The sequence below is a fragment of the Megalops cyprinoides genome, chromosome 1 (assembly GCF_013368585.1).
Source record: "Megalops cyprinoides isolate fMegCyp1 chromosome 1, fMegCyp1.pri, whole genome shotgun sequence".
Lineage (NCBI taxonomy): Eukaryota > Metazoa > Chordata > Actinopteri > Elopiformes > Megalopidae > Megalops > Megalops cyprinoides.
The window spans coordinates 43768017-43840105 of NC_050583.1; the positions used below are offsets into that span (position 1 = coordinate 43768017).

At 38.6% G+C, this 72089-nt stretch overlaps 6 protein-coding genes across 9 annotated transcripts; all 6 read right to left on the bottom strand.

Moving 5' to 3' along the window:
• Positions 1-1544: 1544 nt before the first annotated feature.
• On the bottom strand, positions 1545-24327 carry LOC118775131 (homeobox protein Hox-B3a-like). Of its 3 annotated transcripts, none has more exons than XM_036524879.1 (4): positions 24282-24327; positions 10281-10344; positions 4111-4690; positions 1545-3329 (listed from the first exon to the last, which is right to left on the bottom strand). In XM_036524879.1, the coding sequence occupies exons 3-4, from the start codon at positions 4580-4582 to the stop codon at positions 2566-2568; spliced, it is 1236 nt and encodes a 411-aa protein (XP_036380772.1). In that variant the 5' UTR covers positions 4583-4690; positions 10281-10344; positions 24282-24327; the 3' UTR covers positions 1545-2565. The 3 variants fall into 3 exon arrangements, with proteins under 3 accessions (XP_036380772.1, XP_036380764.1, XP_036380781.1); XM_036524871.1 differs by lacking the exon at positions 24282-24327 and adding an exon at positions 12217-12593; XM_036524888.1 differs by lacking the exons at positions 10281-10344; positions 24282-24327 and adding an exon at positions 8082-8420.
• A 2756-nt stretch (positions 24328-27083) lies between these two features.
• LOC118780006 (homeobox protein Hox-B4a-like) lies at positions 27084-28875 on the bottom strand. The gene is made up of 2 exons (XM_036532391.1): positions 28371-28875; positions 27084-27481 (listed from the first exon to the last, which is right to left on the bottom strand). The coding sequence occupies exons 1-2, from the start codon at positions 28792-28794 to the stop codon at positions 27168-27170; spliced, it is 738 nt and encodes a 245-aa protein (XP_036388284.1). The 5' UTR covers positions 28795-28875; the 3' UTR covers positions 27084-27167.
• Positions 28876-43152: 14277 nt separating this feature from the next.
• On the bottom strand, positions 43153-44882 carry hoxb5b (homeobox B5b). The gene is made up of 2 exons (XM_036532384.1): positions 44253-44882; positions 43153-43600 (listed from the first exon to the last, which is right to left on the bottom strand). Exons 1-2 carry the CDS (start codon positions 44827-44829, stop codon positions 43353-43355), a joined length of 825 nt encoding a protein of 274 aa, XP_036388277.1. The 5' UTR covers positions 44830-44882; the 3' UTR covers positions 43153-43352.
• Positions 44883-47534: 2652 nt separating this feature from the next.
• On the bottom strand, positions 47535-49429 carry hoxb6b (homeobox B6b). Its single transcript, XM_036532392.1, has 2 exons — positions 48928-49429; positions 47535-47791 (listed from the first exon to the last, which is right to left on the bottom strand). The coding sequence occupies exons 1-2, from the start codon at positions 49352-49354 to the stop codon at positions 47535-47537; spliced, it is 684 nt and encodes a 227-aa protein (XP_036388285.1). The 5' UTR covers positions 49355-49429.
• Positions 49430-58273: 8844 nt separating this feature from the next.
• LOC118780038 (homeobox protein Hox-B7-A-like) lies at positions 58274-63196 on the bottom strand. Its single transcript, XM_036532393.1, has 2 exons — positions 62737-63196; positions 58274-58990 (listed from the first exon to the last, which is right to left on the bottom strand). Exons 1-2 carry the CDS (start codon positions 63140-63142, stop codon positions 58731-58733), a joined length of 666 nt encoding a protein of 221 aa, XP_036388286.1. The 5' UTR covers positions 63143-63196; the 3' UTR covers positions 58274-58730.
• A 1902-nt stretch (positions 63197-65098) lies between these two features.
• hoxb8b (homeobox B8b) lies at positions 65099-66387 on the bottom strand. 2 transcript variants are annotated; one of them, XM_036530665.1, is made up of 2 exons: positions 65961-66387; positions 65099-65412 (listed from the first exon to the last, which is right to left on the bottom strand). In XM_036530665.1, exons 1-2 carry the CDS (start codon positions 66385-66387, stop codon positions 65099-65101), a joined length of 741 nt encoding a protein of 246 aa, XP_036386558.1. The 2 variants fall into 2 exon arrangements, with proteins under 2 accessions (XP_036386558.1, XP_036386551.1); XM_036530658.1 differs by having other exon boundaries at positions 65099-65415.
• Between the last annotated feature and the right edge of the window lie 5702 nt (positions 66388-72089).

The window sequence follows — 72089 nt, forward strand, 5'->3', positions numbered from 1 at the left end:
TAATTTATTTATATTTACACATTCTATATTTTTCGAGTTATGTGGATGAGTACGATTAATGTAGCACATGTTTAGACTCATATTTTTATAAGATCCAGAAGTTAAAGACGAAATTTCGCACTTTTTAGGAATCGCGCAAGGCGCTTTCCCGATCTCTAGGTAATCTATTTGCGAACTAGGCTCTAAACCAAGCGCAATGATTCATAATCGGTGGTTGCAGTGGCACAGTTGCGTTTTTTAATCAACTGAACTGCAAGGTATACTTTTAAATTATGGTATCCTAAAATTTAAATTGCCTATTTAATTGTTACATATGCTAATTCATTTTAAATAATGTCAAGAACAATTTAACATTTATTAACAATTATATCTTTTATAGCTGATTTAAATTAATCCGCGGGCTAAATACAAACAATACCGCCCGTGAGGAATCTTAAAACCTATTCTCTGTATTTTATCCAGAAAACGTTGCTGGTAGTCGTAAGATCTGAACTAATTCTTTTATCAAATTTGTCCTTGACGATAATTTATGACGATATTTATGAGGCGCGGCTTATTAGTATATAGTGGCTCGCAGAATTCTGACTATAAATATATAGCCAACAATTGTATCAAAGACATTATTAGGTATTTCGAGAAGTTTATCATAGTATTTTCACCATGACTTAGTTTTATGGAAAGCATAAATTTTTATCCAATAATAAAAACTGTCTTAATTCTGTGTAAATAGCATTTTTATTAATGTCATTTATTAACCCACAGGACACTGTATATTTAACTGTAATGGAAACATTAATATTTTGCAACGGTTAACTTAACCATGTTAGAGGATTTTTTTTTTTTCTCTCAAATCTGTGTCAAACTCGTCTTTTCTTTGTTTTCCTCACAGCCCTGGAGACTGCGATGGCCTTGGACCACGTGATCCACATACATTTTTAAGGAGGCACTCAACTCCCTGGGCACTGCCAGGAGGAAAAACAAAGCACTTGCTCACATGTGAGCTGTTTTTGGGCGCCTGCTAGTGTGCGATAGAGAACCAGTAAATGTGTTTGTCCTAGTCTAAGAGTGTTTTGTGGGTCTCTCTCTCTCCCTCTCTCTCTCTCTCTCACCGCCAGTGTGTGAGACTGTGTCAGAGCGTGGGAAAATATATCATAAAGCCTTGCCTGTGACGTTCAAAAGACCAGATGAAACTGAATAACAGAGGGTTTTATTCAAGAATTGTTCAACAGACAACTCTTAGCAAGGAAATAAAAGTAACTACGAAGAACAAAGGTTTTCAAAAAGGGGTTTAGCTAATTCTCGACTATGCAGTAACAGTCAGTCTGACTCCACCCTCATGCCTCCAGCATAACTCATCACATTATTTATATGTACAAGGGTAACATAAAAAGACTAATATCTAGAATACAATAACTAAAGTAAATTTGCTTACAATGACAAGAACACGTCTCTTTAAACAGGTATATACTAAAAAAGTACATTTTTGATATAAATACATTATATTGGGGAGGATAAATAATACAAAAAAGACAAAATATTGGCTATAACAAATAAATATATATATATTTATGAATGAATGTTCACTCGAACACACATACAGGAAGGCGCCCACGATTGAGCTGATTGGGGGTCTTCCGTTTCAAAATATTTTAACCCATTAAAATGTAAACTCTAAGTGCAACAATGATGCCCAGAGGAAACGAAGCATTAGTGCATATCTAGACATCCTCACTTTTGCTTAATTTCTTGGACATACATTTTGTTCACATATACCCTGTTTTCACGTTAAGTCAAGAGAAGAGAAAATATGGGTTTTCAAGATTAATATTGCCTCATGTCAGTGAACCCTAAAGACTGAGAGAAGGAACATCAAAACAAGGGGGCAATGAAGGTTATGCAGAATCCGAGTTTTAAGCTCTTAAATACTGTGCTTAAGACAAAGTAAATACTTTTATCCAGATTTGATGGACATTTATGTTGCCTGCTATGTGTATAACAGCCCTACAACCTAACTCAGGAGGGGGGATATTCTGTGATGCAAAGACATGTGTGGTCTTTCCATTCTTATGGTAGAACAGATGAGTTAAAATATCCAAAGACAGTTGGGTTAGTTAAGGTGATGGGTTTAAATAGAGGTAATGTGAAAAAGGAAAGTAAACTAAAATAATCCAGTGGTTTTCCTGTACCCGTCAGGAACTTGTAAGAGGATGGTTACATACTCAGGGCAATCATAATTGTGTTGCGCTTCTGTGGAGTCAACATACAGCTGGTTAAGGTATGCTGAAGCAAGAACAGGTTTGTTCTACTTTCAAAGAATTAAAATGTCGGTAGGGCATACAATGGTAAATTGCATTACATGAAATGCTTTTTCCAACTTGGTCTTTAACAATGTTTTCAGAATATAGGTTATGTAAAAATACCATGTGAGGAAGGATATCACACTTGTAACAAAAATACGGCAGCACAAACATGGACAACTTTAAATGTGACAAGAAACCACTGGATCATTTTTTCCAATCCCATTGCAGCGCCCCATGTGTTAGTATTGTTTTATTTCCAAACCTGCTACAGATGCGTTAACTTGGGCGCTTCCTGGATTCTACCCTGAGAAGGATGGTGCACTGACAGGTCTGTGTATGTCGGGTGGGGGTCACATGGTCCGTGATGTTGGCTGGTTGGCATCTGTGCAGCACCATTGTAGTCCATATTATTAGACTGGTGGTGTGGCAGGTGATTAAGGCCGTACAGAGACGGACCCGAGGTGGGCATTGAATCCACATAGTTCCCTCCTACATACACAGGGCTACCCTGGATATTGGGAGTTCCATAACTGCCACCATTACCCTGTAGACCGTGAGGGTCGTATTCTGGCGCCGTGTTGGCATACTTCTGTTGTGAGGGGCAGGTTTTCAACGGGTTTTGGTAGGCTGTAGACATGGCATAAGCATTTTGATGAGGCTTGTTAAAAGATGGCGGAGAAGGGGCATCGTAGTTGCCAGTCATTGAATGCATGGAGTTCATAAAACCAGCAGATGACTGCATGGGCAGAGGCGGGCTTCCAGTGGGCGAGGGTCCGCCAGAGGAAGAACCAATTCCCTTCAACTTCTGATCCTTTTTGTACTTCATTCTCCGGTTCTGGAACCAAATTTTGATCTGCCGTTCGCTTAGGTTGAGCAGGTTGGCCATCTCAACGCGCCGGGGCCTGCACAGGTAACGGTTGAAGTGGAACTCCTTTTCGAGCTCCACCAGCTGCGCGCTCGTGTACGCAGTGCGTGCTCTTTTGGATGCCGCAGAACCCGGGGGGCTTTTCTCGCCGCTGCAGCTCTCCGCTGGGTGGAAATGAAATAAAACATAATTACTACATTCAGAAATTGAATGCACCATTTCATAATAAACCAGTGAAGACATGGAATCTTAACCCCTTTACATTAGTCTTCACCGTTTCATAGCTTTGGCATTTATTAAGAGAACTGAACTTCAACACTGACCTGGTGTATGTAAATTGCATCAGGCACCCCATAGCCGGAGCTGTACACAGACCCACTAGTCATTGTATCAAAATTAATAGATTTTAATGAGTACAACCATGCCTTCTTAACAGATGAATAACAACAAATCTGCTAGTTCATATCGTTATTTTAATTGACGTCGTTATTAACCAAATTTAACTTTAAATTTTATTTAATTTAAATTGTATAATTTAATAAAATAATTTAATTTAAATTTTATATGTATGATGTGTACATTTAGTGCAGTTTTGCAGAGCTAGTTTAGCACCCGGTCTGGCATTCAATGTCCTTCATATGAGTGCCAGAATCTGAATATTCGGATTTAAATGATACGATCTACATTTCAGAAGAGTTTGGTCTGGTGTCCTCACTGATTCCTCACTTGCCCATGTCCACCTTTTCTAAAGATGGATGTAAAACCGCTTGAATGCTACACTATTCAGTATGACATTTCGAAATTCGGCTTTAGAAGCATTCTATGGTCCCATCTGATGTAGTTCAAAATCTTAAATCCAAACATTACTGTGTTCTTACTTCAAAGCGATCTTTGGCATCCTATTTGAATATAACAAACAAAGAAACATTGGGAGCGCGCACACACCATTAGTTGTACTTGCGCTTGGGGAGCTGTTTTTCTGTTTCGAGTTCTGCCTCGATTCCTTCATCCAGGGAAATATCTGTTTGGTGATAGTGGGATTAGGGGGGAGTGCTGAGGTCTTGGACGGGGCTGTTTTCACGGTACCGCCGCCGCTGCTGCTGCCTGACTGCTGAGCCGAGCTGCTGTTAGTGGCGTTAGCGGGGTTCTGGGGAGGAGAGACAGGGGGGGCTTGGTGGTGTTCAGGTGGCAGACTGGGGCGCATACAGCTCCCGTTGAGCTCTTTCGTTTTTGCATGTTCCTGCTGAGTGCCATTGCCAAGGGACTGCAGCGAGCAGGCAGACCTCTGGTAGTCATTCTCCAGGTGCGCTGAAGACTGGTAGGGTGGTTGCGGCGCATCGTAGCAGAAGCCGTTGGCCCCTTGGTATGAGTAGCCTCCGAAAAGCGTCGAGTTGTCGTAATAGGTAGTTTTCTGCATTTCCGAAAATGGTTTCACCGGCTACCAGGGTCCTGACGACCTTCTGGAAGAACATTGGCACCAGAGGTCACGTGACTGTCTCTTTCCAACGGCCTCTTGGAAGTTGACCTGAAAGGTTATAAGAATCACATAATAAGAGCGGCGCACGCATAAATCCATCTTAGCCGCTGAAAAGCCCAATGACATGAATAGTTTTTTTTTTTTTTTTTCAAAACGCGGCTTGCAGATGCTATGTCAGTCCAGGCAACACTCGTTCCATCCCTCTCCCTCCCTCTCCCTCTCTCTCCCGTTTCTCCCGCAATCAAACAACAGCACAAAATAGTCATCATAACCACCGAACAAATGGGTCATGTCCCCATTACTGTGCAAAATTTTGCACTCGTTTTCTTGTGTTGCTCGGTCGGGGTGTTTGTTTTCTGCTTGCTCTGCGTGCAAGATAAGAGAGCCTGCTAAAAGACCATACTTACATATGTAATATCTAATTTAATGTAATGCTTGTATGTTATTTGTGGGCATTGCTGGTTACGCTTTCCATTGTCTAGTAATAATTTTGTACTCCTGTTCCAATTTTGTCATGATAAAACATGATATTTGTGCATTAGTTTACATATACGGGTGCCGTACCGGTGACATCTAATTACTCTGTGGATTGCCTATCATTTATTAAGGAAAAGACAAATAATCTACGAGGTTTCAATATTGCCGATATAATTCATTTCCTAATAGCACGTGAAAACGTCAGAAGTAATGTGATATTGTTTATTACATTGACATTATCTCGAACAACGAAGAACGTGAAGAAGGGAGGCCTATTGGCTATAAATTTTTTACCGTTGGCTAAAACGCGCTTAACTCCAAATATGAATGTTACGGCTACTTTAAGTATACATACGAGCTTACCTGTACATTCATACCCAAAGAAGCAAAAATGTAAAATGTTAACATGTACACGAACATGTGGCAAAAGAGGGAATTTCAATGACACTAGTATCTACGAACAATTATATTCTCATAATGCTATTACGAAACGGCTGATACTCCAAGACCTTAGGCTGCCCCAAAGACTGTGCTTTTTAACCTTATGGGGCTAGTATTTCTCCGGTTACAAGCCGATATATTTAGACAACATTAAAAACCAGAAAAACCGGCACTTTAGCCACATCTCCCAGGATTGTGAACTGTTTCTAGCTCTCGATAAAGGGTGCAGGATAATGGAACATGTCTCAGACGCGTTCAGGCGATTTGATGCATGAGGGTCAATCGGCCAAAGAGGCTACCATTCCAAAGCTCGAGGCTTCCTCGCTAGGTGGTAGGTCGGTGGCTTAGGGGCCAGGGCACATCTCTACAACATCGTCTACGCACATGGGATTCATTTCTGAACTGCATGCACAAGCTGGGTGCGAACATAAAGTTCTAAATTGACACTGTGGCCCCGTGGGATCTAAGTCCAAAGAGCTATGATATTCTGTACACTACTTCAGGTAAATAGACAACAATCAGATGAATAAAGATAAATAGCAAATTATTTCAAGAGACGTATGTTTCGCTACGTCAACTACCATCGCCTTTTCATCTGTGTCTTTTGTGACAATTACAACAGTGCTTTTCTATGGTGCAAGCCATGGTAACGTTTAATATTACGCACAAGGAGGACTGCTTTTTACTTTTACTGGTTTTTAATGTGTTTCTCATTGCAGTTATTTAACAGGATAGTACTGTTTCAGAGGGTGAGATTGTTTATTTTACTGCTTGATAACATATTAAAATCTAATTAATTTTATATAGAGTATATCCTTGTCAATAAATCAAAAGACAAACGAACAGAGCCCTTAAACACATCCATCCCTAATAAATCATTCGAAGGGGGTCATACTAATGACACGGCTTAATTGCAGTGTCCCTGGTAAGTCCAGAATACTTGTTAGCGGAACAGAAATAAAGGCCTTCCTGAAAAACCATTATTGCACACAGACATGAAAACACGGAATAAATCCTCTAACCAAATTAAACGGTCAATAGATAGTATATGACCAAAAAACGGTCAAACTTTATACGATTGAAAACTGTTTTTACAGATTTCCACTATTTAACTGATACAAAAACGCAAACCAAGACAACTGCGAAATTCTGGTCGCCGATAAAATAAAAACAAATGAAAAATGACTTATTTACTGTTTAGCTTATGTGAAATAAAGCGTGGGTTATGTATATCTTTAAAAAGGAACCTACAGTTTTTGTATGTCAACTCACAACACGTAACAAATGTCGGTCATTTATCTTTTCTGTAGACGGCCGGAATCTTAATTATTCACTCCAAGGAATTGTTTGAAAAAATCACAGCAGGGATAATAAATATTAAATTATATCATGTTTCAATTAACCTGGCACGGGCTTCTTAGCCTGTTTGTTGCTGTAACACAATAACAAAGTTTCCTGTTGACATCGTTTAACACAATTACGGTGATAGAATCCAAATAAAACAACTTCGACAAGGACATACACAACTCACATTCCTGTTTTCCAAACAATATATGGTCTTGCTATAAACGATACACAGTATATCACCAAAAAGCAGCAAAGATAAGTTATATTTCCGAAGGATCTCAAATGATGCAACCTTGTTGCAAAACTTTCGCATATAACTTAATGTTTATCAAGTCAACATGATGAAGGCCTATGTTCGTGTGTTTCATTTCAACGGAATACATCATAGCAAAATCCAATACACACACAGGTATATATATATATATATATATATATATATATGAGAGAGAGAGAGAGAGAGGCGAGAGAGAGAGAGAGACAGAGAGAGAGAGAGAGGGAGAGAGAGGGAGAGGGAGAAAGAGAGAGAGAGAGCTCCAGTAAGGTCCTGAACGATCTTGGTTAAGAAGAGGCAAGCCAAAACAAAAAAAAAGAATCTAAAGTGATTGCCACCATTGCTCGGCAAATACATAAAAAGGTGAAAACGAATTAATCAGACAGAGACGAAAAGAATAAGAAAAGGAGAAGCGCCGTGGAAGGAAGCTTAAAGCATTGTGAACTCTTCTTGAACCGCGATTGGAGTCATATGGTCATAAATCACTGGGACATATTCTCCGCCATTCACAAACTGATAGCCTGTTTCAGTCTGGCTTACCTTAGCCTCTGACGAGGAAAGCACGGGTAGGCATATTTTCTCATCCAGCTTCACTGCAATTAATAAGCAAGTGTTCTCCCCTCCTTTAAAATTCGTGAAGAATGTAAGAAACGCGATCTGCAGGACGGCGCCTTCAGTTTAGCTCCGGATATTCCCTTATAGAATCCCTCCGTTTGAAAGGGCGAGATGGTGTAGCATCAAAGATCTGAGGAAAGCTCGGGCTGCGAATGGACAGGCAGTAAGAATCTGGCTGCCCTGTCGACTGGTACGCCCTGCTCGCTGATAACAATGGCCTCAGATTTTTCCCCCCTTCTTTCATGGCGTAAATCTTAACAACAAAATCCGAACAGAGATTTTACCCACCGTGAGATTTAGCCGTTGCATTTCTGTTTCTGTTTTTTTCTTTCCCGGTTGCTTTCCGTTGTATTGTCAACACAAGGCCTTTTCGCTATTTCCAAATAACGGGGCTGTTTGAAGTCCCAGGCAGGAGTGTTATTCCCCATCAAACCCAGCGTCACTAGTGAAAAATTATGCTAATTGCAGACGTGGTGGACAGAGGCCTATGGTGGTGACGGCAAGCTAGTGCCTTCTGATTCACGTGTTTCACGGTTAGGTGTCAATCTATGCTAATATTGTTTTGTTGTTAGGCAAAGCCTCAAGTTTCCACTCTCTCCAGTGTGTATTACATTACTGTCAGCGTATTTCTACCCTTGGCTCCCTAATGATTCAGGGTAGGAACAACGCAATATCTGTATTGTTTATGGTTCGTTTATCGTAAGACCCCCCCCCCCCCGCCCCCAACTCAACTCCTATCAAAATTAATGCACTACACTGAGAGGAAAAAAAAGTTTGGGATAACAGACAACAGGCGGACTGGGAAGGCTGGGGAGGGGTGTAAGATCAAGGGACCAAAATAGAAATAATATGTGATTTTTTTAATAGTTATGGAAATGCCAATGACACAGACGTCTTAAAAACTTGATATGGAGGCTGATAAAAAAATAAATAAATAAACAAATAAATAAATAAATGAGAAAGGGTTCAAGTGTGGGCAATCCTAACACATGAGGGACAGGAACGATAAATCAACATTTCAAAAACAGGGAAGGAAATTGAGAGGAGCGAAAGAAAATGGAAAGAAAGCATAAAGGTGTTTTAAGAATTTTCTTCTCCCCAATGTCTATCCCTATCTCTCACACCCTCTCTCTCTTTTTATTATTCAGGACACTACCCCTGTCGTTTATGGCTACGCAAGATTTATGACTTCTACCACACATAGCAGCTGTAAACAGCAACTTTAAAAAGATGCATTTCATGTAGGGTACTTGAATAGAAAGGATCTCGAACGGCGTAGGAGGAAGACAGGGGAGAAAAATGTAGGTGTTTGCAACTTTTTTTCTTAACGGCATTGTTGGGGATTTTGCAAGTATGGCTAGAAGGCAGCAAAGGGAAAAAATCTTAATATACAACAATGTTTTAAAATTAACTTAAAATACTATAATGTTTTAACGAGGAAAAATGGACACAGATGGAAGCGAAATGTCTGGAGGCATACCTATGTGCGTTACAAGAGCTGTGTGTTCACAACAGATTTGGATTAAAACATGCCGCTTTTTTCTTATCGAAAGGCTAAAGAAAAGGATTCCGGTCCACCACCCAAGATGGTTTTAGCGTCAGGACGTGGTTTTCGTGTTTTGGTTTTGGATGTGTCGGAACAAGATATTCGGAGGCACTTCTTGCATGGTGGAATAAGCGTTAACAGATAAACGAGGTGCTACCGCAATTCATTGTTGGGATGATAATACATCAGTCAAAAATGCAACGAGACACTTTTCATATTGTTTGATTCTTGAAAATCAAGACAGAGCTTTTTCCTCACTGGTAAATTTACATGGAGGTGAATATACACTTGTTTTTTTTTATAAATTTATAAAAGGCATGTAATTCTTCAGGTCTGTCCTGTGTGTGTGTGTTTGGGAGAGAAAGATAAAGAGAGAGGGAGACATTCACCCGTGTATTGCTTGAAACAACAGCTCTCTATGTACACTGTATAATGCATAACCAACGTATCTGACATATTAATGTATAGTCATACTACAATACATAGTAAATATGAATATGTTATATATACTTTAAGACGAAACAAAATACCCAAGCAAGCAAGTTTGTGTTTTTTTTTTTTTTTTGGAAGATATAACAATGCAAAAGAAATACTTCTTGTGGGAAATCTATCTTACAATCTAGTTTTGATGTCAGATAATAGAAACGTATCTTACATTACTATGAGACCTGTGTATCCATTTTCTGATTGCATATTAATGTATAGAGCAGGATTCGCACAATGCATTAACTATTCAATAATATAAGCTTGGTTTAATACTTCTATAAATACGGGAACGTCTATGTATCTGTTATCCACAGAGATTAAGTTACATAAGAGCAATGGAATTATAATAATTCCAGAAGTTATCGCATACAGATTTTAATTACTTCCCATGGCTGTAAACACAACAAGGTTAGCTGCAATGCATATATATATATGTATAGAAAAAGGGCACTTACCGATACTGTGTCCTGTATCACCAAAAGATTTTATACAACAACGAGTCTTGATAAGGTGTAGGGACTAGAAAAGAAAAAGACAAAGATCCGATCAAAGAGGTGGCAGAAACAGCCATGCATAAAATATTACTTCAGTAAAATTCGTATCCTGTAAGAAACCTCAGCGCTAGACATTGTTATAGTCATTTTTTGACTGTGGAAATCAAAAATGATGCATCTGAAAATTATATGTGTATCACCGCAACGCTCCCATGCATGTATGTACTACAGTGTGTAATATTGTTTTTGATTTATATTCCCTTGTGTATTTGTTATTTCCTTCATGCATAGGTCAGTCTCTTTTTTATTTTATGGTAAAATCCTTGTTTCAATGTTACTCTTCCAAAAATAAAAATAACTGCTTCCTTCAACTTTCTTATTTCCTTGTTTGTTTATATTGTTATTGTTTTAATTCTGATCAGCGCTTTTCATGTGATTTAACGTTTTAGGTTTTAAGTATAATACAAGTAACGAGAAATTGCAGCCGCCTCCAGCTTCACAGATCATCAAATCTCTACAAAAAACAATGATATTCCATACATAATAAACAAAAATGCTGAATGAACAGAACTCAGTAATGCCAGAGCTCTACTATTAATTCTAATTAAAGACTCTAAAGAACAAAAAAATAAATGAGCAATAATAATAATAATAATAATAATAACAATAATAATGCAATATATATCGGCACATGGTGTTCCAAAATGAAACCGTGAAAAGAAAGAAATCGAACATAACCTATAGGCAAACATTAAAACCGCTATGCACATTTCGGTACTATTTTAAATTTGTCACCATGCTCAAGCGAAGAGAGAAGCCTTCGTAAACTCTGTGCTGCCTCCTTTTGAATCGGGCGTGAAAACGTTGTTATTTACGGTAGATATATAATTCATAGGAGAACGCTTCAGTCTAAATGAAATCCAATGGACGAAGTAGTTTGCATAGAGGCGCTTATTAAAGTAAAATAAAAACGTTAAATGAACTCGCGAGCCCGACTCCTGACAGCTACCCAAACACATAAATCAAACTGAGGATTCCCTGACCTCCCTGGCTCTGCGGCCTATAGCGCTATAAAGTTATTTATTGCCTCCACACACTCACATAGTGATTTGGCTCGCCTCCATCCACATCGACTGGGTTTTATTGCCGGTAGGTTTCGTTTTGGAGCCCCTCAGCTGATTTTCAGCAACGATAGCAAGCAAAAGACTTGAAGCCGTGTTGGTCGGAATAAGTTACCTATAAAGTGCGGTTACTACATCCCTGATCTTGCAGCGGTACAGAACAAAAGGAGGGGGCAGCTTTATGCAGAAGAGCTGATCAGTCCGTTTTAGCAAAAAGGAACCAGCGATTTCAGACATTCTAGAGCAATCAATAGTAATTGAACGGCAAATTCAACAAAATGAAGCGGTATTAGGCTGAACTATGCAAGAGATATCGAAATAACGCAGAAAACAACAAATAGGGCTGTTCGTTACTGCAAGGGTTACAACAAAAGGCTCATACATGATTTATTACTCTCAAAATTTTCGTAAAGGGATATAAGTAATGGCACATTTTGGTTACAATTTTAGTTTGATTCAAACATAACGATGAAACTCGTCTGCTCATGCAACCAATAAAAGCAATTCCAATCTGACAGTTTAGCTCCAACTTTATTTCAAAGTTCTTTGTTAGCTATATGCACCAGGCGAATATTTGTCAAGCCACCTCCTATGCAGCCACACACAAATTAAAACCTATTCGTCCACCAAAAAAATGTTCTCAACACTTACTTTGAAACAAAAATACTCAGATTTAAACAATAAACAGGGAAGGTATGCAATGTGGCTGTGTTTTCATTTTACAGATTGGCATTCTGTTTTCCGAATGACCTTTGCGTTGAAGTGTAATAACTCACCAGATTAATGATCAATCAACGAAAGTACTTTTGCCTTCCCTCCATATACATTATTTTATTTGAATTCATCCTGGAACTTTTTCCAAGGCGTTCAAAGAACCCTCACAGTGTCTTCTTTGGTTAGCGGTTTGCGAAACCCCGATCTTATCCTATTTGTTGTGTTATTACCAGCCAGTTGTTAATAGCAGAGTTGATGACTGGGTGAAACACAGCCGCGAGACGACAAGGCCCTTTCCATCCAAATGCCAAAATAATACCTCGAATTATGCGCTCACGTGACCCATATACGTCAACGTTTGCTCGTTTTAAATGCAATTCTGAAATGAATCAGGTTCCTTAAGAAATGACTTCTCAAAAACAGGGAAAAAGTTTTTAGGTTTTCCGCTAATGCTCGGGTTGTGTTCATTTTTTCTTCTCCACCAGGCGCCACCCACAAAATGCCTAATTATCTGTCTTCCTTCGCCTCTACGAAGGTGTGTTTCCATCATTCTTCATTGCTTAATTCCATCGTGCTCATCTGAAACGAGCTCAATGGAGTAATATCCAAATGGATATGAAGCATAAACTGCGGATTTGTTTCTGATGGGGAAAGTCAGATTGTGTCTTTTCTTTCTCATCCTTGAGGATGGCGGGTTTCAACACCACGGGATTTCTTGTGGAAGGAGAAGGAGAGCCGCGTGGTCTCTGACTGCAATCCTGCAGTTATAACAGGCGTTTGTGCGCCTCTCCCTGATGACCATGGAGCACGGGGCATGGTTTACACCCACGCAGATTGTCCTTCAACTAAAGATCGCTGGATTACAATAAACCCACCATTTTTGCCTAACAACTACCCTGCGTGATGACAACCTGGCGGAAACATGATCAGAAGTGTCAGAACTATAGCTGCTCAATTTTACATCCTGATTAAAAAGTACGCCTAAATTGGCAGAAATATTCGCGTATAAAATACACTTAACAGTGTATGTTACAAAGGGGAAAAATAACATTGAGTGATATAAAAAAATACCGGTCAGAAAACCACTATCATTTTTAAATTTTGGACGGTTGTCACAAGGGGTGACCACCTGCTCCCTGGCCATGCCGGGATGATACTTTTTATAGATTGGAAGTGATGTGGGGAGAGTAGAGGAATTGCGCTTTTTCATGGATGAATTCCCAATCAGTAGTGTAAGGCTTTGATCTCCCATGCTCATCTCTCCGAAAAAAAGTCAGCAATTCCCTCGTCAAGTCCTTCTTCGGAGAACAGAGTTAATTTTTAATTAGAGCGGGCCCGGAAAGGTAATTTTTAACCTGGAGTCACAGCAGAAGGGCCAACCGAATTGAGTAGGGCTTGATTCAAACTGCCTTCTTGTTACGGGGGGCGAAAATATAATTAGAGAACGAATCAACAAAATGAGACGAAATCTAAATTCACGTATTCGAATGGCTGAATTCACTAACGAAATGAAATTACAGGGAAACAGCTGGAGGGCTAGAGAGTATACATACGATATAGAACCAATACATGAACTGAAACTGTTACATGCCGATGACCACATATTTGGCTGCATGAACAATGAATTTTATGTGGGTTCCTTTCAAAGACGCCCGTATGTTTACGTAGATGCATCTATATCCCTTTTGTTCATTGCAATAATGATGGCATGATAAAACCTACACCTTGCGGAGATTTCGCCAATAAACACCAACAGTCGCCAAGTCGTAAACGCTGACACAGTTATTCTCCACTTTTGGTTTTATCGTCCATGATTTATGACAAAATCAATGTAATTATAACCTCTTAGAGCCTTGTGGGTAGTTTTTCCTCATCTTGAATTTCACAAAGCGTAAACCGTGCGGTCAGTACTTCATTTTTTTTTTTTTTTTTTTTTGCTGTGGGCAACAGGAATGCAATTTGACATTTTGCAAATCTGACTATTTGAAATTTATGCCGAAAGAAGGCAACCGGACTGGACACATAGACAAAGCCAATGGACCGCTTGGAAAAATGGAGAATAAAGAAAAAATAGTGTTTCAGCGCAGCAAGGAATCACGAGGAGCGCGATTACTGTAACTATACTACAAATTACAGAAACATGGACAGTGCCAAGAACTCTTTCATTAAAATTGCTTTCGAGGAAGCAAGTGGCCTATGCGATCAGATGCCCTGCTAAATATTTAATCACAGCTTGCTACCCCTTGTCGGGAAACGGGTGTCCAGAAAGACCCAAAAGTCTCATTTTCATAATTTCAAACCTCGTCAGTCTGTTGTTGCGCTCTAAGAATGGTATGTAGCATTGCAAGTTGGCAGGTCAAAATTACAGCCAGACATAGAGTGGCAAGCAGCAGTTATGGATGCCTTCTCTTTTCTGAAGTAAATGTTACATTAATGTAATAGCCAGGACTTACACACGAGATCAACAAAAACGATAACATGTAAGTAGGCTATAATTAAATTTCTAAAAATCCATGTGACGAATCTCGACCATTGTTTTACATACCCACAGCCATTTCTAAAGAATTTTTAGCCTGTTGTCGCCACTGACTTCTGTAAAACCCCGTATTGACTATAAGGCTAATGCTGGATTGCTTTGGGGCTTTCGAAGAAAAATAAATGTAAGGCCAATTGTGACCAATAAACAAACACCTCCAAAGTCATAAAAAATCTCTTGTTTTGATACAAAATTCAAGATGAATTCACAGGTCTTTTGAACGTCTGTAAAGTGTTCACCCCATTCATACATTTGCCATCCCGTTCGAAATTCACCCAGGCCCTCACTTCAGGTGTACCGAGTAAAATGATACGAACGAGCATATGCGAAAGAGAGAACAATATTGATAAAATGGTGAAAGGGGTGGGTTGAATAGGGTTATCGGGGAGCGGGTCGCCGTTAAGCTCCTAGAATTCCTATTTGAAGGAATCTGTCTTAATCTGTTGGAAGACAAAAAGTCTGCTTGCTCGTCAAGACCTAAGGATGGCTCTTGCCATAGGTCACACAACGGGTAATTAATTACGATTCATAGTGCTGGAACTCATACAAGAAACAGGGAAGCACCACTCCTCCGAATCATCCAAGTCTGCAAGTCTTACCTGCCTTCCAGCAGTGCTCTGGGTGCCACGAACATGGTTTAGCCAGCGCTCTGGATCATTTCTGACAACCCAATGCACCTTACATGTTTTCGTTGTTTTTATTTTTGTTGCTCCTGCATTTACACGGAAATACTGTGAATTACAAAACCCTGGATTATAGGAATAATGCGCCACCATTCATTTTGTTTGGATACACTGACAAGGTGCGTTTTAGGTAAAATCTTTCCACAGGACGCAAGGGGAGCGGACTGCACATACACACATGTGCAAAAACACACTCCCGCGCGCGCGCGTCTGATCCAAGCGCACGCGAACAAGACGAGCCACTTCCGAAGACACTCCGGCTCTTTTGGGCGAATATTGTTTCAGATCCAAGAAAGTCAAAGATTCCTGCGCTATTCTTTCCCACTCCCTCTGTCTCTCCATCGGCTTATATGGAGCGGGTGGCTGTGTGGACTGGTGCAACGAGACAGGCAAGACATACCGGGTGGGGAAAGACATAGGCCTTTCTGTCCAACAGGGCTATACTGAGCTGTGAGGCTGACACAGATACCATGTGGGTGTTGCAACCTGCGTGCCTCTTAAGGGATAAAATGGCCACCTTCAATCCGACAGTTGCCTTTTTCTGTTGGAGTGGTATTTATATTAAATTATATTGAATGCAGAACTGAAGATAAAAGGCTTCTATCTTAAATTAAGAGCTGCAGTTAAAACGAGATATCTCCATGTGCTCACAACAATGAAGATGTATTTCAATAAATATTTTAAATAATGTATTCACGCATTATTTCTGATAGGAAATCTAAAATGTAACTCCTATTAATAGTCTATAATATTTACAAACCACTTAATTCTAGTCACATTTGTAACAAACTATAACATGTTCTTCAGCGGCGGGACATTTGTCTTAGATTGTGTTTATATGGATATGTGTTGTTATATATGCCTTAAAACTCCTATCATATATTACGTACCAGTCAGCTGGGTGAAAAATAAGGAACTGCTTCTGCTGAATGTTCCACTAGTAAATTTTACACGCGTTTTGAACTAGTATCTATGCAAACCGTTATAAATCAGCACAGGACTTGATATTGATTTGTTCCCAAATGGATAATCATTCCACCATTACGAACCAGGAAGAGTCATGAAAAAACATTGCTTCCTCCCTCCGCTGAAAAATACTGTAACATATTCCCTACACAACAAAGACTACCACCACCACTATTACTAATGCTACAACAACCACAACAAAACAACATAATAACGTTATTATTATTATTATTATTATTATTATTATTATTATTATTATTATTATTATTATCATTAATCCTCGGCTTTATACATTGTGAATATCAAAAGGTTTGGATACCTCTTTTTTTCTCTTAACTTTTGCCGTTGAAACAAGAGATGTGTGTTTGGAACGTCGGGAGTTAATTCGTTTAGTCAGGTTGATACCTTTGGGGAAAGTGATGGTAGTTTCTACACAGCACCCATGCATTGGCTTCAAACATCTAAGAAATCGAATGAGGTCTATTTTATCTTGGTTATATTTAGAAAAAATACGACCTCTGGACTTTAGACAAAGGTCACACCAGAAATAAATTATGTTCTGTTGTCTGGTAACTGTTGTGTTCTGTCAGCTGTATTTGTGCTATTCGGGTAAAAGGGGGAAGGCTGAGAAAGACGTGTAGACAACGAGAAAAAGAGAATTTAAGACAAAGATTAACTGTTTCTGGAATAAATCGAATTTTTCTGTGCACGATCGATCCTAATGATCTGAACAATATTCGACTATAAATGGTTCGTTTTATGTTGTGGTATAAGATGATTTGGATGTTCACGCGTCCTTCTTGTATTGGTGAAACTAACTACCATGTAAATGCAAAGAACGAATCAGGCGCAATTTAGTGACAGATTTAACAGATATATGAATTTATAATGATAACGTAATCACCATTCTAGACAATGCATATTCGTAAAAAAAGCTTCTCTGAATTTATCTGAATGTACACCCGGTTGTTCCCTCGTCTCGGATGAAGGGTTCCTCTCAACAATAGAATATAGTTTATGAAGAGATATAAATAAGAGTTCCCTTGGTTTTTCTCTGAAAATTGTCATGTTTTTGTGAAACTGGCGAATCTAAATATGGCCATTTTTGAAAAGATCCATTTTTCTGTATGGGAAAAAGAAAGATCGGTATACTCCCGTGGCCTGTAGTGTGCACTATGTTACTTTTCAGTGGCAGCAAAAAACATGCACTAAACACACATACAAACGGACACGTATGCACACGCACAATGCTTACGTAGAGCCATACATACATACATACAGACACATATCCATAAAAAATACCTACTACATTTGATAATAATTGTTGCATGTCACTGCTCATGACACTGCAGTGTTGCTTTCAACACAACCGATCCAGGCTCCCAGGAAAATCAATCAACGATTTAGCTATTAGCTAGCTAAAGTATTAGGCGGCCTCGTTCCTCTGCAAACCTTCAGAACTGATCTCCGCTGTCACCTTAAGGGAGGTCAGTCTTCGAGTTAGAGGAAAAAAATGTTGTATATGTTCTTCTCGATTATTATTATTATTATTATTACTATCAACATTCTATTGGTTATGCTATTGACGTGGAAATGGCATGTGTCACTGCTATGCATCAAATATGAATATGTTTCAGCTTCCCTCAGTAAAAAAATCCTCTCATTGCCCTAAATCCCCTGAAATGAGCTCAGATATTGGTTTTGACACAGCGCCCTGCAATACTGAGCCCTATTACAATATACATTTTGAGTGTGCTGCCCCTTGCTGCTGCTTCCATTAATATTTAATGGAAGTAGCGGAGTTATTCTAACTCTGTTACATAAAGGTTTACACTGGCGAGGCAAAGAGAAAGAGGGACGAGCCAGAGAAATATTCGACCTCAGATTCCAGCATTCCATGTTCCATTCACAACCAGAACTACAACTGTCTAATATCTGTTTCTGCTGTTTGGTGGATGTTAAATCGTCATTATTAGTTGTCGATTACACACGGATGTGTAGTTAACGATTATCACCAATAACAATAATTGATTAGCCTATGTAATTATATATGGTATCATGAACATCTCAACACATTCTTTCTTTTTTATGAAAAAAAAAATTGTCAATGTATGTATGTTCAATGTCAGTAGTGGTTTGATTTCCCTTTCATGAACCTGAAACAATACGAAAAATACATACGTCTATGAAAATTCAATAAAACGCAGTCAGACTCATTACTACCTTGATCATTTCATTCTCATTGCATTGCCATACCAGCCCGTCTTGCCACACACCAAGAAAACAAAAACACAATAAGAAAGAAACGACTCCCCCCATAATATCTGCTTGCGAAAGATATTCTCACCAAATCACTGACAGTAAACAGTAAACATTCGTCATCATCACACACCCTAACGCTAGTTCAAAAACCAGAAGCCAATCTGAAAAGAAACGCAAGAAAAAGAAAAAAGAACGTCTACAAAACAAGCATGAACAGCACGTAGTTCCAATGATTCCTTTAGCTATGGGATGAAGATGTTTGCTTCTGGTCTGCCGTCATTCTGGTTTACAGTTCAGATGTACGCACACAAAGCCCTTCTCTATTGAGTCTGTATTCCAATGAGGCTTTTCCCGACGAAAAACTGATAAAACCCCTCACTTTAATTGAAGCCAGAATGGTTAGTATACGACCTCAAGATACGCTTTTCAGATTATATCCCACTCTTACGAGATTTATATGCCAACGAGGCGTTCCCGTTTAGCCAAATTTAAACAAATCTTTCCTTAATTGGTAATCGCATATGTTGTAACTCAAAACCTCGAGCTACAGAGCCTTCATATTAGTCGCTGATCCATTGCTGTAAATCCTCCACAATAATCAACTTGAGAGGCAGAGTTGACTACAGGGGAAAACACCGGTGAAGAGCGAGGATCAAGGAATCTCTTCCTCATTCCAGTGTATCATCACTTGCGCATCATTTTCCCTGAGAAATGATTTATCGCGGACATGGCCATAAACAACACAACTCTCTCACAAACACACAATGGCAGCCGCGCTACTACTGACATACATATCGCTATAAATCAAGGCGACTGGCTGGTGAAGAGGGGAGAGAGAGTGAGACAGAGAGAGAGAGGGAGAGATGAGTGAGAGAGGGACAGTGAGGAAAAATTTGTTACTTTAAAAAATATTGATATCAGTGGAATGCAATACGGTCTGATGGGATGTGGGCGCATCTAGCAGCCAAGACCAAAACTAAACAATGGAAAAGCGAATAAATGCAACACACAAGCACACTTAAAAGCCAAACGAATAGTAAGATGATTATTTTGACATATTTACCACAATAGCACAAACAGCAAATATTTCATTGACATGAACACGGTGCGCGGCAGGCTCTTGCACAGGAGTAGCGTCTTCCCTTTTCGCTATACTTACAACGTCCACACGGCGAAACTCACCTCCAGATTTGTTTTATTGCTGCCTCTCTGTCTCTCGCTCTCTTTTTTTCCCTCCGCTATAAGCTTGTTTTTAAAAGGACAGTTGAATTTCACGTCAGACACAGGGAGACCATGTCTGCGATTTTCCTGACGAATACATATCTATTCTGCAACCTCTGCATTAATTATTTAATGAATCACGTGACCGCGAGGGGGATGGGGGTCTTCTCCGTACACGCTTGCGGGACCACTCTGACCGAACATCAGGCTCCATGCATTTACCCCAAACAGAAAAATATGACAGAAAGACAAAACTAATATGATATAGACACTTTTCCAGGTAAAGAAATAAGACAACAAAAACACCGTTGGTAAGTCAATACGATACGAATAAATAATAAAGGTAAAGAACATAGCCTTCGTCTTATCATTTTATTTCTGCAGATATACCTTTGCTTGTCCTATTTTTCATTAATACTCTGATTTTTTTTCGTTTCGCTCATATACGTGACACTATCACTGGAATCGACTTTACGTAAGATTTAAAGAACTATTTTCCGTTAAATCGCAATACATCTTCAACATATTGTTGAAATTTTCATAAAGACTGCAACTTTTCAACGACTTCATTCATCTCAGTAGCTTAGATTTTATTATTATTATTATTATTATTATTATTATTATCAGCAGCAGCAGCAGCAGCAGCAGTAGTAGTAGTAGTAGTAGTACGAGTAGTAGTAGTATGAAAACACTCATCAACCCATATTTATGATCTTATTATGGACAGATGAAATGTGGTCTTACAACCATTCAGAAAAAAGATGGTGTTATAAAGTAAAATAACGGACAGGTAAAAAAAGAACCACTGAAAGAAAGTAGTAAGAACCCCACGGCGAGCACTTAGCAACAATAAACAATGTGGATACTGCTTCAAGTCTGTATGGTGAGTCCGTGGCATCTTCAAACAATAGACCTGAGATTGTGTTAAAGAACAAGCGTGTCTCGCGAAGAATCCTGAAGGTCATACAATAGCTCGATGTGAGCTGCCTAAAAGTGCATAGATATAAACTAATGGCTTTTAATATTACCCTTAGAAACAAACCACGAACGAAACTCTTTCAAGGAAAGAAAAAGAAACAAGCTGAACACTTCAGTAAGAAATATAATTATCCAAATAACATTAAACGAAAGTAAACTCGGTCAGTTAAGCTTTTGTTTCCCCTTTGAACAATTAAGCGACTCGTGCCGAGGTATCGCTGCCTTACAGGCATTTAAAATAGTAACAATGTGCTACCTATGAAATACTCACAGGCATAGCCTGAAACGATCCAGTGTAAAGTTGGAATAAATGTGTATCAATTTTCTTTTTTAAATGTGTAAATGATTTTATCCACAGGATTTTAAAAACCTTTAGCAAAATGTTTAAATATAGGACTCAGATTCAATGTAAGCTATAGATTAAACATTACCAAAACAACAACACATATAAAAACAAAACAATTAAATCAATAAAATTAAATCTCGTGATGCCACAGGACCAAACACAAACATTAAGAAATTTCGTTTGTACACAAAGTCTAACCGACATAATTTTGTGCAAAAAAAAAAAAAATCCAGCAACAGCAATACCATTAAAGATATGACACTACCGACACCACCATCGTTAGCTTATTTAACATCATCATATACTACTTTTGCTACTGCTACTAGTGACAATAATGATAATTACAGCAGTATAACGACATCAACAAATATACCACCACCACTACTACTATAGTATAATAATAATAATAATAATAATAATATGCGTCATACAAATATCCAAGTTCTCAATTTATTTAAAAAGGCTGGAATTTAAGACAGTGGAATTTTCAGAGGAGATGTAAAGCATCTTATATAAACATTGCATTTACGAAACGGTAGGTTTATATAGAGGGAGAGGAGATTGATTTGCCGAGCCGGACATCCTCGATTTTATTGGGGATCATAAATCTGTCAAACAAGCATTGCGCTGCGAACATATCTTAAGAGTAATTGTAACGGCGGTTCATTCTATACAATACTGGATATGCGGACACACCGTCAGCCACGTCCGACAATGCCTTTACCCATCTTCGGCCCGCATTATAGTAAATTATCCTCTTGAAAATACCACGTTGATATTATTCCAAACCCCATCAAGACCGCGCATGAATTTAACATGTAACAACTGATCGGTGATTTAGTACCATCCGTCCCGAAAAAAACATTATCTTGTAGTTTTACGTAGATGAAAATGCCTATTATTGTTGTCGCAATTATTATAATTAGTTGTAATAGTGGTAGTATAAATGGTGGTAGTAATATTAGTAGGAAGAAGAGGAGGAGGAGAATTCGCATTTTTGTGCAATGCTAATTTAATAATTGTAATCGTACCAGCAGAAAAATAAAACACACAACCAGCACTCAAGCTACGGGAATCACATCATTATTAAAGATATTTTTTCGGTTTCATTCTATGCTTAAACATGTTGTTGTGCGTAATTATTGCTTATGTGGCAACAGTCTTTTTCCTTTGTAAGGGCCACGACTAAAAAGGTTATGAAGCCTTTTTCCTTGCTTACCATACAGAAATCCATTAAATATATATATATATATATATATATATATATATATATATATATATATATATATATATATATATATATATATCGGAGCCGACAAAGTGGGTAAAATGTGCTATCATTTACATAACTGACATTACAATGTTTTCTCAGCGAATCTATGGTTCTGTGGTGACTCTAATTCTGCAAAAAGCTCGGGACTGGTATTATTACATAATTATCTGTCCGAAACACAACAGTACAGTCACAATAATCAACCAGTATTTGAATGGGGGTGACAGAAACATTAGGGACGGTGTTTTACTTTATTCAAAATGATTCTTTTCTTCTAGAATGCAAAAACTTTCACACAGGAATATAATGGACTATGTATCTGCATGACTACAGCGCGCTGACCTCTGCGCCGCAGCATTTGAGAGGCATAATTTACCAAAAGGCGAGGGCTATTTGTTTCGCAATTAGCTGTGTGATCGAAAACAGGCTCGACACCACAACTGTACGTGTAAAGCGGCCAAGCCTTCAAACATATCTGGGGCGGGTGGTGGTGGTGGTGGTGGTGGGGGGGGGGGGGTCACAAGGCACAGTTCTGGGCGTTGGCAAACCCTGCAGTCACCCTTACCCTCAACGATGCAAACAGTATAAACCAAACAAGCAGGTGTAAGGATATTTGCCTCTCATATTTAACATCTCTCTGTGGGTCCCAAATATATTTCAATGTTCGGACTAAATTTTATATCAGCGACATACGCCACTGGTGTAGGTTAGTAGATACAATGGTATAGGTTAGTTGTACATGCTCATTGAAGGGAGCTGATCATTAATATCACTAAATGAGAATATCTCCGTGAAAGATAAGAATGTGGGGGCGTCAAAGTTTGTTTGTACGACTCGCACGTTTTCAATTTTGGTCATTTTATTGTCGAAAAAGAAAAGAGGACGGCTGTACTGCAGCCGCAGCAGTGTAGCAGACTTGCAGTTTCTTGTGCTAGGCTCTCCACAGATTTGCGCGAAAGCGCAAAGCCCGTACCCCGAGGTTACAGTGACCCAGCCGCGCTGTTATGAATAACTGCGGCTGTGAGGTTTATGTTTGAAATGTAAGTGGAGTGGTGTCCAGTCTGAGAGAGGTCAGGGGTTCCAGAGGTCAGTCTGTGACTTCACAACGGACCTAATCGCTTAGAAAACGTGTCCCCTAGTTGAACCCAACCTGGTCATTCTGCTGTCCGCTCCTAACATTTTTTTCATTTCCATCGATGCTTGTATCTTGCAATCTTGCTTCACGTACAAACCACACCACAATGCAAATGGCCGCAAAACAACCCTCAAAATGCTGCAATATTCCAGACAGAAAGCCTAAAAAGGGTAACGCGTTAAATGTGGCTAAATATAAAGCATTCACACAGTGCAAATGCATTACGGGATATATTCGCAAGACATAATATTTTCCGACACATTCGAATTATGAATTATTTTTGTCATTAAGAAATTCATCAGTACATTTCTTCCGAAACCTGGCCAAAATATTCCGCACGTATTCCACCATCATTATCCACAGCATTATTTAGGACAAACATTTTTATCCTTTACCACCAAATAAAAATGACTGTACGATATAAACTATATCATTAAGTGGTAGTCATGAATGAGCATCCTTTTTCTTCATCACAGTGACTTCTAGACTACTATCAACGTGTTTTAAATAAAAGGAAATAATGTCACTAAATAAAAGGACAGATTCTCCCTCGAGTGTTGAAGATACACAACAACCAGGCCACAAATGTGCTATATCAAAGCGGCCATAAAACTTTCAATCCTCTGCTTCAACAAATGCGCCTCTGGTATCCGGCTGTGAACGAAGGGCCATAAAGCAATAAAATCGATCAGTAAAGCCAAACAGCCAAAAGAAGTTGAGCCGTTACCTTTTTCGCCCCCATCTTCTTTCCACCGAGGTGTCCCACAAGTGTTTGCATCTTAGGTTGATTTTCTTTAAAAAAAGTTTTCTTGTGGTTTGACTTGAGGGGGTTGGGGGTGATAATTGGCGCGCGGGGTGGGGGGGGATGAAGATTCTTCAAGTATCTCCCAAGACCTCTCTCCCCCTCCCGGCAGAAGGTCCATCCAGATTTTCTGCTGCATAACAATAGAAGAGAAGGAGTATTTAAAGAAAAGAAGTGATTAATGATTTTCTGTATAATTCTCGCATTTTTCATGGCTCTGTCCACAAATAATGGCTGTGAACTTAGGCTTCTATAGAAATCTGTTCACTATAAATTCACCCGGAAGGGGCAAGAACTTTGATGCGATTGCTAAGAATAGAATTCCAAGGTGCATATTGTATTTAATGCCACACACAAATTCATTTATTTCACAAGCCGTGGGATTGTGTCCTTTTTGAGTAGAAACCATGAGCGCAAATTCTTGCAGCCTTACATCCTTATGCAAATACGCTAAATTGCACTACAAAATAACCCACAGGTTATACATAGCTTACTAATAACGGATGTGCAGACAAAGAGCATGTATGTGCATATATTTATTATTATTATTATTTTATCATGTGGCAGTTTACCGGAACATAAAAATCATTAAGCGATTGTGACTGACAACGGATTTTTGCTTTTAAATTTTTAAATATGCCAACAATTAAGAGAAACGCACACAAAGACGCATTCAGCTTTGCAATTATATATCATTTATCTTTAAAAAGGCTGGGGCTTATGACGCTTGTGGATTTTTTTTCTTAGAGCTCATATAAAGGTGCAGAGGATGACAGAGCATATCACAAGACCGGTTTTCAGTCATTTCAGCGACCCTGGTGTAATAGAAAATCCCTGTGCCATGGAATTCCTGCTGACCAATTCGAGGCTGTATTTCTGTTTAAAGTTCCACCCAGTAAATGGAATAATATTTTCTCCTGTTATATATTTTCGATACTTGTTCCAAGAAAGAAATGAAAATTAATACAAGAGCTGCGCCTTACAAAAGAAGCCATTTGTCTTCTTGATTATCTATTTGGTTGTCAGAGTTTGAGCTATGGCACCGGCCCGTTCCTTTGTAGAATAAAAAATACACACCAAACCTGCAAACAGGGAGAAACAGCTGTGCAAAAATTAGACTCATTAATGCACTAAATGTCTTTCAGCAAGTAAACTATTAAACTTCAAGAATTGGGGTCCTCCAACTATAATACCTTCTCAGCATCACTAAACTGCAGGAGCAAGAACCGTTAAATAAGGGGAGTGTGGACTGAAACGCCGGCCTGTGATTTAAAACGAGATTACAAGACCTAATGTACCAGGATTACTCTTGTCCATAAGATATAAATCATGACACAGAAAAGAAGCGGCATTTAAGACAGGTATACACTAAGAGTAAACGTATTTTGTTATAGGAAAGGGGGTACAAAATTCTTGTTTCTATAATAAACTACTTTCCATTAGCACAAAGGCTTCAGAAAAAAATCATATTTCAGCTATTACTTATAGCACGTGCATGAAGCGAGAGAAGAAAGGACACACGAAAAGAATAAGAATGCTTTTCTTCTTTAGTTTTATTCATTTCTATAACTATTTACAAATATTAATATGTAGATACACGGAGAACAAAGAGAAGAAGAACGAGCTACAAATATGGAAGACCCAGAAAAAAAAATATATATATAATAACATAGCGGCAGGACTGGAATGTAACAGGGAAGAAAAAACAAAACACCCAAACTGGCATCAGTGAGAAAGTAGTGAGAAAGCGTGTTTATGTGCTGAGTAAGGAATAGAAAGAGAGGGAGAAAATAAAGCACATTTGCTTCAGTCATGCACATACGCACCTTTTTTTCTTTAACATCCTGGGCACACATTTGCTAGGCCTATTTGACTTACAAGAAATGAATACGATCTGACTCCTGAAACTTGAAAAAATAAATCAAACAAAACGAAAGAGTCATTCTACCATCCATAAATCAAGACAAAATAACAATATCACAACTGAGGTAACGCTTAAGTATACTTTTCAGTGCTATTTATAATAAGCACTGTTCTTCACGGCATTTGGTTCTTGAATGTTGAAGTGCACCCTGTTTTGTAAATAATGCTGTTTTCTTTCAGACTTTGGGCAGACAAACGTGCACACTGACCCGACCTCCATCTTCATACACTCCAGGATTTGCATAAAAATGGTCAAAAGTCAAAATACGAATTACAGATAGGAATCACTGCCCTCCTCGTTGTGGTTGTTTTCCTGTGCTAAACGTGAGTAAACCCTAAGGTCCAAATCTTGCTCAAAGCTTCATTTGTGTAGGAAATCGACTATTTATTTGTTAGTTTATTTTTATTATTTGGGTTTTGGAGGGGGCTTAAATAGGGGAGGATTACAAGTGAAAAACCACCCCTTCTTGGTGAAATGGGGGCTCATTTATTAAAGACAACGTTGGACGTCGAGGTAATGGCAGGCCTACGGTTCATCCTTTGTACCACAGAGTAAACATGACAAATGGGCCGAGTTTGGCGTGATTAAAGATGAAATACGGATCCATCTTCTCAAATCTGAAAACCACTATCTGGAGCCTTCTGTTTTAACGGAGGGGGAGCAGGAAGGAAAGAGAGACAATGAAATAGGAGGGCACTGAAAACATATCCGCGTGCTTCTTCGGATCTGAGTCTTTCCTCCCATTTATTTCATAAATAAAGAGTAATTTCGCAGCTTGCGATTTGTTCCCCCCAGTGTTTAATTCCCTTCACTAAATGAGGAAGAGCACGACGTGTGAGCGCCCTTCCAACTGAGGTCTATAGTGTGCACTGGGAAGGAAGGAGGGGCTATAGGCTTGGTGGCGGTCCACTGGTTCGGGTCTGAGAGTTCCCGAGCACCTGACTGCTGTTTGTACCGGAGGAGGTGGTGGACCTTATTTTGGTGTTGGGCAGCTTGTGGTCCTTTTTCCACTTCATCCTTCGATTTTGAAACCATATTTTAATTTGGCGCTCAGAAAGACAGAGTGTGTGAGCGATCTCCACTCTACGCCTACGGGTTAGATAGCGGTTGTAGTGGAACTCCTTCTCCAGCTCCAGGACCTGCTGTCTTGTGTAGGCTGTCCGAGATCGCTTGGGCTCCCCCCCTGAGAAATTTGGGTTCACTGTGTGGAAAAATACAACAATAAAATGTTTTACTGAATGATGACCCAAGTATGACCAGGGGAGAACACACTATTTACAAAGATAATTATGAGAAGTTCCAACAAAGAAATACCGCACTGGGACAACAAAATACAAACCACACGCGCATATATATTTATGCGTTTATATATTTTTATGTACGACTACACACGACAGCTCTTAAAGGTATAAAACAACAATAAATATTAGGCCCTGTGGCGATTTTGCGTGAATATATGGGAAAAAAAACAGCAAGGTGTTCTTGGGCGCTAATACGTATGGCAAATGGTCTTAGGTACTTGGCAACCTAGTATTAACGGGTGACTGCACAAAATACAATTTGCCGTTGTTACGGTGAAATCTTTTTATAGCAACAATCACCAAAAATCCTGGACTAATGACATTGGGATTCTGTTTATCAGTTGTTGGGTGCATGTGTAATTGGGGTGTGTTACTACTGTGACTATAGCATTCCTATTTTATCGTTCACTGAAATCCATAAACTTCCCCTGAACTACAAAAAAGTGACAGAAGACGGCACACGTTTATACATTCAACCACTTAAATACAAATTACTAAAACATTAAAGTTAACTTATGGGTTACCACAGTCTTAAAAAGACTTCAACAAAAACCCTCCCTTAAAGAAATTGTAAGTGGAAGATTGCATTGACTTCAAAGACACTTGCCCAAGGAGTGCAATAAAAATTTATTGAGGATGTAATTATACTGCCCTGCAAACAGCCGATCGTAAATCTCAACCAAGGGCTACTTCACAACAGGCGTTAAGATTTAACACCGGACACTCAGCTCGCAACCCTTGGTAGAATATACGCGATGAAGACCCAGAGCAGAAGTTAGAGACACTTACCAATGTTTACGTGCACTTTCTTCATCCAAGGGTAAACTACTGGCTCTTTGCATGAACTGGACGAAGAAGTGGTTTGGCTGGCGGAATTTTGGACACACACGGGCGGAGGGCTCGGGGTTACGGAGTCACAGTGGTGGTTTGGCTCGGGAAGAGGAGTAGGGAGTCCGGCAGAGGGGAGGACGTGACCCCTTGGAGACATCACCACCGTAGGCTCCCCGGGACCCTGGCACGAGGAGTAAGGCGAGTCGCTGCAACCCGACCGCTGATGGTACATCGGCTCATGCTGGAAAGCAGGCTCTCGCCTATGGGTGCTGTAGTAGTCCGGAGAGTGACTGGGTAGGTAATCATTCTGTGAATATTCCTCGCAGGGTGGAAACTTCGGGTCCACATAGTTGGAGTTGATCAAAAAGGAACTCATGACCATTAATTTCTTTGAATTGCACACAAAAATATACTAAAATTATTTCTATCCCTTTACTCGTTTTCCTGTTTCGTAAACCCTCCTACTTTCTGTCAAGTGAACAAAGTTAAAAATCCATGTGACACAGGGAGCCAATGGCGTTGATCCCAACGATTCCCGGATAAGGAAATGGGATTAGGCACAGCAGAGCTGAAACATCATCTGTGCATAGTTTGTAATGTTCGAACATTGGCTACATACTTGTCATCCACTAGCGTGCGGAAAATAAACGGGCAAAAATCATAACAATGATATCAATAAAAAGGAATATCTTTGCCTTCTCAGCTCGAACGATGGGAGATCCGCTCCGACGAGGCCGTCTCCCCTTTCCGCACAAGTCTTTAAACGAAGCCAGAACAGGGGGTGTTGCTTATCAGCTTCCAGTCAGGACATTTTAATTTGGATAAATTTTGGCTCGCGCTCATGAAAATAAATGTAAGGCAATGCGATGCAGCATTGTCTCGACAAAGCTCTGAGTGTAGTTACTAATAGAAGTAAGAAAAGAATCTGGAGTGTATAGCGCATGGCCAAATCCTGTCAGAGATAAATCTGGGCTTGTTTAGGATCGATAGAAAATTCATCAACTAATTCTGGCTACCAAGCCTCTTAAATCACAGTTGAACCTTTGCATTAAAGCAATCCGGTAGCCTACCCCTCGACAAGACTATCCTAATGGCACTGCTAATTTGCACACAATACATGGAAACATAAGGCACTGACTAATTAAAACTTCTCCATCCATGATTGTACATAATTTAGGAAAAAGTTTAGATCCATATACGCATTAAAACAGACTTACACGAATAACCGTAATGACACAACTGGACAACATAAGCCAATTACCCACTTCTGGGTTCCAAAAATAGTCCTTCGAAATCTGAACAAAGAAATCACAACGTGTGAAAAGCAGAGTGCGCCAGACAGGGTGACCATGAACTGACGGCTCTCCAACTTCAGAAATGAACGAACGTACGTTTCAAAGGAAAACAGTTACTTCACAGTTTTAAAAACGGATTAAAATGCGAAGTATTTCGAGCGGAGGTAAAACACAACTGTCCTGTATAGTTTCATTCTTGTTTTTTTTTTGTACAAAAGGTACAGATAAACAGTTTGAGGTTTAGATGTCTACACGTCTTCTGTTTCCAAAGTGGCGTTGTGTTTATATCAACTACATACTCCCCTAGACACGAATTTGTGACCGAATGTCTTTTCACACAAATTCGGATCTACAGGGTATATATAGATGACAGGTATTCTCTGGCATCTGACAGAAGTTGCGCACCTGATGTGCTCACTGGAAGCTCCAGACTACGGTGTTCAACATAAAGATATTTTAAGGGTTCGTATAAGTAGGATATCTATAACTTTACGCCTCATTTATGTTGTTGAAATCGTTGGATCAATTCACTAGTACTGCTACACACACACACACACGTGTATCTTTGTGAGATATGTGGTGCTGCCTTTGAATATGCAAAAAATTGAGACCTCAGACAATGGATTTAATTTGATCGTTTTTCGTTAAACAGGTCAGTAACAAATCTTTTTCGCGCGAATTATGTTCGCCAGAAGGTCGAATGAACGTAACGATTTCACATTTCCCCGGTAGCTGTCAGACAATCCCAAGAGCAACTGCAAGCAAAGAACTGTGCACACACTATGTACTCCGTATCCTCCTACATTTTTCGTGAAATTTGTTGAACGAAAACCTGCGCGCAAAAACAAGAGAGGGAAAGAAGGGGAAAGGCCAGGAAGGATTCGATAAAGATGGAAAAGACATTTGGGGTGTTATTTGTTTACTGCCCCCTAAACTCCAGTCGAAAGCACCAATATCCGGAATGGAAGGTATAATAAAACAATAAAATATTCAAGGATGGAGAAACGAAAACACTGTCAAAGCACCAAAACACATTTTACGAGTTTTATTGTCTTCCTCTCACTTAAAGCGAGCAGCGAGTTTCACTCAAACACGTCCTTATTTCGCTCAATCCTTCAGATTCTCTCAAATGAACCACATGAAGATGGGTTATGTTCTGTCCAAAGGCCCAAAATGAGGTAAGACCTTCTGCCACACATTGTTAAAATGCATATTTTTAAAATAATCACCATAATCAACCTTAACAAGCCGCTCCCGATTAGTATCAGCAATGTCATGTAAACAAATTGTAATGTATGTATATAAATGGAGTGCAAGAAGACAGAAATTATAAGACTGAACATTAAAATATATACTAAACACCATGTAAAATATTAAAGACAACTAAATGTAGGTTAAGACTTGCATTGTGTGGTTTTCAATACTCATCACTCTATCCACTGAAATGCAATACGTTGATAAATTATGCATCGATGCATATTAAGAACAAAATAAAATGCATGTCTTCAGTAATATATTTCGTAAATAGTAAACCATAACCTCTAAAAATTACCTTTAAGCTTTGAAATACATTTATTAATGTTTCTTTTTAAATGCGGCAAACGTCGCTGTTTATACTTTAGTTTATTTGCAATATCTACCATTCAACAAAATGACTTGAATAAACCTGTAAGAATACAGCTCATGTGTCGGAGGTCATAACCCTGAATTATCATTTAGCAAAAGGGGCATATTATCCAATATTGAAGGAGCTTCGCCTTTTGTTTCTATTATCTTGGATAATAACGAAAAAGCGCTCAAAATAACGACGTTTGTCTTCCTGCGTTAACAGTTTGAATTTTGATAACAAAAAATGCTTTCTATTGTCTGAAAGCATTCGGCGTGTGTGATTAAAAACTCAATACTTACACAGTTAAAAGAACAACAATAATGTTTTATGGAAACGAAAAAATACAATCGAACAATCGAATGAATTATAATTTTTTCGTTTTGCTGCTTTGAAAAATAACAAAACATAAAATCATGAGCACACACAGCGTTTACTCGCGAAACATGGCCTGTTCGAATATTCGAGTTCTGTTTTACCTAAGGCAGTGGTTTTCTATTCTTAAACATTCATTTTAAAAATTCCTTAAAGACTCTTGCTCTCTGTCTAATTAATTAACATTTCCAGCCATATTCTCTCTGTTTATCAATAGGCGCATAATTGTTCTCGTAAATTATTTGTGGAACCATTAGCTGTGTAATAGAAACTATCCTGTCGATGTAAACACGCACGTATGCCCCATATCTTTCTTCATTGAAAAGTAAGGCGACAACCAAGGGTTTCTTTTTTAAGCTGGAGGGGAAAGCCACCCTCACAATCACACCCACACTCTCACCCTTTCACCCCCTGGAGTCCCCGACCTTGTCTTCACCCCCTTTCCATCCATTCTGCATATCACAGTAAAATAGGAATAATGTACCATAACCCGTGAAGGGTAAAACGGAAAGCACTAAAATAAAATAATTTCCCTACAAAATCGAAACAAAATGTAAATAGCTACATAACTATCTAAGGGTTGAAGGGTCTACTCACAATAAGCTGAATTTAACTTACAACTCTCTTATGGGAACTCATGGACTTGCTACACTTCTAAGCACGTGGTCCAGACAAGCACCTGCTGTAGAGGCTTTGGTGATATGCTTTAGCAGAACGCTGTATGTAAATATATCGCCAATTTCCACTTACTTTGCTCCTCTGGCCAACTTTACACATTTCAACGCCCCCCTTCCCTCTTTCTCTTAGATACAATTAAGCAGCCCTTTTCCAGTATTATAGCTTATAGTAAATACCTTCTTTTTTTACCAAGCACCGAAAGCCTTACCCCTTTCTTTCTCTCGCGCCACAGGTTGAGCCCGTGACCTCCCCGTGATACCTTTAGCACATCGAAATCCCTCTTAGCTTCGTGAACAGACAGTGACTCCGCTCAAAAGCAGCCTTTATAACGTAAATGCTTAAATAAAACCATCCGAGGCGCTAGACAATCTTCGACGAACATGTAACCATAAGGAGAGGAAAAATATAAGATAAAACACAGCACGATACCAACTTCATCAGTCGAGCCAGTGCAGCCTCGCCATTGTCGCTTTAACCTTGCAGCAGTGACAATAAGAGCTCTGTCTCATGCTACGGCGTTGTCTCTCCAATACATCTTAAAACACACAATGCTCTACTAGAATTCTCGATGTGACAAACCATCGGCTCCTCCGAAGCATTTTGTTGTGAACTCGCAAGTTTTCGTATTAATCTAATACTTTGGCATGTCTTTGTTAAACAACTAGGCGTGTCATGAGTCCTACATTTTAATATTTGTTAGACGCGTTGACCTGCGTTTCACCCCGTCTCCGGGTCTTTCCCACTTGCAACTTCTATAGTAATGCATGCATAGCTTGCTTGGTCATATTGAATTGTGGCCAGGTCATTACTTTGAAGAAAAATGACTAGGAAGGGGAATTCATTCAAATTAGCCGCATAACCCTAGAACCAAATCTAGCATTGCTTATTTCTTCATTTTGTTGAATAAATAAAAATACACATAGTTACAAATATTAATCAAACGATGTGATCTAAAATACGCAGTAGAAATTATTTACCTTTCATTTAGTATTTGGCTAATTTCTAATAAACGTTCGATCCGGGAAAAATGCAACCAGTTTGTAATATCGGTTTAGCGTGTGCTATTTGCTGCGGTGGTAAAGTACCTATGACTTGTGGTGTGGTGTGGGTATAAGAAAGACAGAGGGAGCGTGAAACAGAGTGTTTTTGAACAACATAAAATTGTGTCCGTATCATTTGTTGTTGCAAAATCACATCGAAATTCAACCCCATTGTCTACAACATTTTCACTAGACAATCCTTCTTTCTGTCTCCTCCCTCCTTCGTTCTCTCTTTCTGTGTTTTGCGCTGCTGTGTGTTTAAAAACTGCTCATATTTTTCTTTTGATGTGTATAGTTTATTTTCACATCTTGCCCATACATGTATATTTCTGGACTATAATATGCAAACTTAGAACATTGAAATAATTATTGTTAAATGTTCTATAGTATTTATTATAACTGAAACGCTAAATCAATTGAGAAGATAAATCGATTTGTACTAATCGTTTTAACATCATATGCAACCACAGATATTTGGATTCAAGGCGATGCTCTGCCAGGCAACGGCGCAGGTTACAATGGAATCAAAATGAATTCACTGACCTCCAGATGAACTCCAGTTGGGACATGTTTTCTAAAACTACCAGTCTTCATTCATGTATCCTACCTTGTATCCCAAATAACAACCAAAATTGATTCCTTTGGTACTAGAGCTTTCGGCGGCGGAAATATCAGTGGTAACATTATCATAGCATTTAAATCTTTTATACAATGTACATCTAATCTCCCTTTAGCTTTGTCGTCTCTCCTTCTCATATTCTACTATTCTGCATCTGAAGACATCTAAAATACCATCTTATAAACATTATCTATATAGCTACATTCAGATACGCTCACGTAAATAGATGAATACGCAAAACGTAATAGGCTAGCAAAGCACATTCTCCTTTCTGTTGCACATACACAGAAGTATAGTAGTTTCTCAGGGTCTGATATTTATTCTGAAACAACGAGGAACACTTTCTTCTTCCTAATAGTATTACTAATATTATTTCTATACTGCTTTGTTCTACTTATTTGACTGACGCTTATCCAGAAACAATTCTTAAGTGTTACAAAATATAACTGAACATAACAATAGCCAGTAGCCAAATAAACATGGTCAATAACATAATCTACAATCATCTACGATGTAATAACGTTGCAGTTTAGGTCATTTTGTACGTACGGCAACTGAGATGTACATTTGAAACAATTTTGTAAGTGGGACAAATTCAATCAGCAAAAATGTTTTGTTGATACTGTTACCTGCGTCTTCAATGTAAGATATATGATATAAAATTACGTATATGTATTAACTTTGTTTAATTGTGTCACAAATATCTTCTTGAAAAATATATGCAAATACCAAGAAAATCTGAAATAATGACAAAACTATGGCATTGGCCGCAGGCTTATGGACTGGCAGTAAATTTGTCCGGAATTGAAACTGCAATCATATTCGAATTTTGTTTTGTTGATTTCCAGCCGAGTTTCTCAATGGCGGTGGTTGACAACGCGAAACAACATTAAATGTAATAAACGGGCGCGTATATGATTGATCTTGAATATTCTATTAATATCTAAGAAGAGTAATACTGAACAAAACATTGTAGTCCATTCCGTTTGTCCCTGGTGTCTTGAAGGCATACATGGTTTTGGGAGGAAAATCAGATACCATGAAATATTTTGAAGATGGCAAGTACGATATCTCTGATGCTTGTCGCAGAGAGAGAGAGACAGGAGATGGGGCGCGATAAGAAAGAGGGATTAAGAGTTATATAGTTTGGAACCGCAGGGTCTTTTCTTTCCCTCCGTCATAGTGATTTTGGCAGGATTTTCATATACTTCCTTAATAATATTGGTATTTTAAAGAACAATGTAGGTTAATATTTGAACAGGGTATGTTCAGAATGAAAACATTAAAACATCAATGCACAGTGGTTATTCTGTTGAGATTGATATCGTTATTTTTAACATTTTAATTGTATGTACCAAAGCGTTACTGCGAATATCATTACCGCATTATCGCATTACTGCTGTTACTACGTTGGTGCTCTCCCGAGGGCTACCGTTTTTGTTGTACTTCAAAGCACTTAAAAAACAAATTAGCATTTGATGGTAGAGTGGCACCTCTTCAAAGATCTGACCTTGAGTATAAAACAGCGAGCAGTAAGACAAGATGGTTTATGTTGTCCCCTGCAAACCTAGCTAGATTGATGAAATAATCAATATATGACATGTATTGAACCTTGGACTTCAATAATATGAAACAAAACGTCGGGACTTTGTGTAGAAACACATCTTTGAAAAATTAAGGTTTTTTTTTTTGGTTCCGTTTTGCTATTGTGATTTTTTAAAAAACGTATCATCATTGCACAAGTTCGTCTGGTGTCCTGCTGTGTCAGTTGTGGTAATTTATTTAGAAAATTATTCACTAAATGTCTCGTTTAATTTTTCTTTAATATGGGAAATACAGCCCATGAACCATGAGTGAGAGAACCCCAGTACACCCAAAAGACTATTTCATGTGTGCTCTTTCGCTTGTACACAGCGAGGGTAGACCCCCAGATTCCCCCATTTTCCTCACTATCATTTCTCTCATCTAAAGCAAGCTGGAGCCCTTCTCCCCCTTTCCTTTCTTTCTCTTTTCCTCCCTCTCCTCTTTGCCATTGACATCGAGCTATTGGTCTAGAATTCAGAGCTGACAGTCTACAGAGTCACGCACGACGTAAACTTTTGACCCTCAACTTTTTGACCTCTCCAGCTACACAGCCGCCCTAAACAGGCTGGATTCACCTTCACCGTCCCCACGGACTGTAAGAGATCGTTCCAGTTTTGGTTTGAGAGATTGCAATACGATTATTAGCCCATTTGAAATCGAAATGATTGAATTTTTTATTCAAAAAGGAAAAAATCAGGGGAAGAAATTCCAGAAATGCTCAATTTAACGAGGCTGGAATGCATGTAGATTTTCGCTGTTTCATTTTATACAGCACTTTCTTCTAAAATGTGGCAATGTAGATGCGGTACGCGTGCAGTTTTGGGTAAGCATTCGGGAATCTCCGTAACATTATTCACATAATACGGGTACAACAATAACTGGGTGTAGAAACGTATGCGTCCCTGGCTCACAGCGTGGCTGTGAACTTGGTCTAAAGCGGGCTCTGCTGGCGGTAAAGTAGTGTTGCATCCTTTAAAATAATTCCTTGGATTGTTATGAAAACATTAAGGATAGATTCTCCTAGTCCATTTCCATACTAAAAACAAGCCTTAGAGTCAACCCAGCAGACAACGACCTTCACAACTGTGTAAACTATATTACGAGATAAAATGGATTTACTGGCTCTGTTTGAAGAAATACAGGCTACCGAAAACTGTGGAAAACGCTTTTGACTTTTTCACAAAGCTTTTCCAGAGCGCAGTGTAATTGAAATAAAAGGTGAGAAACAGAACGATAGCAGCTGTTATACCATAGTTTTAGGAATAGCCTCTTCCACGGCTAGCTATTCACTGTAATACATTCCATTGTACAGGTTTATATTTAACCGGTAGCCTACGAAAATGTCTGACATTCAATGGTGATAATTAATTAAATTACAGATTCAATAACATAAGTACAGAAGAGTATACCTGGAAATGTCACATACGCTATTCAGGTTTTATAGGTTGTTGGTTTTTATTTGATTATGATTTATATAGTAAATCTGAATACTATACAATTGCAATGTTCTTTGTACGATAATTTGAGAATAGAAGTGTCGTCGATAGCTGGTAAACTTATTTTTGTTGTTCAGCTTGTTTTGTTTTCCTCTTCTGCGCTATTATTATTATTATTATTATTAGTAGTAGTAGTAGTAGCAGTAGTAGTAGTAGTAGTAGTAGGTCCTCCAACAGAAGTGGTTTATTCTTGTTCGTTCGGTACTGGGGGTAATTAAAATGTACATACTTTACAATTGAACAGAGTTTACAACGTTCAAATTTGTGTGCTTAAAACTGAGTCACAATATTAACAAGACGTCACATGGATGGTAAAAAATGAATTAACCGAGCTTTTTAATAGTGTGCACAGTAGTGCTCAGCGTTTCAGATGAAATTAGCCAGGCCTGAGGGCGCCAGGCCAAACAAAATATTAAATAATATATATCTCGATAAAATGCTAGAAAAAATGTTAGCAAAAATCATAAATACTGAGATGGTGATGTTTGAATATGAATGTTAGTTATTCATTAATAAGATAAGATCATGGATAATTAACATGGTAAGTCTCTACTCATTTACAGTGTCATAATTACAGATTTTACGCGCATATAAACTCCTCCACAAAATGAAGAAAAATATGACCTTGAACGCTTACCTTGAACATTTACTGTATAAACGCATCAGAATATAAAATCAGGACTTGACACTCGAACTCTTATGTGACCACTAAGCAGATGTTAAAAATAAATCTCCAAATTTTCAGTGACAAATCATTTTTTCCCAATACAAACAGAAAGTTTAAGCAACAATAAACAATAAAGAGAGCATGCTGTAGAGGCGTCTCAACACATGACATGAAATTTCAGTTATTTTCCTACGCCCCCTGTGTAGAAACGGTTGAGGAAAGGAAGGCAGCCGACAAACCAATAAATGGATAAGAAAATATGGGCTTGAATTTTTTATGGCGATGTATACACATCACCAGGATGGTGTAATTGTGTGGAATAAACTCTCTGTATTATATGCAGGCTGCTCCTTAGTACCGTAGCTTCTGCAGAGGTTGTCTGCTGACCTCGTGATGATCCCATCCCTATGAATTATTGATGAGATCTGCGCACAGATTACCCCCATCAATATGCAAAACACATTAGACTGCTAAAATGGCAATTTAATCGATTGGAATCGTTGCGCTGAAATGTTTCAACACTATGCTAAGAAGACGCCAGTGTTTCATGACAACTGTCTTCAATTTATAATCTTAAATGCAAGCAAAGGTACAAACTGTATACACTTCTACTACATAAAATAATAACGCCTCAAATGTATATAATTAAACTTCCTCATACACTATTTAAAATATTGCATGGTGCCCACAGTGTCTCTGCTTAACACATACAAGGGCAAATTCCATTCTTAAGTACTGCATACCTTTCTATAATGAAGGATGAAACTGATTATTTTCTTTCTCTCCTTATTCTCTCGTCAGTTTTAGTTACTCTCAAACTAAACTTCTGCCTGTACTATCTATCACACCCCAAACCACAAACACTCAGCCACACACCTTATGCCGATCTATCTATCTATCTATCTATCCTTCTATCTATCTATCTATCTATCTATCTATCTGTCTGTCTGTCTGTCTGTCTTACATATTCGCGAGTATAACATTCAGAACCGAGATGTATTCAACGCCTGACAAAAAGAAAAGTATTCAGAATTACCTCGATGTCTGAGTAAGAAGCTACTACTTTAAAATGAAAGACGTCTGGTGCAGAAGGTCAAACCAAGGGCCCGAGTCTCCCTGACTGTATCATTAAAGAAAGGAAGCCGATGAAAAATGAAATGCAAGTCCTCGCCTTTCTTCACGGGCAGAGATTTGCTTTCCTGTTTACCCCCAAAACTTCCTGATTCCATAGGACAGAAGAAAAGAAAACTCGGAAAGAAGTGAAAACCTCTAAAGCCGCGAAGACAACACTTTAAAATACACCGGAAAAGAGAGGGTGGACTTAAATTCCAGATACAAGACGTGGACGTGGACTGAACCATTAAATTCCATATGTGTTAAAATCAAAATATACGATGTAGAACAGACTTCTAATGACGTGGACTGTGGGTATTCACTTCACACAAAATAATTCCTGTGCATGATTGACATATCAAACACAAGAACCTAATTACAACAATGGTGCATGGCTCGTCTTTGTATACGACTTCGATTCCGTGTATATACATTTTGTTGAGACAGATATTTTTTAGGTTTTTTGATTGTCATTGGTTGATATTCCGCTACCAGATTTAAGTCTTCGGACCAATTTAATTGCAAACAATTACTTTTCAAATGAATCACCTGAGCAAGAGTTTAAGTGCCATGTTGAAATGATATGTTTAAAAAGTGCGATGTAGACATCCGATCTCTAAATACTCATGAGTCTAATGTTTGAAAATATCGAAACAAGCAATCTCTGGAAGCTTCTACAAGGCTCATAGCAGCTCAGATTAAAATGCTGCCTCAAATCTGCTGACATTTGTAAGGGCTGCTAAATAGGGACGTTTAACACATACACTTTCTCTGTGGTAACTGTTTAGGTTCATATTGCATATCGTTTTCAAATTGTAACAATCTGAATTGTATGTAATCTGTTGCTTCTCATGCGCCATAATTAATTGAAAAAGTGTGCAAGACATTGTAATGCCAACGGCATCGCCGCAAAGGAAGTTTGCCTGATTTACGAATTGTATGAGATAAGTAGGTAGACGGCATTTGAGGCATACCTTTAAAAATCAGATCGCTGAAAAAGTTTACAGAATCATTTTAGATATCATGTATTTTAATGAAATAGTTTTAATTCTAGCCCCAGGGCTGCGAAATAATGCACTTCAGCTCTTACATTTTGAGTGCTATAGCGCTGGAACAACAGGGCACAACGCCGCTTTCTGTGTTGACCTTTGTCCATTTAAGAAGTATAAATTTCGATGACTTTTTAAAGAAAACGCAAAATGGAAAAAAATGCTCCTCAACATCCACATTTTCAGCACCTCTAACATCTGGAGCAGACCTAAGATTAATAAAGTTAAGTTCAAGTTGGCCTTGTGTCACTACAACATATACATCTATTAAACAGTTCGCAGTGGAGGAATACGATATAAAGTGGTCTTATGTTGGGGGGAGATGCTTAAAGCGTCAGTCACTTTTTTTTTCAAAATTACAAGAAGGAATTTTACTCAGGATGAGAGAAACGTGGAAACGATCCCTCTGGATTTCTATATTGATCATTAATTGAACCCTCTTTGTACGTGTGTGCGTGTGTATGTGTGTGTGTGTGTGTGTGTGTGTGTGTGTGCGTGTGCGTGTGTGTGTTTGCAACATTATTTTCACACACTTGTAGACCAATCAGTTGTCATATTAAATTGATCTTAAAAAATATTTTATCATAACCATGTCTGAATTCATTTTCAATTCTACATATAAGTATGCCGATATATTACATGTAAACAGAAACGACTTTGACAGCACACCATTATTATCTTATGAAAGCTAACTTCGTATGACAATCCCATTTTAATATATTGCGTTTTGAACTCTCATAGCAATTCTACAAAAGAATTAATTGCTTTGATTACAAATGACAATATGAAACAGGAAATGGAAAACACTGCCAATTAGACACGTCTCTTCCAGTCAGTTGTGAAAAAAATCCTTGTGCAAGGAGTGAATTCCGCTTAAGAATCCAAGCCAGGTATTTCACGACGAAAATATGTATATTCGATACATTTATTGCTGTCTTTTAACATAACCATAGTTTTATACTTTTGTTGACAGTACACTGTACTGCATTGCAACAATCAATATGGATGTAGAATAATTTGACAGAAATAATCAGGAAATACCTAAACACTGTTAAAAGATACAGGCGTGTTTTGGATACAGACACAGCGATGATACATATACACACACAAATGGTTGCATACATACATACACACAACCTACAAAGGCCTTGGGGCCTTATTACTATATTACACTTTATTGTTCATTTTAGAACGCACGGAAGTCGAAGGACTCACCAGCACTGCAATCAACTCGGGAGTATCAGAGTCAAACAGGCTATCAGTAATGACACCACAATTGGAGACGTCCCCCCTCCTTCCCCTCTTGCACAAGACCCAGTTATACGCCAATTTCGACGGAGGACCAGCTGGACTTACTGTGAGTTGAAAAAAATCCCCTTATCTTTGCATTTCCACTTTAAAAAAGCACGGGGTGCAAAGTCTGAGAGCAGACTCTGAGAGCACCAAAAGCAAGGCAAAAGGCACAGGACTGGCTCCGGAATCTCCTCAGTCGTCACTGACCCTTTAAAATCCATTCGAAGCAGTTAAACCGTCACTTACATTCTAGAATGTGAAATATATAGTACATTGTCAACTCCCCAAAACCATAAAACTAACTTTATGGACCCCACGTGACTTTTGAGAGCCAGTAAGGGGTATCTTACAGTGGCTTGGGTGATTTTTACGATCGAACTTCAAGATAAAACCCTCATCCATTTGACATGTAAATGTCATAGCTACTTTTGGTATAGTTTGGCAAAGCAAAAACTTAAAGGCAGGCAGCGCAAGGCAGAGGGCCGCAGTTTTCTTGGCAGAACCGCTCCTCAGTTCTCAAACGTTGCCTAAGAAGTATCTTTACAATGGGGCATTAATTGGTAAGTTTGCAAGTTAAATGTTTGTTTATCGAAACAGAGACATAAAGTAACTAATGTGAGAGTGGCATTTCAAGAAATAACGATAATTCCATAACGATTGAAATTTATCATATATATCAAGACATTGACAACTAAACAGAAGCTGTTTATTCGAGCTGCTAATTTTTCCCTAGCCGTGTTAACTCTTTATTGAAACTGTTTTGGCAAATTGCGCGTTTGGGTAAGCGCATAACGTGCTATCATATTTGACCGAACTTTGTACTAAAAGGCAGTTGTGGATTCACATGCTATCTCTAAGCATTTCGTTTAGCGTATAATTTTATTGTACTTTTTACAGAAGCTACTTAATACTTTGAACAATTTTTGATTTGTCGGGACTTGAACTCACGATTACAGTTCAAGATATACCTAGGCCTGTTACATGACTTGAGTATGTAAGTTTTTCAAAAGACTTACTTTTGGTAAGTCCCTGCGTGATGCTGTTTTATTGCGTAATGCAGTTTTGTGGTTTGGTTGATTTTGCAGTTATGAGACTATATGATACTAACAGAAGGTAGATAAGCAATTATTGTACGTGGAACGTTGGGTCTGAATAAGAGAAACTTTATTATTATTTTTTACTCCAAGTTAAGCTACAAACAAATACAAAAAGCTTATTGGCAAAATACTTACAGGCAGTCCGACGTGACAGTTGCCATTTTATTTCACAGAACGTTTGTCATTCACTCTGCCCACTACAAATAGCCTATTGGTCACAATAAAAATGTCTACTATATACATCCTTTCTGGAACATAAAAATGATTCAATAATATACAATTGTCGTTTTGAATAGAGTTATACACACGCATGAACAGAGACAAGGACGCTACTCTGGACTTCCTTTACATTTCTTTTCTCTTATTTTTCAAAAATAAATGGACGATGTGATCACATGACAAAACCCGATGGAGAACACTAAAGAGGTACATATATGTATATATATGAAGTATATATATACCTCTTTAAGCTTTTCCATTACACGCACGCACACTCACACACACACACACAAGTACGCACGCACGCACACACACACACACACACACACACACACACACACACACACATATATATATATATATATATATATATATATATATATATATATATACACCTCTACCCCAAAAAACACATGTATATAAACACATGTGTTTTTTGGGGTAGAGGAGTCTCTAGGTTGTAAACTTAAAACTATACACTTGTTATAGATTGTAAATAACTTATAACATTTAGGAGCTCACGTGAAACATGCTAGCTTTCAAGAGAGCATCAACACAGCACTTGACACATAAACTATATTTTTAACAATAACAAAGGGTATAGGGGGGCATTTTTTCTTTTTCAAATAATAATTAACATGGTAATAAAAACAACAACAAACACAAGTTGTGTGTTAGCCGTACCACAGAATATTTTGTCTAAAACACCAACAACATGCCGAAAGGTGCTGCGCTGTACAGTACTTATGGAATAGTGTCTTGTTTTGACTATTTAATTCTTTCTCTTCGCGTTATTACTTGAGTGAAAATCAGGGCTGGAAGGCGCTACCAGCAGTAGCAAGACTCATAGTTTTCAGCTTATTGTCCTTCTTCCATTTCATCCTCCGATTCTGGAACCAGATCTTAATTTGCCGTTCCGAGAGACACAGCGCGTGGGCTATCTCTATTCTCCTCCTCCGGGTTAGATACCTATTAAAATGAAACTCTTTTTCCAGCTCTAGCGTCTGGTAGCGGGTGTACGCAGTTCGGGCCCTTTTTCCATCTGGTCCAGTCATATCTAAATAGCATGGACAAAACGCAGGAATTGCCATTAACGGAAGGGGACTATCATTATACCATAAAACATAGCATAGAAAACGTCATGATACTCATACATATGCACACAACTTGAAAGCAACGAAATAAATCTACACGCTTGTACTGTAAAAAGACATGCCAAATGTTAGTGCATACAGGATCAACTCCATTCTTTTTGTTTTCGCGTGCTCATATCCCCACTCTTTCGAGTCTTTATTTCCCAAAACAAACATAAAACTTGAATATTAGCACATTTTGTTTATCTACATCAAAGGCTAGTCTTCTGTTCACAGTCCACAACTTTTCTACTGTTTGTTGTTTTTCATGCTTCTTCGACTCATTCCATTTTCTCGCTCTCCCCTGCGGTAAACAAGTTTCCATACGTAATAAAGCGAAGTTTTCAAGGGAATAAAATCGTCAAGGGAGTAAAAACTTCACTGTCTCCCTGCCTTTTGCCCTCTCGTCTCATTCTCTCCCTCCTGTCTGAGTTCGCAAGGCTAGACCTGAAAGATTTATTGCGCTTTCAGGGAACATTCTGAAATAAAAGCTGCATCTAGCTGTAACTAAAGCATAAACACAGAACAACACAGTATAATCGTCTAAACAAAATTACCATACGTAGGTATATATACCATGGTTAATGTGCAGTTTCCGCATCCAGGGGAATATTTGGGGTGCTTGTCCCTCGGTCGAGGCTGTTGTCGAGGTTGCGGTAGATTCTTGCTGTTGCTGTGTCCGGGGAATGGGGTTGTTGCTTCTGTGGGTGCCTTCCTCGGTCTCGGAAGAAGCGCTGGTGTCGTCTAATTCTGTGAAATGTGTGCTGTTGGTGAGGTTATTGCTGGCAGTGGTGGCGTTCTGGTCGGAAGGGGGAGAGGAGCTTTTGGATCCCAGTGTCTCGCTGCTGGCGCAGGGCATGGACTCGGGAGATGAGAGCGAGCAGCTAGACGGCTGTCTGAACCGAGTCTCCGGGGTCGGAGACTGGAAACCCCGAGAGCTATCCCCAACAGCCCCAAAGTGGCTGCCGGTGGTTGAACGATTGACGCTCAGGTCCATCCCATTGTAGTTGTAGCCGTAAGAGCCCGAGTGCATGGTGCCGGAGTCCCTGTACGAGCCGTTCATAGCGTTGCCGCTAGTTCCATAATTTAGTAACTGATAGTCGGGGCCATTTGGGTAGCGCCCTGAGAACGAGTTTACAAAGTAAGAGCTCATTTAGGTTATTTTAGAGGGCTTGATTTGTAGATCTTGGTCGTTATAACGCTGTGCTTCACGATTTATGATGTATTAATGAATTATAGCAATGCACTGTACTTCGTTTTTGCTATGTATGCGGCCAAATATGGGGGTGGGGGTGCGTTTAAGAATCACGTGCTTTTGTTGACCAGTCGTAAATTCTCACTGATGACTTCAAGAGGTAATTCATGCTCTATGGTTACAAATGATGACGAGATGGGAATCGTTAGGCTCAAGTCAATGTGTGCCTCCCAATGGCAGGGTTGTGCTCCGTGTTAGCAGAGAGCGTCACCTACTGGAAATTTACTTTATTGCACAGAGGAAAGACCTCCATCCAGTTTACATTTCCGTTTCGATTATTTTATCTGATGAGGACAAACATTTGTTTTCCTAATTATCCTGCTTATGGCTTGACTGGATCGAAACATTGTCGCATGGCTATTCGTCGAGCAGTAAATAAATTAATAAAAAGATTAATATGAAGAGATGATGAAAACTCATCCTCGAAAGGTAGTATCGATAGCACTGTGAAGTTTCTTCATGTATGGCACTTGTATCATAGTGAAGTCTTGTGAAGTTAAGTAAAATAAAATAAAAGCAATAAAAACTAGTATTATTAATAACTGGTTTTGTTGGGTTAAGGTATAAATGGTGTACAGCATTATAAAGTAATGGCAAAATTAACTTGCATGAACAAATTTTACACCGTGTTGTAAGAATAAATGTAAGTATAGTAACCCTCTACTGAGGGATATAATGTCAGAGTACTACCGCGAAATGCACTGTAATCAAAACGTGCAAACCAAGAGTGCATGTGATATGTATCGTGGGCTTTTCCTTTTCATGGGCAGCATTTTTCTTGAAAGTGTGTAACTGCATTTTCTTTTCTTTTTTTAAGTAACATATATAAAGACTATGTAATTGCTGGAGCATTTCTTCAGAGCACATGATACGCAGATCAACACTATCTTTGACAAAGTATCACCACTAAGATGAGAAGAGTGAGGTTGATGGAAATTTGGTCTCACTCTGGTTCAACAGAATGAAAGGTATGATGTAGAGACTAGCGACACTTTCGTTAACTGAACAAGATGAATGTTGAGGCTTGTTTTCTCTTGTGCACCGGTGATGTCACATGTACATATACAAAGATATTATGATCTATATATCTTATGATCATGTACTCAAGCACATCCACAGAAAATAAAAATGCGGTCAAGATCTTAATTACTTGTATTTGGGGAAGAGACATGGGGACGGGGGTGGTGGGAAGTACTCACTGATTTAAATGAAACTATGCTGAATATTGCTCATGGGTGACCAATAATTCGAAAATATTTATTACAGGCAGTGTGCATATGACACGTTAATTATATATTCACTTCAACTTCCGAAATCAACACATGCATACTTTGACGTCTTCAAATCCATTCAATTTCTGGATAGAATATTTGACTTGAAGAGAGGACGCACCTACAGAAGCGTAAAATGGCAGAAATAGTGCATCCATCTGGAAACATAGACTCGGGGCCAGTCAGAAACTTAAATGAAGGTCGGGAGTGGACGGGTGACTTTCTTTATTGGCGATCAATTTCACCGCTTCCTCTAGCTGCTGCTTGACACATACTCGCGGATTTCATAACCCCTACACTAAGATTATTAGAATGCTTCGTGCTCCAGTGAAAAGCACAAGATGCCGACTGTGAACCACAGTCTAAAAGTGCATACATACCAAGACGATTTGAGGCTAACGCACGCAGACAGACACAGACAGACACACACACACACATACACACACACACACACACACACACACAGATTGAAAGAAGAGAAGGAGTAGATATTTCTTTCAACATTTCTTTCTCTATTTCTTCTTTCTGATTGTCAAGTGTATGACCTAGAAAATACCCTCTGTTTGTAACCATACTTACATCCAGGGATGTGAAAATATGGCAATTACAAGCATCATGACTACAAACAACAGACACAGCAGTTCGTCCAGGAAGGCTATTTATTTTACATGACTCTAAATGCAATGTGATACTTTACTTCACTACCCTACTTCAGTTGATGTGGCATCGCCCCCAGGTGTAGTCTGAAGACAGCGTAATGACACAACACAGGTAGACCACCTTCTCTTTTAAATAAGACATAGATTACCAAATTGAGACAGATTTTATTTAGTGATGTCTCCATTACATCTTCAGTGACAAAACTACAAACACGACCACGTACAAAGTTAATAAAATATATATTTTGAGCAAGTCTAGGTAGTTCTGTTTTAGTAGATTCGTTTCCCCTTAAGCTATAAATCCACTGACATATACAGACCCCGAAGAAAAAGAAATACGTAATTTAATCGTGCAAGGAATTAGTTCCTTTCAATTTTACATCTTAAATATGAACAAATATATGACATATACTTCAAAGAGTTGTATTTATATGGCCAGTTACGTCATTGAAGCTCTTCCGAAATCATGAGATCAGACACAACCAAGAAATCGGTTCCCCGAAAGATAGTAAAAAATTAAAATAACAAATACAGTCTGTAAGTGAGGTGGACAACTGGAGCGCTACAACAAACGTACTAAACACAACTTCACCCGTGCAAAAAAAAAGAAAAAAGTCTCAATTTTTTCAGAGTTTCACAGTAGCCATGAGCGGTTTTTTCTTGTTCCTGTCCATTATTCTGTCCTCTTTTCTTCCTCCTCCTCTCCGCTTGTTTGTGAGGAGTTGATCACTTTATTCTCTTTTTTCCACTTCATCCGGCGGTTCTGGAACCATATCTTTATCTGCCGTTCAGTCAGGCAAAGTGCGTGCGCAATCTCGATTCGGCGCCGCCTGGTCAAATACCTGTTAAAATGGAACTCCTTCTCTAGCTCGAGCGTCTGGTATCGGGTGTAAGTCTGACGACCTCTGCGGCCGGCATTGCCGAAGGTTCCTGCCAGAAAAAGTAATGGAAAAGAAAGTTAAGCAATAATACACATCTCCGACAAGCTTGATCATCAAAAATGACTCATGGCCACCAATAGCTGAAAATTCAATAAGAATCTAGACACATACAGAAACAACTGCAAATTGGATGTTTACAGTATTAATTTAACAATGCGAGTCATTCTTATGATTAGTAATAATACTGCTATCCATTATGCCGTTAACAACAACAACAACAATATAATAATAATAATAATAATAATAATAATAATATAGAGTGGGGGTTTGGAGGAGAGACACTTCTGTTAACTGTACGTTTTCGAGATATAATCATGGCAGCTGTTTTCTGTCTGCATGCTTCTAACAACTACCAATGATACATCTGACCATTTAAAGAATGAGTTTCTTATTGATTTGTACCATATGCATTAACGGATCTACCTAAACCATATATATACTACTAATGGACATCAGTTCCTTTGAGCCAACAAATAATAAATCTAAACGTTGAGACTTTTCACTTTTTGATTAAAGAGATTGCACTTAAAATAGCTATAGATCAAAGGTAAGAATACCCACTACCAAATGCAACGGGAGCTCCAATTGTATTTTTATCTATCAAATAGGAATGTCTAAAGAATTTATTGCTATAAGTTATTTTCATTTTCTACACATGTTCCTCTGTCGTTTTTCATGTCTCAGAAACGCTCAGTTCTTGTAGCCAGTATATGTTCTTATAATTAAATGATACTGTGTGGGTGATCATATTTTAATAATGTGTTTACGCACGTGCCTGAGCCCTGTCTGAGAGATATTCTGTCAAAGCAATAAGACATTCACAAATAAATATGAGATTTACTTTAGAGATGTTTTTCGTCTTTAGACTGATATTTTTGGATGTCATTAAACCATAAAATACACCAGAGGAAAGCAGTAAATATGAACGACGTGAACTTTGCAAGGGATCTGCTCCCTCTATCTCCAGTCTGCGAGCGACGGTCTCCTCTCACTGTAAAGTACCCTGTCATTATACAGTACAGCAGTGTTACTCGCTACAGGCTAACCACGATATAATGTACAACAAGAAAACAAAAAAGAGACACTGTAAAAACGTTATGACAATGACAGAAGAGATGGACTCACCGTTGCAAGAGTTCATCCTTTGCATCCACGGATAGACAGGGGCAGATGACTTCAGTTCATCGCCATCAGCGAATATGTTTTTGTTATGTCCCGTGCAATCTGACTTGCGCTGATCCTGGTTTAAAACGAGCGAGTGCTCCTCCAGGCTGGAAATCGCACAGGCGGGGTCTTTTTCTCTGTAAAAACTGGCCGCTGCATAGTCGCAAGCACCGGCAGTATTGGTCCGGCCATAGGCACTGCTTGCCTGCTGGTAATAAGAGGATGCATAAGCCTTGTCTTGGACACTGGTAGTTCCATAGGCAGCGCCGGGATAGTGTCTTAAAGGATCCGTGTATCCTGAGGAGTATAACGGTATCTGTCCCAAGAAAGACTCCTGTCCGCCGGGCAGAGTCACGGGGAAAGTTGAGTTTACAAAATAGGAACTCATTGGGAGGGCACAGTTCTTTTCCAAGGATTATGATTTGTTGTGTTTTATAGTCCAAGTGGTTTAGCTATTAGTCGTTTATCGGAGATTGGGTTTTAGCTGAAGGGGGGTGGCGAGGTGCCAGTGTGGGACAGAGGGGAACTATACCATCTGATCAGTGGCGGACCAATCGCGTGCGTTTGTGATAGCAAAATAGCCCCCATGAGGTGGTTTGATTGCACGCGCCGGGGACCCCAGCGCAAACTGGAGAGCTGAGGCGTTTTTCACCGTCTTTTCTTTCCCTCTAATGAGACTGGCAAATGTGAATCACGCTGGCATTTAAACCTTTGCGTTTATAATATATTCTCATTTCATTCGTATGTGATGTACACGTCGATAGTTGAAGTAATATGATTAGTAAATGGAATCGCTTTAAAGCCCACCAGTATCAGTATGTCTGAAGAACTAAATATTTAAATATTCGTCAAAACGTGTTATTGATTCAGAGTGCATGTTTTATTAGGTTGTTTTTTAATTTTGTAATTGTATTCATTATCCATTATTTCTGGAGCAAGTACAAATATTAAAGTAGTATCTCTGTTGTGGATTCTGGTTGAAGGCAGTTACCTGTAGTATATAAACGCACTTTTGTTGAAATGCGTTATCGTCCTTGTTATTTTTAACATACTCCCTACCAGTAAAGAAGCGAATGGATTTGTGGGAATTCAAAAAATGGAAACTGTAAAAAATACGGGAAAAATACGCCACTGAATGTTTGCAACAGGTCTAATGTCTTGATACAGAAAATATATCGCTGAAGTGTTCACAACTGTCGACCATACTCAGTGTCATGGTTTCTTCTTTTTCCATTCCATCCAATAGCTAAAATCATTACGAACACGCCGTGTCTTGTCTTGAAGTATATTATTGATTTATCCAGCGCGACTCTCCATCCTGACCACTGTACCTTCAGGCTCGTTTATTTCTGCACTGGTCTGCCTTTTCACGTGTATCACATGCATGAGCATGCCTATGTCACATCCTTTTCCTGAGCTGACTGTTGTTTCAAAATAATATGAAGGGGAAGGCACCAATTGCATGACACATTTCAGTGGGACATTAATTCATATCCCAAAGGGTAGTTCATTACTCTATCACTAACCAAAAAGTGGAATTTAGGTCTTCTGTGACTTCAATTTGACTGTAATGATGAGACCTGTATTTGAAAATGCAACCTCTCCAAAAGTCTTCTTTTGAATTAATTTTTGAGTACCGAGCAGATTGTTTTTGTTTGTTTTGAATCCAGTAAAATGTATATTGCTTTTCTTTGCCGCGTAAGAGCAACAGAAAGACGTCACCACTCTATCCCTCTATGTCCCCAAAAAAATTCTATTGAACTTTAGCTTCTGGCTGCAGCTGTTTCATTTTTCTTAAATGGGCGAATAGGCAATACTTTAAGGAAATAACAGTTAAAGGAAATGGTCTTTCCTTTCAGACATTTTGCTCTTAAAAATGTTTCTGTCGTTGCAGTTTTCCTTTGAGCGCGAGTTGGACTCGAAGCAACACAAACACACACTGAAAGTATCTCGTGAAAGAATTGGTATTGCACGAGATATGAGATGGAAAGCCGGAACGGTCTCTCCGAGAGGAAATAAGTGGAAAAGGACAGAACGCGAATGCGAGGCCCTGGCGGAAACCGCAACAAGGACGCTCAACCATGAGAGGGACATTTTACAGTGTGCTGAGCTTCACCAAACGGGCAGCGGATCTGTCAGAATTATCATGTCTTCAGAAACTTCCCTAAAGACTTCTTCCATGTGCCAGATAACTATACATATGTAAGTAGAATCAATATAATTTGCATTCCACGCCCTATAAAAGTTCAAATGTTATTTTCTTTACTTGATGGTTTGTATATGTGTTCTTTAAATATATTATATTGATTGTGAGACATGCAAGGTATTTAACACTCCTGTCTACACCTCGCCATCATGTATGTTGCCAAGTTAAAAGATGTAAATTTAAACAATGTTTACTGGTTACAGGCTGCAATATTCTTGATGTTAATTGTATGTTTAGCGGACAATAATTGTCTGGTTGTGTCTGAGTACTTAAATGTCTGAATGCCAATGCGCAGTGTGTTTATCAATAATGAGAATAAAAAATTGTAAGAATGCGCTGGATTGTGAGTTTGATTTTACTGTAAAAATAATACGTTCTATTTAATTAGGAGAAGGTGAAATTGAAATAAATCCAACTACTGAAATTAAAATAATTCAAATCTAAACTGACAGTGGTAACTACGCTGGATGTATAATCCATTCCACGTCTTTTCCCCACATGCGTATTTCCATAGTGTATTAATGTACATTAATAATAATAATAATAAAACGTGTTTTTCTAAGTCCTTTATTTATTTCATAAAAGTATTGTAAAATGCTAAAATCGCAAGGTCCTATGGTTTTAGCAACAGCCTAAGGAAGAATGCTCTATACTGCAGACAAAATGAAATTATTAAAATTACAGCAACTATAAATTTAAAGTTACAAATACTATTACCATTGCGGCATTTAATGTAGAGTATATTATATGGTTATAGACTAACGAACTCGTATAGGCTAACAAACTAATAGTTATTTATTAATAGGTAGTTAAAAGGTTAACCTTTTTGTTCGTTGCAAGCAACAGGGAAGTTGCAGAATTTCCATGATATTTTTTGCGACTTTAAATGCACAGTTTGAAAATAATTTGCGATTATAAAACATGAATAAAACAGTAAGCGTAAGAATATTAACAAATGAAGGTTGTGCATTATGTGGCGGTCTTAGTATTTAAGTATTCCCGATCGAATTTGCATTAGCATCCCGCTCTACGGTATTTAGAACGAATGTCTCCAATAGTTGTGGCCAAACATACAAACGGTGGTGCTGGTAATTAGGCCTTAAGATCGCTGATGTGGCAAGTAGTTGTTCATCTTGGTGAATAAGTGAACAAGTCAGTTACATTATATTACATTGCATTACATTCGACTTCTAGCACAAAAGAACAGAAGTGTATCCACCAGTTAATGGTAGGACAGACTGCACCTTACTTTCTATTTATAATTGTTCCTCTGGCATGGTTCGCCCTTCACAGGCTTTGCACTCCAGCGATCTCATTAGTTACTCTGTTACCTGATACACTTCCCTTTCTCATCCCGTTCTAGGCAGGTTAACCGTTAAATACTTCATCGAGCTGATCTATATTTAATCTAATTTACTTCCGCAAAAGCCGGCCTCAAAATTACTAATCAAATTGGACATTTTCAATGGTGTGAAATATTGGAGAGACCTCTTAGTTTAAAGATCGTATGATGATCAGCAAAGAGCATGGGCAGATGTATATTTCGTCCCTCTAGTCCCCATATTCAACTTTAGTGAAGAATGGAAAAACGCCAGTAAAAGTGTCATTCCAAAAGAAACACTTTTCAAGACACTTTTCTTACTTTTCACAAGTCATGAATTTCATTTAGTCATGAAAAGGATCTCTGAGTAGGAACAGTCTACGTATTTAATACGGTTAAATATCCGCAGACAATGTCATTAAAAATGCAAAGATAAACCATTTGGCTAAATAAGGCATGGTAAACACGTTGAACAAAGGTCTGTCTATCAATGACATAGAAGCATTCAAAAATATTGATGCTGATTATGAAATAATATTGTCCAATAGTGCTATGCACATACCACTAGATAGTACCAAGGACGAATCCCGAATTACCCAGCATATTGTCAGTGTTTACCGTGGTGTAATCCTCTGACCCACACCCCCTCCTCCTCCCCACGGCGGCTCCCTCTCCCTTTTCCTCATCCTTCTCTCACTCCCTCTCTCCTCAATCCTGTACAAACATGACCCTTTTCAGTAAAATACACCTCCTGAAAATTCACAGACAACTGCTTTTGCAGTGGGAGTAAGTTTCCTCTAAAATGGAAAAAGTCAGGTCTGAAGGACAGCAGCCAAGAGCAAAAGGAAAGTTTGACTCCGGCCGCAAGCAGGTTGGCTGAACACTGGATTCACGAAATCTAAAGCAGAACGCCGCAGGGGCAACCTTGGAGCGGTCAACTGTCGACGCGGGGCAAGGTCTGATGAAAAACGGGAAGGTTCCCATATTAATGCGCCTGCATGCTCTGAGGATGTGTGCAACATGGCGATCCAAATGTAGGCACATCAAAGCAGAGCAGCAAAAGCCGAGAATTTACAACCTCGCCTTCTTTCTCATTCCTGTAGCAAACAGCCCCCTCCCTGCTCCCTTCCCTTTTGCTTTTTTCCATAGCTTGTTCAAACAACGCAGTGATGGCAAATCATGAAAAGCACACACAATGTCTCTCTCTCTCTCACTCACTCGCACACACCACACACACCTTTTTCTTCCTCGAACTGGGGTTGTGACCTCAGGTTATGCACTATTTTTCATTGTTATCAAGCGAACGGTAGATGGCACCAAAGAGCAAGAAATCGGTGAAGGATGCAGCAAAAAATATCTGCAGCATTTGAACGGTATATACCAACAGCTTTAGAGCATTGCATGACTTTTATTTTACGAGGCGACCATAGTTATAGCAAATTAGTTACATGTAAACGTATGTAACATGTAGATTATCGGTAAATGCATGCTTTACATTTGTACATCGGGGTAATTCATCAACGCTTGTTACAAAGGATGCATGTTTTTTATTCTGTTTGGCTGTAGTGGAAGGTATAATTGTTGTTACTGCTTTGTGCTGCTGTCCTACACATCGGGTTTGTTGTTATTATTATTATTATTATTAACAACAACAACAATAATAATAATAATAATGATAATGATAATGATAAGGATAATGATAATGATAATGATAATGATAATGATAATGATAATGATAATAATAATAATAATAATAATAATAATAATCATCATCATCACCATCATCATCATCATCATCATCATCATCATCATCATCATCATCATCATCATAATAATAATACTTTATATTATTATACCAATATCCAAAACACAGGTAACACCGTATGCATTTAATGTGCTCAATCAGGAACACATGACTGCAGCACGACTGTTGCTTTTTCCCTAAATCGTTCTTTATTCGAGTTTTCCTAATTCAAATATGGAAATAATAATTCTTCATACATATATAGTAGTAGGCTACTGTAGGATAGTCTAAACACCCATTTTCATTAAAATTACGGAAGTAACTTGAGTATTGGGCCTAGCCGTAATAGTAATAGTCATAGTGTTTACCATAGGTCTGCTGATTTAAAAGAATGTTTCCTTGTGTACGAGGAGGCACAGTTGAGCGAATGCAGTTAAGGTGGTGAGAAATAAATGGACGTTAAATGATGCAGTCGTGTTAAAATGCAATGCACTTCGGAAAAATAAAGCGATAGATGTTCTTCACTCTGGTTCAGATGCAATCGCAATACAATAAAGTAACAAGGGTTTATCGTGAAAAATATACACGAATCACACGCGTGGTTTTCATGTTAAACCAATACATCAACATGATAATTCGTATTGATATTAAAGAAACATTTCACATTTAAGCCTTCTAAACGAAATGAGCGTAATTTCTAGTTAGCTTTTCCCCCTCGGTGCGTTAGGAATGGGCAAACACTGAAGGAATGTCGCATAGCGACAGACAGATGACTTGATAAAGCCTTCCGCGTTATAGGTGACCTAAAATATTTCAGCACAATCCAATGCAATGCAATCTATCTGCAATGGATAACCTATATCGAAACACAGAGGCTCAGAACAGCTCGGAAACCACCGTGCTCTCGACGCAAAACACCCACACCCAGCCACAGCAAGTTAAACATTTCACTAATATACGTCCCAACAAAGTACTAGTGATTTTACTACACTGAACGTTACATCGAAGATTACAGCCACGAAATAGCATCAAGTCGCTTGTGTCAGTTTCTCATCTAACTTTAGAAGTGAAAGATGCCTAACAAAAACTGCAAATGCATTTTATTCATAAGTAAACCTAAACATGTTCTCAATTAAAGAACGCGATTGCCGTCATAAGATGGGAAACGGGGAAGTGACAGCACGTCCTACCTTTGTTGATAATCCTTCATTCTGCCGTCGGACAGCCCGGTGAAAATCGTTATGCTCTTGCTCTTGGTCAGACATTACTGCCCCGATCTGTCCCACCGTTCAGGCTGTGACTCTGACAGCAGTGCAGCTCCGTCCATCTCTATCATTTACATTAGCAAGGAGCAGGATTCCTCTATGAAAAATGAGATGAGCCCTCCGTCGTGTCCAGATTTCGCGTTCACCCTCCGTTACAAAGGAAATCCCAATCACAGTCGGCCACATTAGCATAGCAGTGCGAAGGAGGCTGCCGCGTCTCACTCTGTCTTTCTACAGCGGGGACTAAGGATCTTTTCAAATATGTATCTTTTAATTTATACGCATGAAAATGAGCCAAGAGGCTCTAAGGAGGACAGTGTTGCAACACAAGGTGCAGTGGCCAGAAGAATTCTGCAATATAACCACTTGGGAAATCATAAAAAGTTCATGTTCACGGTTAACTATCCACATGACCGTCCTCGGCCAATCCCAGAACCCAGCCACTCATAAAGTTCTATCACAAAGTTGTAAATTTTCATAAAACAACAAGGAATTTATTGCATTTCTTCTTGACTGCTTTAACAGCAGTCATCCTTCCGTCGCCATCTTTTTTTCTGCATAAAGGGCAGAAACGGCCAGACTGCAGTCATATTGAAGGTGCAGTTTGCATGATTGTACTGATCAATGTAAAACAAAGTGCACAAATATGGTGGCTGCAGAGACATGCTTTGTAAGGTCAGAGACACTGTTATTAACCACTGATGCGTAATATGCACCAGTTTTGTCATAGAAGAACATGATTAGATTCCATGGTTAAGCAGAATGTATTTTGATTACAATATAGCCTACGAAAATAGACATATTTTAAGCAGCAATTTATATTTATACAGTACCAGTTGGAACATACCCGATTAAGATAGTGGGAAACTAGCATTCAAAAACATTTCGGTCTAAAGACTGACGCTAAAATGCTTGAAATTTGTTTCTTAGACAAATATAAATCGTGAAGTTGATGCCTTTGTATGAATTTCTTTCTTTTAGTCTTCTTAATTAAAAAAAAATATTTCATGGCTATTTTGAAAGATCTAAAATATAAGATGGTTTAATTGGTTTATAACACTTTTTTGATCACTCTATAATTCCAATTGTGTTATTTCATAGTTCTGACAGCTTTACTAATTTTCTAGAATGTGGAAAATAGTGAAGAAAAGTGTGTCCAAACTTTTGACTGGTACTGCATATATGCAGTGTGTGTGAAAAATGTAACCGTTCTATATTATATGTAATATTTTTTTATATCTGCTCAAGAAACATCATCCTTAATAATGGCTGTGATAATTCTTCCCATTTTTATTCCCATCTAAGAATATGTTTACTGTACGTATCATATCTTACAGTTATTATATAAGGGAGATACCTCCTTATGTACATTTGACTTTTCGCGCTACGGGAACAAGTATCAGGATCAGAATAAAGTATTTTCATCCACTAAAATAACCTACCCCTTGCCAATGGAAAATAAAATAACACTTCATGTGTCTGATATTTGGCTTTGTGCGAAAACGCTACTTTATGTCATCTCCAAAAAACACACGCACACAAAACGGATGCGAATATGAAGACTGAAGAATAGCCATAAAGAATTTATCAGGTAACATGTAACAGTTTGGAACATGCATACTTGGATGCGTGCAACACGTTCATGTACTAAAATGTGAGCGCCACGCTGTATTTATTGACAGTTAATGTAGTTTATAAACATATTTTCATTTATATCGGCGTTATAAGCTATCCACTCTGCAATTAGAACGGAAAATATACAGTGCAAGTCTGGTTTTGCCTTATGTTTGTATGGACATTTTAGTCCCCTTTACTGTTTTGATAGATTATAAAAATATCCTGGCGCAAATGCAATTGTCTGTAATGCACTATAATTGTAAAGTAAATGTAGTTGTGTCATCAAGTATTATTTAAAGCTAGAAACGTATAACGCTAGAAAACTTAATTTGCTGTAGCCTATTTTATATGAGCATCTATGTTTGTTCTTAAAGTATTGTGTGCAATAGATATCTGTGTGTTTTCATTTATGCTTTGGTTAACGAAACAGCCACGACACTGCTTTTCAAAAAATGGACCTCATTTACAGCACTTGTTCATGGGCTGTTGTATTTGTTTTAAAAAAGCTCGATGCATGCTTGTTTTGTGTTCTTTTTTGCACGCGGGTGTCAGGGGTGTGTGTGTGTGGGGGGGGTGCTTCCGGCTTTTATTGAAGCAATAAAAGAATTACAGCCCTCAATATAACAGTCTATGCTCGTTGAGGCGGATCTCATCGCACGCTTTGTTCTAAGTTTCTGTTTCTTGCAGAGGCAAGAAGTCAACGCTACAGGATATTTCAACGCCAAAAGCTGTTTCTAACAGTAACGGTCATACCAATAAAAATAAAAGTAGTAATATCAGCAACAAAAATAATAAGAATAACACTTGTAGTAATCCTAGCAGTAATAGCAGGCCCGCTATAGCAGTAGTAATGTGGCGCAGCCGATGTACAAGCGTTCCTGTTTTAGATGTTAGTCTTCTTTCCCCACTTAGTCTAGAACGAAATGGAAATAATTATTATTTACTTTAGCAAGGAAATACTTATAACTCGTCGCTCACATGCCTCAATGTACACTCAATCAAACGTACACAAAATATAAAGACAGATTCATATTTTATTGACAGGAAAACCATAACTGTGCAATTATAAAATTAATAGGTCTAGTTTGCAATTATTGTATCCTTCACAAGACTTATTTCCTACACATTGTGGTCCACTGTACACATAATAAGTGTAAAATGAAATGACAATTCACTAAGAAATGAGAAAAATAACAGGTATACACAAATACACAAAGTGACGAAAGGAGGTAAGTGCATAACAAACGTATGTACATTAGGGATATGCAGTTGTACAGACAATCCCTTTACAGATAATCATGGTAACATTTCTTTTACTGTCGAAGGTGCTGCGACACGAGATTGTTTAGAGTTTCTAAGTAAGCCACAAGTAACAATTACCTTTACAATATACGAAAAATAACCTATGTATTTACTCAAATTTAATTAAGCGATAATCGCCTCGTAGGTAGATTTAATATCAATCCCTAACTTTACAAAACAGTGACCATTGTAGGTAGTATTGTGTGTTATACTCAGTGTCATACAAAATGGGGACGGTGTGATCTCACTATCGGTTGAATATCAGTCTAGTCTCCTTCCCTCTTTTTCGAATCTGGAGAGACTTCTTTGCTACTCTTCCTCGTCCTCCTCTTCATCACCGCCTGGTTTATCGTCGCATGGGGAGCTCTGATCAGCGTTCTTGTTCTCTTTCTTCCACTTCATGCGTCGATTCTGGAACCAAATTTTAATCTGTCGTTCTGTCAGGCAGAGCGCGTGGGCGATCTCGATGCGTCTCCGCCTGGTCAGGTAGCGGTTGAAGTGGAACTCCTTTTCAAGCTCCAACGTCTGGTACCGCGTATAGGTCTGCCGGCCCCGCTTTCTGTCAACGCCTACGAATGAGAGCAGCAAAACTGCTGTAGAACTATGCAATCAAAAACATCAAAAATGTAACAATTAGTCTAACAATTCAGCGAAAATTATGTCAAGCACAAGAACAATTATTCAAGAAAAAGTTAAACCGTACAATATAACATAGCCGATGACATTATTGCTGATATCTGGTTGAAATTTTCACTACATGTATTCATACAACAATGTATAATTTTTGGAATAAATAAATGTATTCAAATATGAGGTCTCTCATTAGTAAATATGAACACATAGAAATTGTTAAAGATTTGACTTCTAAAAGTTTGTTCTTTTATCAATCTGAATCGTAATGTCGACTTAAACCACGCATCACTACGTAATAGCAGAAGAAGTAGACCGCAAGGCCTAATAATCGTAGATGCTGAAGCAGCGGTGGTTGTAATACTTACGATAGAAACAGGTATATGACGAGTAGTCCAAGGACTACAAGTAAAACGTCAGCTGGATTCCAGTTCTCGATTCATGTAAACCTTGTTTACATATCTGCCTAAATAATACATGTACATATACTGGTATGCAGACAGTGGCCATTTTATTTACTGGGACATCTCCAAAGCAACACGGTATCCCAGGTTTTAACAGTTCTCATAAAATGTCAAAAAAATAAATAAATAAATAGCTGATCTCATCGCCTGAACTGACTGTTCAGTTGCTCATGCCTCCTTGATTGAGCTGGGTTGTACTGCAGACACTAATTATTGTTTTGAACAAGGCTATATTATACATAGTCAACATATCCTTCAGATTCTTCATAACGCTGAGCTGTTTAGGTCAGGATTCAGTGAACAATTGTCACTTACCTTGGCTCCCTATAAAATGCAAGTTCTGCAATGACAGCAATTACTGAATGAATGCATTTGTATTGCAACATTAGTATTTATTTATGAGTCACACTTACGGTCAAAACTTGATTCAATCAATTGGTTAAAATGGCACAGTCAGCCGTGGAGATAGTCGTTTATGACAGTTGTACTTTAGCGCATTAAATAATAGTTTCACCTAGATTTCAAATGTTCTGATTAACTGAATCCATACATGTCTAAATACCAAAGGGCTGCATTTTCGGTAGAATAGAATCCGTATGCTGAGTGATATGGCAAAGACAAATAGCTGCTCTGCTGTACTAAGGAAGCATTTTTCAGACTGGTAGGATTTTAGCAGGTATTTGTCAACTAGTAGGTTTAAACAGGAAAAATATTTACTCAGCTATTAAAATAGGTTTGCAGCAAAGTAATATTTAAACTTTAAAACTTAAAATGCCTTTTCTATAACTCACCTTGAGGAGTTTTAAAAAATATAAAGGCTAAATTTGTCAGGGTGGAATTCTCGAAATTAAATCTAAGATGATACTGAGTTGGGGGCCTCTACCTAGGATTTTCGAAAGGAAGCAGCCCAGATGATGTTTGTAAAAATGTGCTTGCGTTACAACCGCGTAAAATTAGATTCTTTGTAAAGGGAAACCACTAGTACTGTAAAACGAAAACTAGACAGAAGACAGTACATCCCACACATTTTCCCCGAAAATAGCACACTCCGCACACTTTTATGAACTCAAGTGTTTCTATCTTCGTTGCGCAGTTAGATAATTGGTATGCTGGTAACCGTCCACGGTTTTAGCTGCTGCAAAAGACACCATGACATCGCTCATTTTCGACTGCTCTCACAAAGTGAGACAGATTTTGCGAGACACAGCAATCAAAGAGAAGCTTGTCTCTCAGACGTGTACGGTGACGGTGTACATTGAAGCCCATTCTGTACTGTCAGATTCAGACCAGGTCTGAAACGCCTCCGCATGTTTGTTATACTTTGCTGCAGTTTCAACACGGATGTCCATTTACAGAAAATGCATTCTGACAATGTATTTACAGAAAATGTTTCACAGCGTCTTCCCGCCTCTCTAACTATAAATTGCAGACTGCAACTGCACATTGAAAAAGGTTCATCCGAGAGATACATTCATAATCGTATAGTGTCTGCGTGTATGAGCGTGAGTGCGTGCGTGTTTGTAAAATTAAAGCTATGAACCCCGCTGAGGTAGGACCCTCTCAGTTCTAGTGAAGTTGTGCATTCTAATCACTGTTTAATGTTTTGCCTGATGATCCGACCGATGAGCCGACCGGATCCGACCGTAAAAAACAACAGATGTATCTGTAATCCGAAAGAATGTATGCTGCATTAAACGAAGGCTTGAACAGTCGTGTTGAAATCTGGGGCACTGACGATTCATCTACAATGGAGCCAATGATGGGAAGCTAGCAACCATGTGTTGCATTCCAATTTTGCACAGTCAACTGCGTTCATGAGGCCTTATTATTCTTTTTTTTAGTAATATACGATCACTAATTAATTATTGTCTCTTCGTGTACATTCTTCAAATTTTACGCCAGGAACTTCGGGTAAGGGTAAATGGGGCAAAAGGCTCACTGCAAAAGGAGCGGGCCAGTAACGTCTGAGACAAAATGAAAGTCAAATTCATTTTACAAAGTGGTAGTGGCCCATGTTACAAAAAAGAAGGCTATACATGTGAAGCACATGAGCTCCATGTGCAAAATGTAAAAGGTGCACATTTCACACTATTATATATCCATTTGGAAAGAACATCTGGGCACGTGACTACGTGCTAACTAACCTTCTGAAGAGGAGTCTACATTTTTGTTATGGCATTAGCACGCCAGCGCGTTAAGGGGAGGGAGCATCTTAAATAGGCAATTGACCGCTACAAAGTTTCTCCCAATAAGATTTCTGTACTCCACTGTAGCCCAGTGGTTACATAACTGCACTAAACCAGAGGCAGAAATTGATCTTAGGGCGAATTCACATAGGGCGATGTATATTTAGGTGGTTCTTGCTTCGTCGAAACCATATAGCCTACGTCATACTTATAAACAAACAAATGAAGCCAGACTCACACAAATACGTTCAAGCACATATAGTATTTTGTAATTGTACGAACTCTTAAAATACATGATTTGATTCAATCTGATGATAGACTCGTCTTAAAAGAGTTTATCTAATTAGCCACATAATGGAGGTCATATTGTTCTCCGACGAGCTTCTCAGCAATGGCAACTGAGTACTGCTCTCACAATATCAAAGCACTGAGGGGCGCTAACTTCTACGCGGTTAATGTTCAGAACGCTTTCAAAATATTATAGCGTCACGCTTTCATTGTCAAAGTTTTGTAAATTCGCTTATGTCTCACATGCAGAGGACGACTAGGCATCGTTATCTTTGTTTAGACGCTTAAACATATTCAAGAAGCATAAAAAATATCCACCCTCGAGAGTTGTATATTTAAGAGGCTTTAAATCCAGTCCTGCAATAGAAACTCTGAAATGAAATTAGATACATCGAATCCTGACAGTTTGCGAGGAAAACCCTATGGTATCAAACATGTCATGTCTTCAGTAAAAACACAGAATATTTCTTCTCAATACCTCATCTAATACCAAAGCCATCCGAAGCTAACCATTAAAAATACGCTTTTTGGACACAATGTCTGCCAATGTATATTGGAGAGACAAATTACGGTTTTATCGAGGGCGTTTAATAACAAAGATCTCCGTAGGCAAAAAGCACTAAGGGGACTTAGGGAAAAGCTGACCTCGTCGATTTGCAGTCGTGACATTGCAAACCCTTACAACAACAGAGCTCACGAAAACAAGTTATACCTGCCTTTTCTCCCTTTTACAGTTTGCTAACGTACCTGTGCTTCTCATCCACGGATAGATCCGGAAGTTGCCCTCATTCTGTTGGTCGCAGTCCCGTTGCTCAGCTTTGGCACAACTGGACGGTTTGGACGGGTCTCCGGTACACATCATAGACAAGTTCTGATCAAAGGGGGAGCAGTGCATGTTAAAGGAGCCGGTATTGAGGCCATATCCGGTGGAGTACATGCTCTGGTTCTGGGGGTGCATGCTCCCTCCGCTGTTGTAGAGCCCCGACATTGAGGAGAAGGCAGTACCACTGGACCCCGAGACATAGCTGCTGCCTCGCCGAGAACTAGACGCAAAAGCGCAAGAAGTTTGCTCGGGAAAGATTCCAGCTGGGAAAACCGAATTTGCAGCTTGATATTTGGAAAACAAAGCATTCGCATAATACAATGAACTCATAATTTGGCCGGGTGATTTGTAGGCCGGGACGTTTTAGTGTCGGTTTTACGAGGTACCGTGATATATTACAGAATTACAATCCAGATTTACACCAAAAGCACCCCTTTTTCCTCAGGGGCCACGTGATAGCAGACACGTGATTTACAATGGCCCAATGGTAAAGGGACATCCCACTGTTTCGCTAATGTAGAAATGTGCTATACAGTTTAGATTTATAAAATATATTAAATTATTTATTGTACGCAAGTTAAAGAAATGCACAAGGAACATAAACGAACATGAACATAAAAATCGATAAACTATACTCTATATTTTAATCTGATCTGTTCCATGAAAGAGATAAGATTTTAAACCAGAAAAGTATGTATAGAGATTTAGTACAGCAACATGGCTTGTCGAGCATAAAGAGAATAAATAAAGAGAAACCTATTTATTTCGGTATCGATCTCTACAAAATATCTCCTCCTGAATACCACCACTCTCTGATCCTCTTACTGCTACTGCCGTTCTTTGGTCTACCTTGGTTGTCCTCTGTCTGTGGTCAGAGACGTGATCAAAGCAATAAACGATCCTCTCTGATCTCTTCTGATTCCTCCTCTCAGCATCTCGTTGCCTGGAGCAGCAAAAAAAAAAAAAAAAAAAAGCCTCACGGTTTCCAGCTCTGCGGACGATGCAAATGAGCAAATGATTCAGCTATCCCTGATGCGGATCAGCCCAACAAACCTTAAGCTCAACCACTTCACAAATGTCATGTTTCCATCTAACAACATAACATTATGAAACGAACACACTGGTGGCTTCAGATGATGCTTCCCACATGTGTTATTTATAAACTTCACGTTTTACTCAGTTTACTGGATTTATATTTCATCCGTTTACGTTAGAATAAGAGCTGTCATTTTATATTCAGATCCAACAAAAATGAAAGTGAATTGCCCGGTTTACAATGTCATATATCTACTAATCCCCTTCATAACATGAGTAACACATCCGTAATGTTTTACTGTCGCACTAGCCTGATACTGGAGATGAAAGAGATCATCAGCCAGCTGCGTAGTTCCTTTTCCCAGTTTGTAGTGTAAACGTGTTGACCGTTAGTGGCATTAAGAACTATTTGTCTGCTCTGGCCTATACCCGGTGCTAGGGAGTGTCCGTGCAGTGACAGCCGACAGTCTCTCAGGTCCGCACCTCGGAGGAAATGGAGCAGAGAACAGTAATGATGTCACGGATTCTCGCTTGTAAACTTTATTGTACCCCTTTCTTCAGCCGCTTCCAGGGATAGACAATAGAACAAAGTGGTGAAGAACAATAAAGCATATCATCAAGTCCCCATAAAAGAATTCACGAATACAGTATACATTTTGTTTCACAGTAAACGAAGCCTTTTTATTTTTTATTATTTTTGCACTGTGCGCATGCTTCCGCAGGAAAGAAAAACACAATACCAGTAAGTAAACAGACGATGAAGGACAAACGTAAGAAGAGAGCACCTACAGCATAAATAGGCAGTTTCATGTTGTTGGAATTCTTCATTTGCTACGTTATTTGTTACGTTATTTTATCATAACATGAACAGGAACAGTAAAAAGTGCACCAATTAACTTACGAAACCTATACAGCTGCCAAAGTAATTGTTATTGATGAAATTCTAACAATAAAATATTTCACATGAATTGATCCACAAATAAACAAGGCTATTTCAAAACACTAGAACATCTCCCCAACATCAGATAAAAAGTAGAACTGCTCCACTCCCCATATCAGTTGTAATTTACTAAAATCCTACACTTGATACGATATTTTACGGTCGATGTCTTTGCTGCTTCCCCTGCACGTCCTCACCTCTTCCGAAAAGGAACAGTCAACAGGGGTTTGCAATGTCTCTCAAAAGAAAGCCCACACTGGTCATTTTGTTTTTCATTGTCTTTAAGCGGGGCTTATTTTCCCTTTGTAGTCCTACATTTGTTTCGCTTTGTCACAGTCTTCTCCCGCCGTCTGTACCTCCTCGGTTTGGTCACCTTCTTTCCTCTGGTTCTCTATCGCTTCCTGCTCCGATTTGCTGCTGGGAAATTTGTCCTTGTTGTTCTCCTTTTTCCATTTCATTCGCCTGTTCTGAAACCAGATTTTGACCTGCCTCTCTGTCAGTCCCAGCGCGTGCGATACCTCGATCCGCCGCTTGCGGGTCAGGTAGGGGTTGAAAAGAAACTCTTTCTCCAGCTCCAGCGTTTGGTAGCGGCTATAAGTCTGTCGGCCTCGCCTCCGTCCGGCAGCTACTGGCAAAATAAGTGGACAGGGGATGATTTTTTTTTTATTTCTTGGTTTGTTGAAATACACTTGCTGGAAATACTTTGGCCGAATATGGAAACACTCATGGATAAATTAAACATACCTGTATAGTTAAAACACAAATTCACGTGTGTTTCATTTACACTGTCTCCCTCTCTCTCTCTCTCTCTCTCACACACACACACACACACACACACACAAACAAACAAACTTTCAATAAAGATATACCACCTGGTTTAGACATCCACCTTACAGAGAAGTTACCCCCAGATGCCATAAAATGTGCAGTAAAACTGTGACCAGACCATGGCAGAAGAGCAAAGGGTTTTAGGACACCTAGCCTCCTTTTTCGCACGGTCATTAAACTGTAAAGTGATTCACAAGTTTGGACACCATAAAACAGTAAACGTGCTATTGTGCCCCGTCCTGCATTCAGGAAATGTGCCTCCTGTGTGTTTGTTGGTCCTTTTGTTGTACTACTATGCCCCTGCTTCAAGCATTGCGGTTTAAATTTTACTTCGCGTCGCCTCACCTTGTGGTCTCATCCACGGGAACAGCTGGGTTGGAGAAGGACTCTGCTCCGTGCTCTCTGCCTCTTCTCCGATGCCGTTAGCGGTCAGCTTGCAGTCGCTGTACTGGACTAACTCTGTGTCTTGGGTTCCGAAAAGGGTCTGTCTTTGCAACGCATCGTACCCGTAGAAGTTGCCGGGTTCTCCATGACATGTTACGGCGCAAGGATTTTGTTGGTAAGGGGAAGTGGAGAGCGTGGATGCACCGTGGTGGTAGAACTCCTGTATCTGAGTTGGATGTTGGAAAGTTCCTCCGGTACCTGGTCCATAAACTACAGTGGGTCTACCTCCCAGGTCCTGTGCGAACCCTGCACACTCGTAATAATTGGGACGCAAAGAATCCCCACTTTTGTATTTAGAGAAGAGAGAATTGACAAAGTAGGAACTCATCTTTTGTTGCTGTTGCTGTTGTTGTTATTGTTTGTGCTTTCAGACTCGCTCTTTCTGGTGTAATAAAAGCACAGCGTTTCACGGATAGAAACCACGCTCAGTGATTCCCGGTATATAGATATATATATGTTGTATTTAAGTACCCTTTAAAATGTTCAAGCCCCAATCATGCCGATTCCATAAAATTTCTTCCTCTGAAGTGTTCCTGCATTACAAATCCAGAGAAGGGTGCCAGTTCATAAACAGGTTTCTGTGATTTACTCCGCCGCAAATGAGTTGTTTCATATTTTTGCAGTGTCTTTTCACGATAATTTGCATCTATTATCGCATCCTCATCCCATTGGCTTCGGCATTTCCACACGGACACTGCACTGCGCGCTTGTGATATGGAGAGAGTGAGAGAATGAAAAAGGGAGAAAAGAAAAAGGGGGAGAGAGGGAGTAGGAGAGAAAGGGGGTGAGTGAGAGAGAGGAGGGGAGAATATGCGCATTAATATATTCAACCGAGTTGATGAGTTGATGAGATATCTGCTGCTTTGCATTAGATCAATTGTATACGTACCCCTTTTAAAGAGATGGATTTTTAGGGAGAAGCTAATAGGCAACCAAAACGATACACTCTTAGTCGTTAATTCTGAAATTCAAATGAAGTGTATTCGCTTTTTTGAAATGTCAGGGCTGCAGTGGCAAATTGTAAAAGTACATGATTTAATTGCGATCAGTTTTAACTGGTCCAATAAATGTAATTGCTGTTCTTGAATAACTTGTCAAAGCATCTAACTCCATGGATAGCAGTTTATTAAAGACAGGGGAGGCAGTCATATTTAACATTTTAATGATCGTGCTTTTATAAATATGTTATTGATAAAGATTTAAACGGCACAGAAAGTGGATACGGCACAGTTATAGGAGAGAAAGCGGTTGTAAAAGGTTTAACAAACTATAAAGTGTCATACAAGCCTGGGTTGTTTGTTGTTTATAACTTGCACAAAAAGCTGTTAAGATTTTTATGGGGTTCCACGATCAGTGTAGTTAAAGATTTCGCTTGGAACCATCCCACTGATGCAGAAATCTTACTGTATTTAATTGTAATTTCAAAGCGCATTCAACGTGGATACTGAAATAGTGTTGCTATGTGTTCTACAAGAGAAAAGTTCGCATTCTAACTCCTGCTTATTCTTGAAGGTATGAAGGAAAATTGCTTACAAAGCATTTTGTTTGTGTAGTCACTATTGATTTTAACGCTAATGCAATCAGTAGAATGTGAGTCGCCATACAATTACTACTGTGAGAAAATGCTTAAATTCATTACAATGATATTGTTGTATATATGTAGTCTATGTGTGACGGTTGTATATATTCAGTTAAATGTTATATTATTTTAGAACAGAATCTTAAATGTGTCAAAATGTGATTCGAAATTTGGATTTAGAAACTATTTTCACATTTTCCATAAATATTGAAAGATTTGGCGCTTATAGTCAATGAATAGAATGCATTGGCATCGGCGTAATTACTGTAAATTGTAATATCGGGAACTTTCAATAATCTTACAATGGATTTAACGCATCTCCCAATTTCAAGCGCATGTTTTGGGGTAACTTCTCCATTACCTTTCAGTTTTAGCAATAGTAACCATAGTGTAATAAATGAAATTGTAACTATTCATTTTGTCTATCGCCATGTGTGATTCATATATTATTATTACTGTAATAATAATAATAATATTAGTAGTAGTAGTAGTAGTAGTAGTAGTACTGTACATTAAACCGTTTTCACTGTAATTGCCTATAATCCGTGAAAGAAATGGACACACCCTGTGTTCCCTTCAGTTTTTCTGTGCTTATATTGTTTTTTTTATTATTATTTATTTTTTTTAATCCATGTAATGCCTGGTCATATTTAACACCCCGTACAACAAATAAAATGTTCAGATGTAAAACAAAATGCGTCTGTTTTCCGAGGTCAAAACTGCATTCTTAATTATAGTGACTTAATCAGAAGTATCAATCGTAAGTATCAATGCAAAACAAATGCAATTTAGCTCAGCTCATTTTACGTTTCTGAATATGGTCAGCGTTTGTCTGTTCATACTGTTTTTCTGCATCCATGTTTGTGATTTTTCACAATAGTCCTGTTAATTCTAAACCAGTCTAAGTCTAAACCAGTTAATTTATATCCTTCAGAAAAACGAGAAACGTTGTCAGTTTGCTTTTATTTACAGTGTTTTGTTTTTAATAGAATACGAAAGAAATAAATTGACCACTAGTAATCAAATGCTATTCTTTGCTGACTGTCAGATTTATTCATAAAAAAATTTGGGAAACGCCGCCTATATTCTACAGGTTTTACTTTTGTTAAAAAAATATGTTTTCATTTGGTTTTAGACTCACATTATGCTCCGTTGATGACAGGGTATCCGTTTATCTCCTTTACCTTTCACACGTTTGTTTTGGTCCTACCTTAATATTTTTAATTGATTGAAAATCATTTTACTCATATTAGATGTCACTGAAGTGGATATGATGAAGCTATTTTGGGTATCAACTTTAGTTGGTGTGAAACTGATTGTGTAGGCCATGACCGAGTTGTCTCAGCAAAAAGAAAAAAAGGGGGAAAAAAGAAACGCTGGTTTGTTTTGGTGGAGCAACACTTCCATCTTGTGGTCAATATTAGACATGCCATGTGTAAATTCGACTTCGTAAGCACAGAACTTCTGCAATGTTTCATGCTTTCAGGCGTATTTTCACATACTATATGAATAAGTAGCGGTTTGTATTTTGCATGAAAGTATGTGTATTATTCCAAATATAATAATATATAAACATATATAATAATACAAATATAAAACACTCTATAATGGACCAGTTAGGTCTAACCCACCAACGACCGATTAAAGCATAAATATAACACACTGTAAAAGTTTCCTCATACTCAATTATTTAGGAATAATTTAATAATAATTAATAATAAATAATACAAACAGTGTAATTACACATCAATCAAGTTCATTAAACATGTACATGTCCACATTTTCGCTTTTTAAAAAAAATAAAGACACGTATAAATCAGACTAAGTGTTAAAATGTATTATTAAAAAGAAAATAAATAAGTATCATGTATATGTTGTATTTTTATAATTTATTAAAATCATTCTCATTAACCTCAACGGGGACATTCATTTCTGAACGTCTGAAAAGACGCTGTTTTTCGCATTCAAATGCCATCTTACATTACTTACTTATTATTATAAACTATTTGAATCGAATTTAAATTTTACCCGTAATAATGATCATCATAGGAAGAAGCCTTCTTCTTCTTTAGTTATTAGTATTATTATTATTATTATTATTATTATTATTACTATTATTATTGTTGTTGTTATTGTTATTATTATTATTAGTGGTGGTAGTAGCACATTTTATACATGTTCAAAAGCATTAAAAACTGGTATCTTCCACAGCCAAATCCCTAGATTTCTCTAAACTCTTCAAAGCGACAAAACCGGGGATGGGGGTGGGGGTCAGAGAAGATACACATTTGAAAAAGGGGAAACCTGCTATTGTTCCTGATTCCAAGGCTAAACAATCGGGCATTCTGCTACAAAATGGAGACCCGAGTTTAGGCGCAGGGCTGTAAACAGATTAAGGCTCGCTTTTCCAGACGTCTCGCCAGAACCTTTTTGTATCGTTTTATGGCCCGCTATCTGGCGGGCTGGGAGTGCACGGAAATGGAACAAAAGAAGGCGTCCCAAACGCTGGAAACGGCCGGGAGTTTAGAAGCACAGGCCCGGTCATGCAAACCTCTACTTCGCGGAGAATCTGTAAACAACAATCGCTGGACAAATAAAATGAAAATATTCTCCCAGCACCAGGGTCGAGGATAGAACTGCGAAACAGATATTTAGGTGGTCTTGAAACTTTTCCTTTCCCTGTGTTTGCTTTATAGCCGTTTAGTTCTTAACCTTCAGAAATTTATACCCTATAAAGTTTTATTGCCGTCATATTCTTTTATTGCGGCTCACTGCATTGAATTTTCTTTCTCTTTTATGACAGTCAACTTCCCATCCCTCCCTCCGAAGCAAGCAATAGCATCCACTTTTCCTGTTTGTATCCCTTTAGAAAACCAAAACACAGCACGGAAAGACGGTGGGTAGAAGAAAGGGATTTTTGAAAACATCGTAGACATTGTGGTGCGCGGCGGACTACGAACTGCGACCGAAGCTTTTCCGTAAGGCAGAAGCGTTGTCTAGTTTAATTAGGCATTTAACAACTATACAACTATCAACCATACACATCTGCACGGCAGGCCTTTTGGCCCACGCTTCGAAATAGCCTACATTTTTAAAATGTGTGGGCTGTTTTCAAAGTGTATGACATAACTGCTCAATAATTATAAAACTGCACATCCCTTTCTTTATTGTTGTAGGAATTTTAAAGAAATCGTGTGTCTTTTGCATGTTTCATTTGTGAGAGTATAATCAACATATAATATATATCACAGGCATTAAACTTCGGGCAACTGCGGCAGAAGGAAAATTTGGAGAGTTTTCAGGGCGGGGGTGCATTGTAAACGTGTAAAATACAAAATACAACTTGTATTTGTGTGAAATACAGGTAAATAAACATGAGTGAAAACGCAATGTATAGTGATGTCTTTAATATTATACTTCATATTTTCACATTTTAAAAAATTGGAAAATAGTCTAAGACTGCTTATCTCAGGAGTCCATAGAAGATTCTGAAATAATATAATTCCCAAAACTGGACAATGTTCTCAATGAGATTCGTTTCTTTGCATCATTAGCTCTGATTTTGATTTTTTTTTTTTCCCGTACTGTGCTCTTGCATATTGGATGAGCGAGGTAGGCTTACATTTTATCAAATATGCAATAACTTGAACTGTTGTGTGAAGTTGCACCAACGATTAGTGTCTGTAATTAGTTTTAAATGACTGATCTTCAGAAGCCCCATCTGTTTGTCGCCTTTTCCTTGAACCACAATTCAAGACAAATGTTTCAGCGCATGAGATCATATTTTTCGCACATGCATTTCATTAAAATTATATACAAAACGGAATGACAAAAGTGAAGCATGTCGTCGTCTGCAAAAAGGTGGCAACGCACACTTCTCTCAGCTCTCACATTTATTCAGAACTAAACTTTGAGAACGTTAATTTGTTACATATACAATACAAAATATTTTTTTTCTGATCCTTTCGGCTATGATCCACAGGCATGAATTAACAACACACATGGTGACACAAGGTTTGACGTAAACACTTTAATATAGATCCAGTTTTAGCAGTGCCATAGCAGGATTAAAGACCTCATATTAAGAATATTAAAGAACTCATATATGACGGAGGTAAAGCGTGCGGTCCCATAGAGAGAAGCGCAATGAAGGAAACTCCCAGATTGGCATTATCACAAGGTATTTTTGAAAATGAGAGTTTATGGAGTCTCTTGGCTCTCCGGGGACATCGACACTTAAAACTTAAACTGAAACGCAGCAACGGAGAGATAGAGTAGAATAAAATGTGCCAACTGCATGTTACTGGCAAATTAGATAATGGCGTCGTGCTGTCTGCTCGATATGGACGATACGGCAGACAGCAACATCACTCCAGAAACTGTGAGACACATCAATTTATACATAAGTAAACCCTACAATACTGCGCAGGGACGAAGGAGTCAATGAAAAG

What these genes read in the sequence shown, in the direction of transcription:
- LOC118775131 (XM_036524879.1), bottom strand. Translation starts at nt 4,582, where the DNA reads ATGCAGAAAACTACCTATTACGACAACTCGACGCTTTTCGGAGGCTAC. An exon ending in AAGCGCAAGTACAACTAATG is followed by an intron (nt 3,330 to 4,110) that starts GTGTGTGCGCGC and finishes ATTTCCACCCAG; the next exon opens with CGGAGAGCTGCAGCGGCGAG.
- hoxb5b (XM_036532384.1), bottom strand. Translation starts at nt 44,829, where the DNA reads ATGAGCTCTTACTTTGTAAACTCGTTCTCAGGGCGCTACCCAAATGGC. An exon ending in GAAACTGCACATTAACCATG is followed by an intron (nt 43,601 to 44,252) that starts GTATATATACCT and finishes CATGCTATTTAG; the next exon opens with ATATGACTGGACCAGATGGA.
- LOC118780006 (XM_036532391.1), bottom strand. Translation starts at nt 28,794, where the DNA reads ATGGTCATGAGTTCCTTTTTGATCAACTCCAACTATGTGGACCCGAAG. An exon ending in GAAAGTGCACGTAAACATTG is followed by an intron (nt 27,482 to 28,370) that starts GTAAGTGTCTCT and finishes TTTTCCACACAG; the next exon opens with TGAACCCAAATTTCTCAGGG.
- LOC118780038 (XM_036532393.1), bottom strand. Translation starts at nt 63,142, where the DNA reads ATGAGTTCATTGTATTATGCGAATGCTTTGTTTTCCAAATATCAAGCT. An exon ending in TCCGTGGATGAGAAGCACAG is followed by an intron (nt 58,991 to 62,736) that starts GTACGTTAGCAA and finishes TCTCATTCGTAG; the next exon opens with GCGTTGACAGAAAGCGGGGC.
- hoxb8b (XM_036530658.1), bottom strand. Translation starts at nt 66,387, where the DNA reads ATGAGTTCCTACTTTGTCAATTCTCTCTTCTCTAAATACAAAAGTGGG. An exon ending in CCCGTGGATGAGACCACAAG is followed by an intron (nt 65,416 to 65,960) that starts GTGAGGCGACGC and finishes TTATTTTGCCAG; the next exon opens with TAGCTGCCGGACGGAGGCGA.
- hoxb6b (XM_036532392.1), bottom strand. Translation starts at nt 49,354, where the DNA reads ATGAGTTCCTATTTTGTAAACTCAACTTTCCCCGTGACTCTGCCCGGC. An exon ending in AAGGATGAACTCTTGCAACG is followed by an intron (nt 47,792 to 48,927) that starts GTGAGTCCATCT and finishes TTTTTCTGGCAG; the next exon opens with GAACCTTCGGCAATGCCGGC.